General features: G+C 37.5%; 1 protein-coding gene and 1 long non-coding RNA gene across 2 annotated transcripts; both read right to left on the bottom strand.

Moving 5' to 3' along the window:
* Positions 1-26,337: 26,337 nt before the first annotated feature.
* Positions 26,338-27,941, bottom strand: LOC308626090. The gene is made up of 3 exons (XR_014017199.1): positions 27,848-27,941; positions 27,434-27,546; positions 26,338-26,404 (listed from the first exon to the last, which is right to left on the bottom strand). It is a non-coding gene; the product is annotated as an uncharacterized lncRNA (long non-coding RNA).
* A 14,706-nt stretch (positions 27,942-42,647) lies between these two features.
* RAB32 (RAB32, member RAS oncogene family) lies at positions 42,648-62,537 on the bottom strand. Its single transcript, XM_081251082.1, has 3 exons — positions 62,031-62,537; positions 47,490-47,767; positions 42,648-43,150 (listed from the first exon to the last, which is right to left on the bottom strand). Exons 1-3 carry the CDS (start codon positions 62,278-62,280, stop codon positions 43,004-43,006), a joined length of 675 nt encoding a protein of 224 aa, XP_081107208.1. The 5' UTR covers positions 62,281-62,537; the 3' UTR covers positions 42,648-43,003.
* Between the last annotated feature and the right edge of the window lie 9,552 nt (positions 62,538-72,089).

The following is a 72,089-nucleotide window of genomic DNA, read 5'->3' as shown; positions in this document are numbered from 1 at the left end:
AAAAAAATCTTTTTTTTTCAGCCAGACACCAGCCAGAGAAATGCTAGCTTTCTTATCAATCTCTCTGTGTTTGGGTGGATTTTTCTCATTCACCTTTTTACCGAGAATTAAACTCATGGAAAGCCATGCCTTTATCTAAGGTGGGTGCAATCCCTTTACTCATTTGGGCTCAAGATCTTGCCTTATATGTGATAAAACAAGAGTCCAATTTCATAAACTGATAAGGCAATGCAGCGGTTTCAGCTCAGAGCCATGCCATTCTGACTTCCAGTTCCATCCTTATTTCTGGATCCTGAACATTTTTATTTCTTTATGTAGGTGTTTCTAGGTATTATTGTTATTTTTAAAAATTGTGATCCACCATCTTGCTGGAAAAGGAAGTCTGATAATATATACATTGTAAAGAGGTGGTCCTAAGTAGCATGTAAGAGAAGGAAGATTAGAACAGTTTTCAGGGAAAAAGGGCAATTTTTCATAGTATTAATTTTAAAAATCAAAGCATAACTTAGTGTATTTTAGTACCTCTATTTTATTGAGTGTTGGTACAACCTTACAGATAAAAAGAAATTAGTGATTTTGTATCCATCAAAACCATGACAAAATTACCCTCATTCAGGAAGCTGAAAAATCTTAAAAGCTGTTTTGTAAAAGGAAGATTTAATTTCTTAAAAAAAATAGGGCTTTGTTGAGACTCTGTTTTGCTTTCCTCTTCATTCTGTCAAGTGTAAGTATATTCTGGCTCCCTCCCTTAAACTGTTAAGCCTTATTACTAATTGGTCCACTTTCCTTGTAACATGTCAAATATGTTTCCATCTATACTGAAGATAATTTAAAAAGAATCTCACTAGAGGTATCTTACACCAGCTCAGTAGCTCCCCTATTGTGCTACACACACAGTACAAGCAATGGTCAAATACAGTCCAATGTCAAATATACTGTAAACTTCAAATGATTATGTACAACTGCTGCTTTTGAAGCTCTCAGAACAGTATCTCTTTGAATTTCATTGCCAGACTGTACCTACTGTTCTAGCAGAGTCAGGATCCTTTAAAATATTCAAATCCATTATTCCTGATTTCATCAATTCTGAAAACAAGACAATCTTTAAACACAAAGGTAACCCGGGACTTTTGAAGATTTAGGAACTGGTAATATTGGGAAATAAATGCTGAAAATTTAGAAAATTCAAACATGCAAAGAAATCAAAACCAGCCCCTGAAAAAATCAGGAGTATACAGAGTTACTCTATTCGTATAGCAATATACCCAAGTACTAGTAAATGATTTAATTCATTAAAATTACAAGTCGTATAAAAGATTTCGAAGATAAGTATATTCTCTGCTATATGGCTAAATGCTCTCTTCCACACAGTAGGTCAAAGCACATTATACATTATATTGGGTTGTACATTATATTGGGTTGACCAGAAAGTTCATTCAGGTTTTTCTATAAGATGTTACGGAAAAACCCGAACAAACTTTTTGGTCAACTCAGTATATGAAAGTTGTTAAAAGATTAAATCCTAAGAGTTCTTATCATAAGGAAGAAATTTTTTTTCTAATTCTTTAATGTCTTATCTAGATGAGGTGACAGATGTTCACTAAACTTATTGTGGTAATCATTTTATGATGTATGTAAGTCAAATTATTATGAAATGAACACTGAGCCAAGGTAGGGAAGCAATTTGAAGGGAAAATCAAAAGAACATGGAAACCAACTGGACATAACAGACAAAGGAGGTGAAGGTCAAAGATAACTGCTTGAAACTCAAGGTGGCAGGGAAGATGGTAGTAAGATTCTCTAAAATAAACATGGGAAATCTACACATTTGGAAGAGAAAATGATGACCTCCATTTTGGACATATTTAACTTGGAGTAGGAGAGTACATCCAAGTGGATTTGTCCCATTGAACTTGAGCTCAATTACATGGTAAGGACCACGGGTGCTAATTCAGTCATCTTTAATCATCATTGTTTTAGATAATCAAAAGGGATAAAGGAGAGGGGAGTGAAGCAAGACCATCAGAGAATGACTTAACTTAGGGGGGTAGAAGAAAGAAAACAAAGCAGGGGCATGTCAGAAGGAAAGGAGAACTCCAGGAAAGGATAGATTTAGCTGGAGTGACACATGTTTCCCTGAGCCCTTTTGAGAGATGGAGGAACAAAGGGAGAGAGCAGAATAGGAGGGGGCTTCTGCTGCTGTTCTGATCCCAATGAAGACAGGCCCCTAGTATCTGAAGCTTCTTCTGCCTTTTACCGGGATCTAACGCTGTCCAGCAGCAAAGCTGATATTTTAAAGAGCAAGGACAAAACATGATATGCAAATACATGAGATAATGTCCTTAATGACTTTAACCAAAATCCATGAAAGAAACAACAGGTCCTCAGCACCCTGGGTGAGTACATGCACAAGCTCCAATTAAACTTTCATTTTTCTCCTTTTTACACAACTCCAACTATTTTCTTCCTAACCTTATTCTTTGTCTATGGAGCAAACTGATCACAAATCCCTCCTAGACTTTGATCCAGGGTGGAGCAAACATGTGGCTTTGTCTCTAATTTCTAAATAATTTGTTACAATAGTATGTGGAAAGAGCTCTGTTAGCAGATTGTACAGCACAGGCTTCACCTTTGACCATGACCTCACCTGGTTAAACTCTCATGGTGTTTCTGGCTCATACCTGGGAGGAAAGCAGGCAAAGCAGGCCACAGTTCTTCCTGCTTCCTCTCCTTTTGCCTGTGTATCCACAAGGTTTGATGACCTGTAGTAGCCTTTTGTATTAATTTATAACTAAACTAGACATATTTCTTCCCTGAACTGAAGATTGAGAGGTGAAGAAATGGGAGCTGAAAGGGCACATTGACCTTATGAGGACTTCAACTGAAGTAATATATGTAATTCTGATGCACATCACATCAGAGGATGGAATAAAAATAATCACAAAATCTTTAGACTATGGTATTCATTTGGCACCAGCAAAAATATAAATATATATTTTTATATATATACTATATATATATTTATATATATACTTTATACGTGTGTGTGTGTGTATATATATATATATATATATATATATACTTTATATATAAAGTTTACTTTTAAAATGTACCATATGTTAATTCAGCCATACAAATCAGCATGCCTATAGCCCTAGATGCTAGAATTAATTAGCCTGAACCTACCCTATGAAAGAATGTAATAAAATTTCAAAGCACCTAGTTGAATACTTCTTCTGACAACATATACATGTCTTCTTTGTCAAGGGTCAAAGTGAAAAAGATTAGTGATATTTCTATCCAATACTTCATATTCTATAAATTATATCAAATTATACAAATCATATCAAAGGTATATTTTTAACATCTTGGATACAGATTTTAGTCATTTTTATCTCACATTAAGTAGCCTAATCAGTTTATAGATTATTTAATTCCTTAATTTCAATAATCTGTGACCTGGGAATGTCAAAATAATAGTAAAGCCAACTAAAATATTTTTAAATAACCACTTTTGATTGAGGCAATATTACTTTGCTCATTTGAAGCACTAGCAACAGTGCTGTGAGTTTCAAAGTATAAATTTGATTTTGTTTTTAAGTAACGCTGAAATATGAATTCTGTGAGTTTGTAAATTTAAATCTTTTTAATCTAACATCTTTTACTCCTCTAATAATGCTACAGAGTAAACTGAGGAGGAACCATTTCTCCTCCAAAAGGAAACAAAATAAAAATTGGTTGATTAAAAAATTTTTTTTCATCGCCAAAAATAATTGTTAACCTATGTCAAGTTTTAACAAATTATTAAACAAATGTTCAGATTAAGATTATTTCAAAGGAAGAACTAGTGACAGATCCCACTAAGACTAACCGGTTATTCCTAGCCTTATTAAGCAGGGCTTTTTGGCTGAGATTTTTATATTTAAGAAATATGCAACAGACATTTATATGATGCCTTAATCCATGCTGAGTGTTGCCTGGTGTCCTGGGGATGATTGACAGGGCCTCTTCCCTCTGGGTCTCATAGTCTCTCTCTGGTTCTGAGACAGAGGGTTTTATGGCCAAGCTGCTACACCAGGTTTCTATTTTAGCTCAAAGTACACACACACACTTATTAAACATACATCGTGCCAGGCCCTGAGGAAAGTGCAAAAATAAGCAAGGGAAGGCCCTCAGAAATTTGTCATTGAATTTCATTTTACACTGTTTTTCCTTCTCTTTCCAGACATGGTGGCATCATCACCTGGACACCATCACCGCTGCCACTGAAGGTCAGTAACATGGCTTTGTGGTCTTTGACCACAATCATCTTACAGGTCTGCTCTGTACCCACTCAGCCTTCTTTAAAAAAGTTCCTCACTCTTATGCAGGGCTCCCAGAAGCAAGCATCCCCCCATTATCTCCCATTATCATCACCTGTTTCTTGCTACCCTGATTCTTAATTCAGCATGAATTCCATTCAGACAATTGTTAAATTGTACGTCATAAATCACCATTTTGACATTTAAAAGTCTGTTTCCCCATCACATAGAGTTCAAATTCCTTAATCTGTCCTTCTCACGTGCTGCATACTCACCTCTGATGCTTTACGTGCCAGTACATTCATATGAAATCCCTCTTCTCCAGCCAACCTGGATGACTTTCTGTTCCTCAAACATCTCCATCACCTGCCCTAGCCATCTCACTAGCTTGTGCCTTTCAAAGTTGGAGAGTGGCTGTTAGAGGGAGATGATGAAAGACCAGCTCCAGTTGGAAGTGACCCTCTTCTCCTCTAACTCACATAACCATCATTTTAGAAATGTCATGATTTCTCTAATCTAACCCTATGCCAATATGTGGTTCCTTCCATTATTTCCAACAAGTTCTCCCTGACAAATTTGACATTACTGTATATTTCCTAGTTATTTCTATTTGAATCTTAGTTTTTCTCCCCTAGATTACAAATCCCTGGACTTGTACCCTGTTTTGCAATTCCTTATTCTCCCAAGCCAACCACTGACTTGGGCATGAGAAGCGCTCAGTGAATCACTGGGAAATGAACACAAAGAATTGGCTTTCCTCTAGGGAAGTTTTTGTCACCAGAGATCACCTTTTAAATTGTGAGTACTTATGACCTTAGTTGTTGAGGTTCTCAGAGGTGACCTGGGTAAATCGCAAAACTCAGTGTGAACCCTGGGTGGTTTCCTGCCCTGCTTCTCCTCTTCCCTCTCTGCCTTTTTCTGTGGAGCTATAAGAACTATACCTAGAGCTACAAAAGGCATCTCCCTTCTCTCTCTCTCTCCCTCATTCACACACACATTTTTTTCCTTTTTGATTTCTGGTGGTAGAGGAATAGATTATCTATCAACCGCTGTTGCATGGTTTCATTGAAGCAGCTCTCTCTTTGACCTGGTTTAACCAAGAATTCACTTAATTTAATCCTCAGTAAGATATGTATTCTTCTATTTTATGTTGCTTTCATAGTATTAATCATAATTCCACCCTTGTAATTGTCTTGTTTTCAAAGTTTTGTATAGACAAATATGTTGATTTTTTTGAGAATTCTATGAAATTTAAATGCACACTTCAGTAAGTATAGATTAACTTGAGCTTTATGAAGTATATTTCATTCTGTTTTGAAAAGTGGTCTAACTATATTTAATATCCTGTGATAAATCATAATGAAAAAGAATATGAAATAGAACGTATATATATATATATATATATATATGTATAACTGAATCACTATGCTGTACAGCAGAAAGTAACACAACATTGTAAATCAACTATACTTCAATACATTTTTTAAAAAGAAGTCTAATGATACCTCATCATCTCTAAGAATCTAGAAGGTTGCGTAATTCACCACCATAATTAGTTCAACAAATTATCTGTTTGATCTTGATTTTAATGTGCTATTGGAAGTGGAACAAAACTTTGTGGCTATAAACACCAAATTGTATTCCTCTCTCAAACTTCCCATTCAAGTTTCAAATATTTTAGCATTTCAAGTGTAAGCATTAACACTTCTAATAACTCTTAATACTTAAATTGCATGCCTTCTCTTCCTTCTTTTAAGTTGTCTATCATCTACACCAAGACTTATATTCAGTACTTCTAAGAAGATCAAATTTTTGTCTTGTGTCACTACAAATCCTTCCACGGTATCTTTGCAGTACACACTAGTTTTCAAATTGATTAATTTAAATTGGTTTGTAATTTCTAGTTATCATTAGGTACTAATAATGAAAGACATAATTTGTGACAGTTGTTATGACAATAAAAAGTATTGTTCTCAAAGATGAAATTTTAAAAAGATGACACCCCCAGTTAGAACAATAAGTTAAGTCTAAGTTTTGAACACTTTACTATAACAAAATTCTCTCACTTATGGATCTAGTAGAGTTAAAAAAAAATCTGAAAGAATCATGATAGTTTGGAGCTGGAGGAAAAAATAAAGTAGAGAAGAGGACAGGGAATGTTGGAATGGGAACAATTTTAAGTAGATGGTCCTTCATTTAAAGAAGAAAAAATTGAATGTTAAAATTTAAAAATGACATCTAATGTCACAAAAAATGGTGCAAGTGTGACCCCTATATCAGAGATTTCATTCTTGCTGATACAGAGACATACAGAATAAATAAAATAGAAATACCTTAATCTGATATAAAAGCTGTCAGCTCAGTTACCTGGCATACTTATTCTTGGTGATTCAAAGTCATATTTACTTATGAATTTGGTCACAGCTGGACAGAGATGGTTCTGTTTTCTCAGTAGAAACATCTCAGTTTTTGAATTTTGCCAACAGTGGATCAGATCAGAAAAGGAGGGAGAACTGGGCTTCAATCAAATTTAGAAGGAATGAAAACCAAGCTAGGTAACTAAACTATGAACTCATTTAATAAACAAATGGTGAGTGGCTATTATGTGCCAGCCACCAGACTAGGCAAAAGCCATATCTGGGCCTGTCCCCAGTTTGACACATAAGTTTAGGGAATACAAGAGATATGCTGCAGATGGCAGCTGTAGGAGAATAAGGTTTTATGGGACAGCCATTTTCAAGGCTCTGAATACTTTTTTCTCTCATTTCCGTACTCAGGACCATGTAGAGTTAGTTGCATTTATTGGATGTATAACCACAAGGTGTGGTAAAATAATGAAATGTAAAAATTTACTCTAAATGTCCCCAGTATATTTCAAATGACAATTACACTGGAGCCTTGCTAGACTTTGATCCCTGGGCCCCATGCTAGGTGACACCTAAATCTATGACTTAGCCCGATATCTATAATTAGTTCTTCAGTAAAACTTAGAGGTTAAACATGATTTACAGTGGACTTCACATTCTATCATATAATGCTACAGCAGAACCTAATGATTTGATGTTTAACACTCAATAGCTAGTTTCTAGCAAAGCCTAGATATTGTATAACTATTTTCCCTTACTCTTTTATTTTCATAAATATATACATGTACTTTTATTGATATAATTCAATTCAGACATTTTCTGGAAAAAAAAACCTGTTAGAAATAACATCATCTCAAAAAGAAATGGGACGTCCCAGTAAGGAAAGAGTTAATCTTATCAGCAGGGATCTTATCTCTCTCATGTGATAAAATCACCACAAAACCAGGCCAGGTACTGTGTTCTATGGTATCTGACTTGATCAGTTTTTTTTTTTAATGGACATTAACAATCTCATCTCTTTCAGGATATAAACTCTTTAAAATCAAAGCTCCTTAAGAGTTGTAAGCCTTCGATGTAAATTAATGATAACCATTACTAAGTTTGCTTTTCCTTTTTTGGTGTATTGCAACCCTGTTATAGTCTTTTATTTAATCACTGTCATTCACCTATTCATTAAATAAACATTTTTGAGTGCCTACGACATATGACCCAAACATGACTAAGGACTCAATAGTGTATAAAATAGAAAAGGAAAAATTCTTGCCTTCATGGAACTTACATTTTATTAAGATGACATATGCATAAACATAATTTTTAAAGCAAAATACATAGTATGTTAATAAGCAAAGCAATTAATGACAAAAAATAAAGCAGCAAAAGAAAAACGGGGAGTTTTGGGTTTTGGCAGGAAAGTGGGGATAGCAATTTTAAACCAGTTGGCCAAAGAAGCTGACATGAGAAAATGGCATTGAGCTAAATACCTAAAGGAGGTGAGGGAGAAAACCATATGGAAATGACTTTCTAGCAGAGGAAATAGCAAAGCAAAGGCCCTGAGGTAGGAACAAGCCTGGGGTGCTCCAGGATGTGAAAAAGAGGGCAGTACATGAACAAGGGGGAGGTAAAGTCAGAAAAGGAATAGGGGAAAGGGGGAAAGACCTTGGTCCTGTAGGGTCTTGTAGAACTTGGACCTATAAGAATGGAAGCAACTAGAAAATATTGAAATGACCTGCCCTACACTGGTACGTAGCAGGTGAGCAATTCTGTTAAAAATCACTTACGTATGTAATATAGTATCTGAAATTTAAGTTACTAATAAAAATGAATGGATTCTCTGCCAGGAAGCTGGAAGCTTGCTTATGAGAGAAAACAGAACTAGGAATAGAGAATCACAGACATAGGAATAAATGCAGGAGAGAGAAGAGTTTAAATACTAGGCATCAGTGAACAGAAGTTCAACGTGGGATTCTTTAGGTAAAGAAGGAGATGAAGAATTAGGCCACCGAAATCGAAGAAGCCAACTAAATAGCATTTACCGTCCACCCCTCACAGGCATAGTGGGAAAACATGAATGACCCCACTGGGTTAGGTTTAGCAGCTGGCACTCTCTTATAGCTGGAATACATTTTAGAAATTTGTAAGTTCAAATAATCGCCCCAAATCTGTGTTATTAATAACTAGGTATTTTTAGAGGGGGAAAAAAGGAAACACCAGAGGACGAAAAGTAATAAGGAGGTACATACACAGACACGACAAACACCACCCCAGGTAGAGAGGCATCATGTAGATTCCATGAGCTAAAGTCTGTACACTTTCTTGGAGTAAACATTAGTAACGTGAATTACATATTTATATAGTTTTAACTTTTAAAAACCATTTTATGTCTGATATCATCTGACTAAAAGTCTTTAGTTGTTGGACTGGGGCAGATACAAACTAGGCAATCATCACTGAGGTGTAAGTTCTCTCTGTCTCTGTCTCTTTCTGCTAATACTGGGGCCATGCAGATGCGGTCCTAACTTTGAGCCTCGCCTCTTTGGCAAGGAAGCAGCAGCGTTTCTAAGTGCCTGGGTGGACTCTGAAGGAGAGGAGGGGCAGGAAGGGGTGGGAAGTTCATGGATGCGAGCCAGAGTGCAGCTGCCGAGCAGCTGAAATAGGGAAACCTGGGAGGACGTGGATCGAGGCAGGCATGGAGGGCAGGAATCTCCCGAGTCTGGGTTCCCACAGAAGGGAAAGAAGCTGCCAAGAGGCCATCTAAACTCGTGCCCTGGCATGGTTTGCTACAGTGAAGCAGCGCCAGGACGAGTGGAAAGGCCAAGGGGTCAGGCCAGGGGTGGGATGGGCAGGCAGAGGTCCCTTACTCTTTAGATTTATCCGATCCGTGCGCCGAGGTGATACGATGCACCTCTTTCTTTCTGGTTTGTTTGGTGGTCATGGCAGAGGCGGACCCAGGCAGCGGCTGAGCTCTGAGCTAGGAGCCTGCTCGGCGACCCTGGCTCCGCGTCTGCGGTTGCCAGGAGACGGCCCGTGCGCTTCCTGCCGCCGCGGGGCAGGTGCTGGCAGGGCTTTAGCAGGGGCGGCTCAGAGGAGGCGGCTTTAGGTCGCAGTGGGGATGCGAGCTCGGGCGCTCCACAGGCGGGTGGTAACCTAGGGGTTGAGTGTCCGGGGAGCAAGGCTCCCCGGGCATGGATTTGTCCGTAGGATTGATGGGCAGCTCTGATAAACTGGAGTTTTTCTATCAGGTTGAGTCTGCCAGGCTTTGCCCTTCGGAACCATAGATATATATCGACTCTCTTTTGGATCTGAAGACGTGTACTATGCAAGTCCCCTTTCCCCAGGTCTTCTCTCGGCTGAAAAAGTACCTTTAGTAATAATTAAAGAGACATTATAGACACAGTAATTTGCCAGTGGCTTGAAAATCGTGGGTTCAGTAGTGAATACGGTGGGTGCAGGGGGATCCCTGTAGTGAGGGCAAGATCATGACACCCTCAGTCGCTTAAGTTTCGCTAATGATGATGTCTGTGTTTAAATAAGTTGTGGGTTTGGGTTGCTCCCATGAAAGAATGAATCCAGGTCGTGGAATGGAGCAGCCCTTGATAAGCTCACTTGAGAAGGCACTGGAGCCAGATGACACGAATCCAAGCAAACCAAGACCCATTAAGCCTCTAGCTTAATGGCCAGCCAACCCTGGTTGTATCTATAAGTTATCTTGCCTTGGGCAAGTTCTTCCTTTTGAGCCTCAGTTTACTCATTGGTAAACAGGAACTGCTAATAGCTAACACAATTCTATCTTGAGGATAAATAAGATGTATGTAGAATGTTTAGAACATAAAGAAAGCACAGGAAGTAGGGGCCTCTATTTCAAAATGCCTTTGAGGAGCAGGCAGATAACATGAATGAATGAAGCTGAGAAACACTTAGACTGGGAAAAATTTTAAGTGCATTAAAAGAAAACCAAATATTGCTCCGGCCCAATACAACCTCACTTCAGAGAGATTTAACCATGCACAGGCCTGAGGTTTAGAACCCCTATCACTAGGTGGTCTCTTCCATTAGCCTAGAGATAATTAACCATCTTTATAAATTTATTTATTTATTTATTTTTGGCTGTGTTGGGTCTTCGTTTCTGTGCGAGGGCTTTCTCTAGTTGTGGCAAGCGGGGGCCACTCTTCATCGCAGTGCGCGGGCCTCTCACTGTTGCGGCCTCTCTTGTTGAGGAGCACAGGCTCCAGACACGCAGGCTCAGTAGTTGTGGCTCACGGGCCTAGTTGCTCCGTGGCATGTGGGATCTTCCCAGACCAGGGCTCGAACCCGTGTCCCCTGCATTAGCAGGCAGATTCTCAACCACTGCGCCACCAGGGAAGCCCCTAACCATCTTTAAATAAAGACATTTCCTCTGTTCTTGGAACTGTTCAGTGGCCCAACTCTACAAGGGAGAAGCAGCTTCCTGCAAAGCAAATCTTTCAACTGCTCTGAGGAATGAATGCCTCCACTCTGCTTGGTGCAGCTTTTGCTTTGTCAGACTATCCCAATCTTATTATTGGGTGTTACATAGATGACAATCAGATAGCAACTTCTCTGTATTCTATACGCAAGATAACTAATTTCTAAATCAGCAGTGTTAATATTATGACTGAAGAAATGCCCTACAAATAGCTGTATGTGTGAAGAAAGTGAAGACACCTTGAGAACTCTGCCACGTTTATCCCAGGATTGAGATTTCCAGAGAGCGCTCCTGAATGAAAGTAAAGGATCAAACTTCAAGAAAATATTATTTAATACTAAATCTAACCAGAGTCATCAATGCAATGCCATAAGCATTGCATATACAAAGACTATTGGGTAAAAATAGCACAATTTTAAGCCACCAACCCATGGCGGGTGAGTTTCCTCTTGAACAAGGGCCATCCCTGAAGCCATAGTTAATGGTTGAAAGGTGCCAAGGCCATTAGAGAAGAAATGTCTTGGAAATCAGGTGATCTACAGCCCACACGTATTTGACAGACAAAGAACCCCAGACAAAGAGAAGAGAAATGCCTTGCCAAAAGTTGCTTGGCTACATAGTGGTAGAGTTTGGACACGAGGCATTAAAAACAGGAGCACGGGTTTCAACCAGACATATTACTACTCTACTCAGAGACTGTTTCCTTATCTGTTGAATTAGGATCAAAATAAATTAAGGGAGTTGGTATCAGGATATAATGAGATAATAAAAATTTGTTTTTAAAGTATGAAGTGCTTATTAATTCTTCGTCCAGTGTTTTTCTCCATTATTACATTATGCATGCAGCATGCAGAAATGGAATTTCTCTTTTTTTTCTGAAGCCAAACTCTGGTCAGGTCATGATTCTAAGAGGCAAATATGTTCCTCTATAAACCATAAGATGGCATTTGTATGTGCCAGTGCAAAAAGGAAAATAGGCCCTATATCTATCTTTTTTTAAATCCATATTCTTATGTGCAGGTGGTAATTATGGTCAATGTCATTTTGAGATGCTAATAATAGCTGTGATTTATTGAGTTCCTATGACATGCCAGGCTTAGGGAGGGCTGCTAGCTCCTTAGAGCACAGGCTTTAGAGACAGACCTGAAAATTAAATACTAACTCTTATTGAGTTACCTTGGGTAAGTCATTTCAACTCTCTGAATTCCATTTTCTTCATTTGCGAAAAGGAAAGAATACTACTGCTTACCTGAAATGTTGTGTTTGGAACATTATCAGCACTCAAATAACAATAGCTAATACTTTCCTTATTTCACAGGTAAAAATACTGAAGTGCAGATGGGTAAAGGGACTTTGACACGGGGCCAGTGGCACAGCAAGAGTAGCCTGCCTCCACGGCCTTTGCCTCTGCAATCCTCCAGACTAACCATCCAGGCTGTAATCTTTCAGAGATGCTCCTGAGCACAGCAAATTCAGATGATTGATTGCCCTGCCACTCAGCTTAGGGATGTCCAAGTTCTCTTGCTGTTTAACCACTTTCAAAGGCTGAGAAACAGGGCTTGTATTTCATTAGAGCTACACAGAATGGAGCCTTTCTTTAGTCTGTACTTAGCGTTTTGAGGAAGAGTTATGGCTTCAGACAACAGTAACCCCTGCTCCATAGGGAAGTGGTGAGAAATACTTACTTCCTCATGCCAGCAGAAACAGAATCGCCAGGGGCTCTCTCTTTGGACTGCATGGGGAAGTGAGTTTTGGTAACCATTTCTCTATCCACCCTTGGGAGCCCTAGATGACTGGAGCTGAGTAGGAGGTAGGGGAGGGAGAGGGGCAGTGTTTCAGATTCTTAAAGCCATAGCTCTGGGCAGCTTTAGACACTTGGTCCCACAGCCTCAGGAAATTACACGGATGGCGCTGCTCAGCCCCCTTTTTGCAACTAGGTCAATTATGAAGTTGCCTACTTTTAACCACATAAATGAGGAAGTGTAAATTCTGCCTGCTCTGCTTATGGTTCAGGTTAACTGCCTTTACAAGTTCCGTCTTTCAATTGCCACTTTTCCTTAGAAATTAATATCCTTCTCCTTTATTTTCCACAGAGCTTTATTTGTTCATTTTAAAAAATTCTGATAATGTTCCACCTTATTCTAATCATTACTTAGGGCCTGGCCCTTCTCATTTACTAAACTGTAAGGGCACTTAAAGCAGGACCTGTTCTACTTTTCTTCACCAAATTCACATCAACCTTTGCAAATCTCCTCAACATCTCGTAATCAGAACTAACATTTATTGAGCACTTCCTATCTGCTTGGCACTACTAAATGCTTTTTCTGTAATAACTCACTTAATCCCCATAAACACCCTAGGGATGTGCTATTATTACAATCGCTCTTTTGTAAATAAGAAAACAGAGGTTAAAGTGAATTAGTAAGTATCAGGCAGCATTCAGGCCCATGTGGTCTGGTGCCAGATCCACACTCTTTATAACCACGTTATTCTGCTTCTGGCTGCCTCAGTGGTGGCAACCCTGTAAGGGGTTATAATTAGCCCATTTTGTAGAGAAGGAACATGAGCTTTAAAAAGCACAGCACCTTGCCCAAAGTCCAAAGCACAGAGCAGGTAGACCCAGAAGGTAAATGTCACCCATCTGGCTTCAGAGTGCACACTTATTTTATTTTTATTTTATGATTTTTATTTTATTTATTGTGGTAAGAACACTTAATACAAGACCTACCCTTCTAATACATTTTTAAGAGCACAATACAGTGTTGGTAATTTTAAGTACAATGTCGTACAGCAGATTTAGAGAGCTTATTCATTTTGCATCACTGAAACTCTCTACCTGTGTATGCTCTCAAGTTCTATGCTACATTGCCTCCTTCCAACAGAAGGAGTACAGAAAAATGTTTACTATCGGTCCTAGAAAAATTTATTATAAATTGCATCTTAGATTCAGTTTTGTCCCTTAATGTTCAGTCTCTTCAGAGCCCTCTAGTTATCAAGGATTTGGGTCCGGCAGATATGAAACCTCCCTGTCCCTGACAGAGGAAGCCTCATTATGCTGGGCAGACCTTAACTTACAGTCTTAGTCGTCTTTGAAAGGAAATTCTGAAGAGAGATTCGTAAAAAGTGGGATAATAAGGAAAAGATATTTTCCTGATACTAGCTGAAAAATACTTTCCATTTCGATAAGCTGTTTAAATAAGAAACAAGTTTTCCTGACTGTACTAAAACGCTTCATCAGGATGCAGACTGATGTGCATTTGTGTAAGGTTGCAGTCACCTGGGCACTGGATGTGGTGGTGCTCAGCCTGGACAGAGGTACTCACTTTTCTACCAGAGAAAGCTCCTCACTCAATGCAAGGTCATGTCTTCTCCCTGAGAGCTTCCTGCACCGCAGTGGTGTGTGTGTAAGAAAAGGGATATAATTGGGACAACTCTGAAAGATCCTTTTGTCTTTTGAGCTCCCTCATTATTGGCAGAGACCTCTTTCACAACAGCATTGCAGTTTAACTTCTGCTGTCCAGTCCCTCTTGCCCTACCCTCTTAGAGATGCTACTGAGAACACTCACTAATAAACATCGTGTACACAAATCTCAGAGTGTGAGAGTCTGTTTCCTGGGAACTAGCCTAGAACAGTTAATAGCAGGTTTGACTGCAGGAAGCAGACTCTAAAATGAGTATGAAATAACAGGGAATGAATTCACCTTCTCACACGCAATAGCTAATAAAATGAATAAAATATATGAAGACATTGGCTTTCAGCCAATGAAATCAGTGATCCCAGAGATGAAAAACAAACAAAGGTGAGCTTTTCAGAAATAAACCCATGCACTTATGGACAAAGGAGGCAAAAATATACAATGGAGAAAAGACAGTCTCTTCAATAAGTGGTGCTGGGAAAACTGGACAGCTACATGTAAAAGAATGAAATTAGGACATTCTCTAACACCACGTACCAAAATAAACTCAAAATGTATAAAGGCCTAAATGTAAGACTGGAAACCATAAAATTCCTAGAGAAAAACATAGGCAGAACACTCTTTGACATAAATCATAGCAATATTTTTTTGGATGTTTATTCTACAGCAAAGGAAATAAAAGCAAAAATAAACAAATGGGACCTAAATAAACTTAAAAGCTTTTGCCCAGCAAAGGAAACCATCAACAAAATGAAAAGACAACCTACTGAATGGCAGAAAATACTTGGAAATGATATGATCAATAAGGGGTTAATATCCAAAATATATAAACAGCTCACAAAACTCAATATCAAAAAACAAACAACCCAATTAAATATGAATAGGGAATTTCTTGGTGGTCCAGTTGTTAGGATTCTACGCTTTCACTGCTGAAGGTGCAGTTTCGATCCCTGGTCAGGGAACTAAGATCCTGCAAGCCATGTGATGTGGCAAGATTAAAATAAAATAAATAAAATAAAATAAAATAAAATAAAATAAATAAAATAATAAAATAAAATAAATAAAATAAAATAGACATTTTCCAAAGAGGACATGCAGATGGCCAGCAGGCACCTGAAAAGATGCTCAACATTGCTAGTCATCAGAGAAATGCAAATCAAAATCACAATGAGATACCACCTCACACCTGTCAGAATGGCTACAATCAAAAAGAACAGAAATAACAAGTGTTGGTGACAATGTGGAGAAAAGGGAACCCTCCTATACTGTTGGTGGGAATGTAAACTGGTACAGCCAATTTGGTGTAAATTGGTGTTTACACCAAAATTGGTGTAAATTGATGTTTGGTGGAAAACAGTATGGAGTGTTCTCAAAAAACTAAAAAGAGAACTACCATATGACCCAGCAATTCCACTCCTGGGTATATATCTGAAAAAAACAAAAACACTAATTCAAAAAGATACATGCACTCCAATGTTCATAGCAGCATTATTTACAATTGTCAAGATAATGGAAACAACCTAAGTGTCCATCGACAGATGAATGGACAAAGAATATGTAGTGTGTGTGTGTGTGTGTGTGTGTATACACACACACTGGAATACTATTCAGCCATAAAAAGGATGGAATTTTGCCATTTGCTGCAACATGAATGGGCTTGGAGTGTATTATGCTACATGAGATAAGTCAGTCAGAGAAAGAAAGATACTCTGATATCACTCATATGTGGAATCTAAAAAATACAACAAATTAGTGAATATAACTAAAAAGAAACAGACTCACAGATATAGAGAACAAATTAGTGGTTTCCAGTGGGGAGAGGGAAGCGGGGAGGGGCAATATAGAGGTAGAGGATTAACAGGTACAAACTACTATGTATAAAATAAGCTACATGGATATACTGTGCAACACAGGGAATATAGCCAATATTTTATAATAGCTATAAATGGAGTATAAACTTTAAAAATCGTGAATCATTATATTGCATACCTGTAATTTATATAATATTGTAAATCAACTATACTTCAATTAAACAAAAAAAAACTGATGGACTTTATAATTGTCTCAGACTACTGTGAGGGCTTGACACAGGGCAAGTGAGCCCAGGCAGAGCCTGATGGTGTCCCCTGTTTAGGGAAATGGAACTGGAATCCAGGGGAGCTAGGAGGCTGAAGTTCTCAGAGGAGAGAACAGCGCAGAGAGGAGATACTCAGAGGGTAGGCCCTCGGTGTCTGTCAGAGTGCTGATCTGCACAAGCACAGGTGGTAATGCCCTGAGGCCATAGAAAGAACCACGTGAAAGTGTTAGAAGGGGCATAAGCTCACACGGGGCCTGTTCCTACCAGCATGACTGGAAAACCCTCAGAATTCACAGGAGACAGAATATGGAACTTTGCCCCCTCCGTAGTGGTGACAATTTCACCCTAAACAAAACTCCTCATTGTTCCCATCTTAACGAAACTTGAAAGCAGGACCTGAAGTGATCAAACTGTTTCTAAGTAGGTTAACAGTTTCCCTGAACAAATTTAAGAATATTTATAGGAGTACAAAAATAACTAGTACCCAACAGGTACAATTCAAAAAGACTGGTATCCAACAAAACTTATCAAGCATAAAAAAAAAGAAGCAGGAAAATATGTCCCATTAAAAGGGGAAAAGAAATGAACCAATTGGAAATGACTCAGAATAAAACATGGATGATACAATTAGCAGACAGGACATTAAAACAGCTGTTATCACAGCATGCCATGTGTTCAAGAAGATAGAAGAAAGATTAAATATATTAAGTTCCTCTTAAGAACACCTAAAACTACACATATGATGTCTATGTCGAAAAGATACACTGGCTGGGATGAATGGCAGATTAGCCATTGCAGAAGAACAGATTAGTTAATTTGAAGACACAGCAACAGAAACAACCCAACATGAAACACAGAGGAAAAAAACAAAAAAGAATAGGATATCAGGGAGCTGTGGAACAACTTTAAATAGACTAATACACATGCAGCTGGAGTCCCTGAATAAATGCGCAAGGAGGACAGGCATGGGGGTTAGGAGACGAAGATCCAGAAGAAAATAGATGCAAAAATAATGCTTGAAATTTTTCCAAATTTTGTTAAAGCTATAAATCTCAGAAATTCAATAAACCCTAACCAAGCACAAAAAACATGGAGACATCTACACCCAGGGACATCATAACAAAATTGATTAAAATCACAGTTTAAAGGAAGATCTTGAAAGGGAACTTCACGGCTGACCAACAGGTAATGAGAAGCCCATTGCTGGCAAGAGGTGGAGCACTGGCAGCCCTGATGTGGAATTGAAGTGCAACTGCTCAACACTGACCCATGGTAAACTAGGACAGGATATTAGCAGAAGAGAATGCACAAACAGATGTATCTCAGGCCTCTGGGAGGGTTAGGAAAGAGTAATTAGAAAGACTAAGAAACTGGATGGTTATTGACACCTTAAGAATATTAAATATAGTTATAATAACTGTTTTAATGATGTTATCTATTAAATTTATCATCTATGTCATATCTAGGATGATTTCAGTTGATTTAATTTTGTTTTTCCTCCTAATGGGATATATTTATTCTTTTATTTCCTATGTTTCTTATCAGCACAAGACACTGTGAATTTTTCCTTGTCTGACGCTGGTATCATATACTTTGGGTAATAATGATTTGTCTCTTTTGTAACTTGAAACTAATTGTGTTTATTTGGAGGTTTAGTTTACCTGAAGATTTCATTTTATGCATTGGATATTTCTAAATAGATGAATAAGATTTGGTTTCTGCCCCTGAAGAGCTCATAATCTTGTGGGGCAAACAAAAACTAGAACTGATATTTATAAGACAATGCAATGAATTCTATAGAAAATATGTGAATCAAGCACTAAGGAAGCCCTGAATAAGGTTATCCAAGGGGATGTCCTCAGCATGTTTTATTGGAAAAAAGTGTCTAGCTGAGGTGATGGGCGTGGAGTGACAATTCAGATCTGGATCATGGAGCAGCCCCTGGTGACATACTACAGTAAGAAGTTCTGGATAGTGAGAGATGGCACTTTGAGGGGCCTAAGAAGAGGGAAAGATTAGGATAAACTTCCCCATTTTATCACTTGTGTGAAGAAATGTCACCACATTAATGTAAAATATTCGGTTCAGACAACTGGATTAAGAAGATGTGACATATATATATATATATATATATATATATATATATATATATATATTACTCATCCATGAAAAACAATGAAATTCTGCCATTTGCAGCAGTGAGGATGAACCTTATTTCACTTATGCTTAGTGAAATAAGTCAGAGAAAGACAAATACTGTATGATATCACTTATATGTGGAATCTAAAAAATAATATGAATGAATGTATATGCAAAACAGAAACAGACTCACAGATATAGAAAACAAACTTGTTGTTACCAAAGGGGAGAGGGAAGGGAGAAGGGACAAATTAGAGGTATGAGATTAACAGATACAAACTACTATGTGTGGAATAGATAAGCAACAAGGATACATTGTATAGCACAGGCAATTATAGCTATTATCTTGCAATAATTTATAATGGAGTATAAACTGCAAAAATAGTGAATCACTATTCTGTACACCTGAAACTAATGTAATATTGTAAATCAACTATACTTTAATAAAAATAAAATAAAATATTCTGTATAAACAGCATTACATGAGTTTATAGACATGTAGACTTGGGCTCCAACCTAGCTCCATCACATGCTAGAGGTATGATGTTTGGCAAGCTATTTAGACTCTGAAGTCATTTTACTTATCTGAACAATGGTTATAAACTGATTGCTATCAAGATTGGTTGAGATGCGTATGTTTTGAAAAACAAAAACAAAGCAAAACAAAACTAAGTATGGTCCTTCTCCTATGAAGCAGCACTATTTGTCTACATGAAAATTCTAAAATAACTTGGCAAATGCTACAGCTGCGAAGAAGAGACTAACAGAATTTTGTGTTATGATGATTTATAAGGGCTTTAAATAATTTTAAAAACTTTTTGGAGGGTAAGAAAATAATTTTGTATAATAATGAAGTATAATTTTTAAACATGAGAATTAAAAAAGAAAATTGTAAGGCTTCATGATTATAAGAAGGTATATTATTCTCCCCCCAAAACCTTTACCTTATAAACCTGGTTAAGATAGTTACAAGCCATTCTCTCTTTTGACTTAATTGCTAGTAATTCTATACATCTATGAAGCTTGTTGAATTTTCCACACATTTATACCTCACATATATCTTACACATGCTATTTATACAAAAAAGTTAGCACATATAAATATATTCCAGTGCTTAAAAATGTAGACCTTAAAGTTCATTGGAAGTGAAATGCAGGGGAAAAGTTCAAAATGGACTCTTATTTAAATGTTTTGAATTTGGAATTATGAAAATGTAAAAACAAGTTTAAAAAATCTCTAGTCCCATCTTCCAGAAGTAACCACTGATAATATTTTGATGTGTAGAGCCTTCTCATCATTTACACAACTATTTTATATAATTGAGGTTATGTTATTTAACATATTTTCACTTAGCTATGCTGCCAGTACTGCCTGTCATTTAATGATTTTCTACATGATGATTTTTTTTTTTTTTTTTTGCTGTACGCGGGCCTCTCACTGTTGTGGCCTCTCCCGTTGCGGAGCACAGGCTCCGGACGCGCAGGCTCAGCGGCCATGACTCACGGGCCCAGCCGCTCCGCGGCATGTGGGATCTTCCCAGACCGGGGCACGAACCCATGTCCCCTGCATCGGCAGGCAGACTCTCAACCACTGCGCCACCAGGGAAGCCCTACATGATGATTTTTAATAGCTGTGTAGTAAGGCATCATATGAATATACGTAACCATTGTCTTACTGTTGAACTTTTAGGTAATTTCCTATATTTAATCAATGTGACTAACAGGCTGATAAAATACAGTGCCGTATAGATGAACAGGAATGGGGAACTGGAGGCTTGGACTCTGGGGCCACCTCTGAGTGCTTTTGGATAAGTCATTTCACCTCCCTGAGTTCCAGTTTCCTCATTTAGAAAACTGTAGGGCTGAACTAGATGAAGTTCCAGATCCTCTTCTGTGCTAACATAGACACCAGCACTTCCAGGATTAATCAACACTTTGGTGGGGAAGGTCTTAAGTAGGGTGCTGCACTGGAGAACTCTAAACAACTAGAAGGTAGTGTAAGGTCGACACTTTCTGGGTTGTTTGCAGAACTAAAACAGCAAAAAGTGATCAGTGCACTGGAAAAAGTGGGAAAGCATCAAAACACCTCTGATACTGCCACCCTTTTCCTCTCCTCTGAGAGCTAAGAAGGACTGATATCCAAACTTGCCATCCCCCTAGACTTCAAGCGTGTATTGCTCAATTGGAGGATGATGCTTACAAGTGTGACTGGGCATTTTACACTGTTTGCATTTGTGCATATTCTCAGCTTCATAAACAAGTTAAATTTTTTTTTTAATTTAAGTATGATCCCATAATAAGATCCCATATGCTGCATGGCATATGGAATCTTAGTTCCCTCACCAGGGATCAAACCCACTTTCCCTGCAGTGAAAGTGCAGAGTCTTAACCACTGGACCACCAGGGAAGTTCTCAGTTTCATAAACAAGTTTCTAAAAAACAGTTTCAAAATCAGCATTAATTTAAAGATAACTCATTTAAAGTAAGTTAGCTTTACTGAAACAATGCTGTATACATCATGAACTTACATTCTAGGAGAGGGGGAGAGAAAACAAACAGACACAAAATATATCATGTTGTTCCAGTATGTCAAGTGGGGCTAACTACTAAGCAGAAAAAAAGGAAGTAGGGTAAAAGAAATAGGAAATGTGTGAACTAGGGAGGAAGTTGCTATATTATATGGAGGGCACAGGAATGACCACTCTGGTACCGTGACATTTGAGGAGAGACCTAAAGTGTATAAGACATCAGGCCATGCAGACCTCTGAGGGGATGCGTATTCTAAGCAAGGTCAATAGCAAGTAATTTTTTGAGGTGGGAGGTTATGTGGTGTGTTCTCTGCCTCTGTGACTAGAACAAATAGAACAAGAAGAAACGTAGAGAAGATGAAGTCAGAGAGGCAGCAAGGTGGCAGATCCTACTGGCTCCTATTAGGAACATGGCATTTATTCTGAGTCAGATGGAAGCAATTAGAGGATTTGGGGCAGAGAAGTGACATGATCTGGTTTAGGCTTTAAAATGATCTTTCAGGGTGCTTTATTGAAAATACAAGTGGGTGGGTATTGAGGCATGAGTAGGGCAGAAGCTAGGGAAAACTAGTTAAAATGCTATTTCAGTAATTCAGAGAAAGGCAGCTACACTAGGGCAAAAGTATAGGAGGGTGAGAACTGGTCTGATCCTTGGTGCATTTGAAGGAATAGCTAAAAGGATCTGCTGAGAGACTGGATGCAGAGTGTAAGATAAAAGAGGGATCAAGGATGACAGCAAGGATTTTAGCCTGAGCAACTGAAAAAACAGAACTGCCATCCACTGAAGGGAGAAAGACTTTGAGAGCAGAAAGTTTAGGGAGAAAATTAGGAGTTCAGGTTTGCATGTGCTCAGTTTGAGATGCCTATTAGAAATGCAAGCAGAGAGTTCACAGGCATCTGGATAAATGAGTCTGGAATTCAGGTGACAGGTCTGGGCTGGAGCTAGAAATTTGGGGGGTCTTTATCATAAGATGAATTCCATACATAATTTTACCCACCCCATAAAAATATTTTTAAATATTACAGAAATGTATGTAAAAACTCAATTAGGTCAGAAAATGATTAATAAGAACTTATGCTTGAGTCTTCCTGCAAGTTGTTACCCAGGTAATCATTTTTAAATCAATCCATGCTGCTTAAATGAAATTCTACTTTGGAACGATGTCTTTTATTGCTTTGGAGGATTACTCTAGCTTATGAAAATTATTGCTCTAGTGTTCTTCCTCTACACTGTTGACTTAAATGAAACTTGTATCAAAAAGGAATGAGGTCTCACAAGCAATTATTGTATTCTAGAGCTGGAATGGCCTTAACGGCCTCATTCAATCTAGGACTTCATTTTACAGAAAGAGGAAAAAATGGAAGTTCAAACAGTTCCCAAAGTCATTCAGCTAGTGTACTTATTAATTATTTACTTAACACAACAAATTAAGTTGGGTGATATTCTACGTGTTGGTGATAAAACAGTCAACAATAAAAATAAAGACTCTGTCACATGGAATTTACAGTCCCTTTGGGGGAGCTAGAAAACAAACATGCAAATGTACAATATGGCACATAATTGATAAGTGCTATGAAGAAAAGTGAATCAAGATAAGGATACGGTGATAAGTAATTTATTTTTCAAATTGGGACACTTTTTAGAATAAAAGGAGTTGAAAACTAGATGGGAAGTCAGGTCAGCAGGCATAAGCTGGGGCATTCCTTGGACAAATGAAAATGTAAGGTTGCCCAGGTAAGTTGGATGGGGTGGTGCTGAGGGGCTGAGTCAGGTTTATTCCACATAAAGTGGTCAGGAGTCAGAAGACATGGTGACATGTGAGGAGAGGCCTGAAGACAGTGAAGGAAGAAGCCATGCATATATTTGGGGTCGGCTGCTGCAGACAAAGGAAGCAACAATGAAGCCTCTGACGAGGGCGGCATGTGGAGAAACAGTGTGGTTGCTGGAGAGGGAACAGGGGAATAATGGTAGGAGGTGAGACAAGCTGAACTTTTAGGCTATTAAAATGATTGTGGTGTTTGTTATGATTAATAGAAGAAGCCATTTGTTGGTTATGATATGAAGAGTGACATCTAATTTTAGTCTTAATAATAATAATTTGGCTGTCCTATTGACAATAGTCTGGGATGGGGGTGAGAATTTAAAAACAATGTCACTTACCATGTCAGCAAGAAAAATTCTTGGCAATAAATATAAGAAAAGCTGTATAAGACTTCTACCAGAAAATCTTATTGCTAAAATTAAGGAAGACTAAATAAATGAGGTGCTCTGGGATGACCTAGATGAGTGGGATGGGGGACGTGGGAGGGAGGTCCAAGAGGGAGGGGATATATGTATACAAATAGCTGATTCACTTTGTTATACAGCAGAACTAACACAACATTGTAAAGCAATTATACTCCAATAAAAAATTTTTAAAATGTGAATCAAAAAAAAAAGAAGTACATCATGTTCACAGATTAGAAGACTCAATATTGTAAAAATGTCAATTTCCCCCCAATTCTATAGATTCAACACATTTCCAACCAAAATTCAAGCAGGTTATTTTTTGGCATAAATTGACAATCTGGTACTATTTATAAAGAATTGCCAATGACCCAGAATAATTTTTTAAAATATTTAAATAGAAAAAAATTGCAAGATTTGTATTACTTTAAGAATTACTATAAAGTCATAATAATTATTGATATGGAATAGAAGAATGGATTAGTAAAACCAGGAAGTCCAGAAATAGATACACAATGAAATGTGGTAATTTTATTTTTATAAAGGCACCAATGAAATTTAATGTGCACAAAGAAATTATATATGGTTTTCAATATATAGTACCAGAAGAACTGGCTGTCTACATGAAAAAAACAAAAGAAGCTTGACCAATACCTCACTCCATATACAGAAATTAACTCAAGATACCTCACTCCATATACAGAAATTAACTCAAGATGGGATATAGATCTAAACATAAAAATTCAATCTAAAAGTCTCCTTAAAGAAAATACTGAATAATATCTTTGCAAACTTCAGGTGTCCAATGATTTCTTAGAACACAGAAATCATTAAACATAATAAAAAGTTTAATAAACTGAACTTCCTTAAAAGTAAAAACTTCTTTTCAAAAATAGTCATTACTAAGAAAATTAGAAGGCAAACCTCAATGGGATAAAAGCACTGCAATGTATTTATACAACAAAGAATATGTATTTAGACTATATAAAGATTTGCTAAAATTCAATAATAAAAAGACAAAAAACTTAATAAAAATTCACATAAAACATAGACAGCCACAAAATAAGGAATATTAATAGCCAATAAGCACAGTCATTAGGGTTGTGTAAATTGAAACCCAATGAGATATAATGAGTATATACATACCTAGTACGATCCTAAAATGAAAAAATAAAACTAATAACAGTATACTGTATTTTTCTATGTCCACCTGGTTAAGCTGAAGACTATATTTCTTAGAATTTCTTTTTCTGTTTTAGATTTGGCCCAAAGAGAAACTTTTGTATAATTTATATAAATAAAGCAGTAGCCATTACTCTCAAAAGTTTGCTGGTGTCAGATTTAGTGCCAGACTGGTACAGATGTATTCACTGAGTCATGGCATGACCTCATTTTACAAGGTTGTCCAACTCATCTTCCAGGGTGATCAACAGCAACCCCAGGTCTACCATGCTTGGCTCTGGACCCACAAAATTGGTAGCTACACAAAGACAACAAGTTCCCATAGAGCTCGCCATGAACTTCCTTTTCTTGGTCCTACTGCAGTGGATGTTTAGTTTCTCAGACTTCCCTGCAAGCTCTAACTTGTCTACCTGCACCAGTACTTTAGATAGACTTATTAATGACTTTTTCTGATCCCAACCCTTCCATTTACTCCATCTACTTTCACTTTTGTGTAAGGTCTAATTACTACAATGAATCCCTTATTCCACTAACACTCATGCTAGCTCTGTTTCCCAGACGAACACTTGATGGCTATAGTTCTTGGAAACTCATCTGCATTTGGATCTGATTTAGATAATTATATTCTCAATTCTGAGACTGATGCCATCATTGAAATGAAACTTTGGGGGTTCTGGAATGACAGGATTATATTTTTTCATGTGAAGAGACTATAAATTCTTTTTGATCAAAGACTGCTAAACGGTAGATTGCTAAAAGGCCTCAAATACTTCCTATCCCTGCAGCAATACTCCTTTCCAATGTGATTTTTCAGTTCTTTCTATTAAAGGTGGAATCCATTTCCCCATGCCTTAAATGTGTTCTTGGCCACATGACTTTCTTTGGCTACTAAGACATTAACAAACATGAACCAAGCAGAGGATTAGAAAGTGGAAGTGGAATGGAGCTTACTTTAATCTGCTGACTTAAACCAGCAAGCCATGTGGATGAGTCCTGGCCAGCCTCTGAAACACACAAAGCCAAGTCATGCCTGTCATCCCAGTTGATGATGAGGTAATCATCAAACACACAAGTGAGGCTGTCCTAAGATGTCAAGTTCCAGTGAGTTGGCTCAGATTGGTGTTATTTTATGGCACTAAGTTATGTAGAGATTTGTTACGAAGCAAAAACTAACCAGTACAAATGTTAAATGTTGAGACGATGCCAAGCAACTCCAACTCTTAGTCACTGATGATGGGAAATGACTCTGGAAAACTGTTTGGCAGTTTCTTATGAAGTTAAACACACACCTACCGTAATATCCAGAAATTCCAGTCTTAGATGTTTACCTAAGAGAAATGAAAACACATAGTCACACAAAGATTTTTACAAGAAAGTTCATAGCAGCTCTATTCATGACAGCAAAAATTGGAAATAAGCTAAATGTCAATCAACAGGAGAATAAACAAAATGTGATATATTCGATAATACCATTCAGAAATAAAAAGGAATGAATGACAAATATATAAATATATAAATATATAATAGATAAATATATAAATAAATATATAATTATTATATAATTATTATATTATAATAATAAAGAGATAAATAGATAAATCATAAAAAATTTAGGTTTAGTGAATGAAGCAAGATACAACAGTATTTACCATGGAATCCCATATATATAAAGTTCCCGGAGAAACATACAAGGAAACGGAGACAGCGGAGTAAAGGTGTGTACAGGTCCTCGGTGGGTTGAAATGAGATAGAAAGAAAGGAGATTTTGTTAGAAGTTTGAATGCTTGAATTTTTCACCTTAGTTTGTATTTTCTCTACATATGATTATTTTTCTCCTCTCTCCCCAATATTTCTGCCACAGTTTATTTCCCAGTTAAATATCAGTTAACTTCAGAGACCCATATAAGCAAAGCAGGCTGATGCCACAATCTAAAACATGAACAGCGTTGGACCTCAGAAAAGTGTATTAAAATCGTTTCCAGAATTGAAAGAAAAAATATGAAATTACTGGAAGCAAAATTATCAAGAACAACAACAAAATGATTTTAGTTTAAAAAAAAAAGCCTTCTGCTCCTTAAGTATGTTCATCATATATGATCACTTGATTTTGAAGAACAGTCCTTCCAGATAAATTGGGCAGGGATGGTTATCATTCTTTTTTTTACTGATTCAGATATTGAGGGGAGAGTGCATTGGTAACTTGCTCAAAATTAGGTGTTTCCTCAAAACCATTCCCAGAAGACAGGTTGAACTCTGAGAGCACTGTGTTTCTCAGTGGACTATATGTATTGAAAAATGTGTGCTGTCAATCCACAGAAACACATGTTTACATTTAACTCAACACTGGGATCTGAGGTAAAATCCATTAATCTAAAAGGAAATCGCCAATGCGATTTTATTCCACTAATTCATTCTGACCTATTATTTACAAAAGACTCAGAAACCAAATTCAAAAATTAATTCAACATATAGGAATTTCTATTCATAGTGTACTGAACCTAAATTTTTCTTTTAGGGCCGCTGGGTTTATTGTCTTTTGGGGTGGTTTGCTTTTGTTTTGCTTTGTTTTAATCTACTTTTAAAAATATATCAGTGACATCATAAAAGTTCAATGTAAAAACTTTTTAACATTCTTATGGTTTCATCTTATTCAAAACAAATGAACACTCTTACTAAGGACGTTCTAAGTAAAAGCTTTGTCTCCATGCTTGAAGTTTAAAGAAAAGATAGCACTTTCAATAAATTAAAGGTACTTACAGATTTTTCCCACACTTTTTGTCTAGAACCCAGTGGGGTGTAAATTTAGTTCTAGAAAAGGGATCAGGTCTGAAAGCAGTCTTCTGAGTTGCTAAAACTCCCCTGGAGAAGTTCTGAGGAGAGATTGTAGACATAATCGTTGATACAGGTCATATTTACTAATTTTGTGTTCATTCTGCCATCTGTGACACCTAACTTTTAACACACATCATTATGCAAGATGATTGTTTTGATGTGTGGCTACATAACAAACGGGCCAAAATTTCACAGCTTAAAACAACCATCTGATTACGCCTCACCGTTCTGCAAGTTAATTGGGATCGGCTGGGTAGTTCTAGGCCACAGCTGTCACCGTTGGGGCCACAGCTACTGGGTGGCTCTTTTGGGCTTGAACATCTAAGATGACGCACTCACATGGCTGTTGGTTGATGCTGGCTGAAGGCTGGGAGCTCAGCTGCGTTGACCGCAGCACCTCACATGGACCCTCAGGTGGCTTGGGCTTTTCACGGATGGCACCTGGGCTCTAGGAGGCAGTTTGAGGAGTGAGTGTTCCCAGAGGACAGAAGCAAAAGCTGCCAGTCAGTGCTCTAAAAGGCTAAGCCTAGAAGTGGCACGGTGTCACTTCTGCCATTGTCTATTACTTAAGCAGTCACAGGATGAGACTAGATTCAGGATGAGGGACATGCTTTCAAAGGAAAGCATTACAAAGAAATGGTGGCCATCTTTAATCCACCAGACCTCTTGTCAATAAACCAAGCTATGGATAACATAAAAGGTGTTTTGAGGAAAAACATTTCTTATGCCTTCCATTTCTTCAATCTTTATCTCAATAATGTTATATGGCAAACAATGCCACATTCCTAATCAACCTATAGTCCACATTCTATGCTTTTTTTAAAATTGGAGGTTGTTTACTTCTTTCTGTAAGGTACAACCTTAAAAGCACAATTTTAGCAACCATATTTGTTCCTTCATACAGGTTTTTCTTTCCCACTTACTTTCATGAAAGTAAAGTCAGAGCCACCAGAATTTCTTTCAGATCGTAAAGAAAGATCTCTCTACCACTAGGCTATGTTTCCCCTCTCCAACAGCTACATCCCACACAGAGCATTAAATGTGAACCTGGATACCTCCTTCATTATTTATTCCCAACTTCTAGCCTCTGCATGGTAAAATTATAACTGAGTGGGAAGCAATTTCTGTTCAGTTTAAGAATCTGTTGAAGTCATTCAAGTAACTTGTCCATAGCAACAGAGAGAAGCTACAATGTCATACTTGCAGCTTAATACTGAGCTCTGCAAATTGCACAAACATAATTTCCTTTTCTTTTTCACAAAGAGGAGCAGTTCAAGTGTCAGAGCAGGTATGCTCATGTATGAGCAAACTCAATACACAAAGTTATAAATGATAAATCTAAATTAAAGATTTAGTGTTTTCCCTTTCATTAACATTTACCTCTTATTGGGAAATTCAATTTTAAAAAGTCCAGCAAACTGTTATTGTATGTAGTGTAGAGGAACTTATATGACACAGCACCTACTCTATGACTCTGTACTGACCCTATGACTGTCTTGATTGCTGTAGCTGTGGAGTGAGTTTTGAAATCAGAAGGTGTACGCCCTCCCACTTTTTTCTCCTTCAAGATTGTTTTGGCTATTTGATGTCTCTTGCATTTCCATATGAATTTTAGGATCAGATATCTCTTGCATTTCCATATGAATTTTAGGTTCAGCTTATCCTTTTCTGCAAAAAAAGGCAACTGGACATTTCACGGGGCTTGCATTTAATCCATAGATAATTTGGGGGGATTACTGTCATTTTAACAATATTAAGTCTTTCAGTCCATGAACACAGGATGTCTATTTATTTAGATCTTTCATTTTTTAAAATAATATTTTGTGGTTTTTAGTGTACAAATCTTATATTTCCTTGGTTAAATTTATTCCTAAGTATTTTATTCTTTTTGATGTATTGTGAATGGAACTGCTTTGTTAATTTCATTTTCAGATTGCTCATTGTTGTGGTATAGAAATATAACTAAATTTTGTATATTGTACACTGATCTTGAACACTGACACTTTGCAGAGCTAGTCTATTTAAAACTAAAGCTACTATTGTTTTAGTGAATTCTTTAGGGTTTTCTGTATATAATATCATGTCTTCTCCAAATAGAGATAATTTTATTTCTTACTTTCCAATCTAGATGTCTTTTAATTCTTTATTTTTTTTGACTAATTTCCCTGGCTAGAACCTCCAGTACAATGTTGAATGAAGTGGCAAAAGCAGACATATTTATCTTGTTCCCAAAAGCTTTTAGTTTTTCATCATTAATCATGATGTTTGTTGTGGGTTTTCAATAGTTGGCTTTTATCATGTCGAGAAAGTTCCCTTCTATTCCTAGTTTGTTGTGTGTTTTCATCAAGAAATAGTGTTGGATTTTGTCATATGCTTTTTCTGCATATATTGAAATGGTCATGTGTTTTTTTTCCTTTATTCTATTAATATGATGTTACTTTGATTATTTTTGCAGGTGGGACCAATCTTGAATTCCTGAGAAAAATTCCACTTGTCAGGGCATATAATTATTTTTAATGCTGCTGGAATTAGTTTGCTAGAATTTTTTTTTGAAGATTTTTGCATCTATACTCACAAGGGATATTGGTCTGTAGTTTTCATTTCCTGTGATGCTTTTTTCTGCCTTTGGCATTGGGGTAATACTGGCCTCACAGAATGAGTTAGGAAGTGTTCCGTCTTTCTCTGTTATTTTTTTTTTAATATCATGATGTTTTATTTATTTATTTATTGGCTGAGACGTGTATGCCTTTTTTTTTTTGGCTGCACCGTGCATCATGAGGGATCTTAGTTCCCTGACCAGGAATCGAACCCGAGCCCCCTGCATTGGGAGCGCAGAGTCTTAACCCTGGACCTACAGGTCTAAACACTGGACTGACAGGGAAGTCCCCTCTGTTTTTTGAAAGAGTTAGTGAAAAGTCGGCATTCATTTTTCTTTATGTATTTGGTAGAATTTATCAGTAAAGCCCTCTGGTCCTACACTTTTCTTTTTTGGCATTTGTTTGATTACTAAATCAGTCTCTTGTAGTAAGATTTTTGTATTTCTCCTTTAGTTTAGAACAATGCCAACTTAATTTCAATAATATATAAAAACATTGCTCCTGTGTTATCTCCATCCTCCACCTTCATGCTGTTATCAGAAATCACATCTTTATACATTGTGTGCCTGTTATCACAGATTTATTATTGATTTATGCAGTTGTCTTTTAAGTCAGGTAGAAAAAAACGAATTACAAACAAAAACACATTTATACTGTCTTTTATATTTACCTAGGTAGTTAGTTATCTCTATTGGTGTTCTTTATTTCTTCATGTGGATTTGAATTACTGTGTAATGTCTTTTTATTTCAGCCTGAATGACTCCAACAAACATAACTTTAGCAGTTGTTCTAGGAGAGGTCTGCTAGTGACAAACTCTCATAGTTTTTGTTTATCTGGGAATGTGTTAATGTCACCTTCATTTTCAAAGGAGAGTTTGGTCAGATATAGATTTCTTAGTTGAAAGTTTGAATATGTCATCCCATTGCCTTCTGGTCTCCATAGTTTCTAAAAAGAAACCGCTGTTTATCTTATTGAGCATCTCTTATACATGATGTATCATTTCTCTCTTGCTGCTTTCAAGATTCTCTTTGTTTTTGGCTTTGGACAGTTTGATTATGATGTGTCTAGGTATGGAGTTTGAGTTTATTCTACTTAGAGCTCATTGAGCTCTACAGATAAATGTTTGTCAACAAATTTGGGAAGTTTGGACCATTATTTCTTCAAATATTCTTTTTTGCTCTTTTCTACCTAGTCTCCTTCTGGGACTTCCCTTATGATTGTCAGTACATTTTTTGATGTTCCACAGGTCTCTGAGGTTCTGTTCATTTTTCTTCATTCTTTTTTCTTTCTTTTTCTGGGACTTGGTAATTTCAATTGTGAAGTTCACTGATTCTTTCTTCTGCTTGCTCAAATCTGACCTGCTGTTGAGACCTTCTAATGAATTTTTCATATCAGTTATTATACTTTTCAATTGCAGAATTTCTATTTGGTTCCTTTTTATAACTTCTTTATTTATATTCTCTATTTCATGAGCCATCAGTCTCATCCTTTCCTTTAGTTCTTTATTCATGGTTTCCTTTAGCTCTTTGAACATGTTTAAAATAGCTAATTTAGAGTTTTTGTTTAGATAGTCCAATGTCTGAGTTTTCTCCGAGATACTTTTTTTGTTTCTTTGCATGTATTGTAATTTTTTCGTTGAAAACTGAGCACTGTGAATCTTATAATGGGGAAACTCTGAAAATCAATTTCTCTCCCTTCCAGTCCCCCAGCTAGGTTTGTTGATGTTGCTGATTATTGTCATTGTTGTTTGTTTAATGATTTTTCTGAACTAATTTTGGAAAGTATGTATCTTTTGTCATGTGTGACCGCTGAAATATCTATTCCATTAGGTTAGTAGTTAGCTAATGACTGGACACAGATTTCCTTCAAGTCCTGGAGCCACAAAATAGCCCAGTCTTTGCCAAGAGATTTGCCTTCAATACTAAACCACGAAGTTTAAAACTCTACCTTAGCTTTTATCTTCTGCTTCCACAGAGCCTTAAGAGCCAGAGTTAAGAGCTGGCACATAACAACCACCACGACAATAACTGATCCCTCACTGCTAAATCCAGGATGTACAGTGCCTAAGAAAGGTTTTATTTCTACCATTCAGAATAGACTGGAGTTGCTTTAGCACTTAATTTTCAAAGTACTTTTGAATAACTTATGAAATTGTTATGTTCCCATATAAAGGATTCATACCTTTTGTATATCAATGTTTTTATCTGATTGTGAAAGTAATACCACCACAGCATTCTTTTTCTAATCCACGATTTCCAGTATTTTGCTTTTATAAACATTGCTGCAATGAATATCCTTGCAACATGAACTAAATTTACAAATTTTCAAGAATATCTGTAGGATAAATGGCTATGGGAAATTCAACGTAAAATGGCATTTGTAATTTTGATAGGTATTGTCCATTTGTCCTTTATATACATTTTGCCACCTTTCATTCTCTTCAGCAATATGAGATGCTGTTTTGTCACACCCTAGTAATTTTAGTAAATATTTCTTTGGCCAACCTAATAGATGAAAAATGGTATCTTAGTGTAGTTCTGGATTTGCATCTTTGTGAGTGCGTTTCAGTATTGTTTCATCTGTTTAATGGTCATTTGTATTTCCTCTTCAATTAGTTGTTTCTGCTTATTCATCACTCATTTTCTGGTTTTTTTGACTTGTAGTAGGAGTTCTTTAAAAATCAAGGATAATAGCAGTTTAACTATAACATAAAACACTTTTCCGGGATCATCTTTTGAGTTTATTTATGATGAGTTTTGGCAATGTATTTATTTATTTTTGTGTGGTTGAAAGTATCAGATTTTGTGTCATACTTAAAAAGACTTCCCCAATTTCAAGATTTTAAAAAAATCTCGTTTTATCTTAGTAATTTTTTCATTTAAATTATTAATCTATCTGAAATTAATTTGGATAAAAAATTAGAGCCAGGGAGCCAACATTTTCCCCTAAATGACTACTCAGTTATCTCAACACATTTTATTAATAATCAAATTTTCTTTGCTGATATGAAATAACATCCCTTCATATACTACATTTCCAAATGCTTTTAGACTCAGTTTTGGACTTTCTAACCCTGTGATCTATCTGGCTATTCTTATGCTAATATCATGTTTTTTTTAAATTTCAAGGTATACAGTATACTTACTTCAGCAGAATATTGAATAACCCAAGTCTTTATCATCACAGAAGGAAATGTTGGTATGTAAATTAAATATAAAATTGCATCAAAAATTTAATGGTCACAATTTTATTATTAAAAATGTTTTAGTAATCAAATTTTAGAAGTTTAATATTATAGTGCAGAGAAATAGTTTGTTAGTATCACCAGCAGCTAGATAGTTCCTGTCTACTCTATCATATGTAATCCATCATACAAAATTGATGTTCACTTCAACTAAACAAACTAAACTTTCTTTTTTCTTTTTTGGCCTGCTCTTCCAGTATAGGTTACCGATGATTGTGCTTTTTTTCCTTTCAAACAATAACTAAAATATGCATTTATTTCCCCCCCAATTTCTGGACTTGAAGACTTGACTTATGGTGGTGATGATATTTCATTGACGCTATATCATGAAATAAGATGCTTTCAGAATAAGATTCAGGAGAACACTTAATACCACTAACATTAAAAAAAATTTTGTTTTTTTGCACACCAGAATGTAATTCAGGAAATAAAAAAAAGCTTTTTCACTAATGTCTTCTAAAAGGAATTTTTACTACAATTCATAACTTGTGAAAATCTAAAAAATTCTCCTCTTCAATTATTGAAAATGGTTGGAAGAACATAGCACTCTTTTCAACGACATTGTTCTTTAAATTCTTAGTTTCTACACACTCAAAACTAGAAAATTGCCTCATTACAACATCCTAGCCAAGTCTTTTGCTTTGAAATTTGATTAATGGAAAAAATGTGTTTTGAACACTCGGTTTTTCTCTAAGACTTATTTTTCTTATTATTATTTAGATTCTTTATTATATCTGGCTTCAAGATTATCTATCACAGATGTCACTGTACATGATTTTGGAGTTTTTGTCATCTCAATTCTACATGGAGCAAAATTAACATCTTTTTAAAAAAATTTTATCTTAAGAAGATTTGAAGATTTCTCAAAATGAACTTTTCCTTGAAGGAAACTTGTTCTAAATGGAATCAAACAAATAAAACTTAAATGAAGCTCTTAAAGAATAACTTGTTATTGTTATGAATACTAAATAGTAGATTAAACAACTCTACAATGATCAGAAGTCTGCAATTGAGAAGCCCTTCTGCTACTAACAGCAATGTTCTTGGGTTCAAAAAATATTCTGAGCTTTCTCTGACCAATAATGTAAGTAGAAGTGGTATTGGAGTGTGTATTCATTTCCTAGGGCTACTGTAACAAAGTATCCCAAGTTGGGTGGCTTTAAACAACAGAAATTTATTGTGTATAGTTCTGGAGGCTGGAAGTCCAAAATCAAAGTTTCAGCAGTGCCGTGCCCCCTCCAAAACCTGTAGAAGACTCCTTCCCTGATTCTTTCTAGTTTCTGGTGATTTGCTGGCAATCTGTGGTGTTCCTTTACTTGTAGCTGTCAAGGAACTCCAATCCTCTGTCCTCACATGGCATTCTCCCTGTCTATGTCTTTATGTGGCCATCTTCTTATGAGGATACCAGTTATATTGTATTGGGAGGTCACCCTATGCCAGCACCTCATCTGAACTAATTACATCTGTAACCATACTATTTCCAAATAAGGTCACATTCTGAGGTGCTGGGGGTTAGGACTTCAACATTTCTTTTGTGGGGGACCTAATTCAATTAATAACAGGGTGCATCTTCCCTAAGTTCCTAATTCTGATGCATCTCTGGTTTATAAAATAAATCTTGGAAATATGGTTGGTTATATAGCTGTTCCTTGGTAAAATTTTCACTGCTGTTTCCTTCCTATCTTTTTTTTTTTCTGATATCTTTGTATAAATTCTGACCTGGTTATAAAGTTCTGACATAGTTAACAATGTGATTTTTCTTAAAAATGGCAAATTATCTTGTTATACATCAAAATGCTTTTTCAGAAGCAAGCAACCATGGTTATTAAATAGGACAATGATTTTGAATTCAACGTATAATGCCTCATCTTTATTTCAGACTTCTTCTTTAAAGAGTTAACATTAATTTCCTGTAAACTAATGAAATAATGAACAACTTTTTAAAGTGACTTATAAAACTAATGTTAGAACAGAGTTAACAAACTATGGCATATTGGATATTTTATTTAAAACATGGGGCCTGGGAACAGAAAGAAAAATTACATTTAAGGACCTAGCAGGATTTGGCTAAATTTCTTCTCTAATATAAGCAGACTGAGTGGGTGCAGAAGCTCATAGGTAATTCCATATGACAGACCTATTTCATTTTCTCTTTCAAGTTCACCATTAACCTTGGTTTGAAAAGAATAAGAAGGCTTCAAAAATGTACTTACAAATGTGTCATTTAGTAAAGGTTAAAAGACAGACTCTTTCATAATGTGCAGTTCCAAAAATATCACTACTTGAAGTAGCCATTTGGAAGCTTGTCCAGCTCCTTAAGAAGAAAATAAATAACACTTCCCTTCTTTACCTGCTGATTTAATATATTACATGGGGAATTAAAGGAGAGCAGAAAACTTTTCGTTGTCTCCTTTGAACTGTAAGTAAGGATTTTGGTGCTGACATTCCAATGGTAGCACATGCCTGCACATGACCATTGATTTGAGTGAAGTCTTAGTTATCACATCAGATTCTGTCTGGCACCCACAACTCAGGATAGTCTTAAATAACAAGTTAAAGAGCTGGGTACAGGAGTGGATTTCATATACTCTTCTTTTTTTGTTTTTGTTTTTTTGTTTTGTTTTGTTTTGTTTGTGGTATGTGGGCCTCTCATTGTTGTGGCCTCTCCTGTTGCAGAGCACAGGTTCCGGACGTGCAGGCTCAGTGGCCATGGCTCATGGGCCGAGCCGCTCCACGGCATTTAGGATCTTCCTGGACCGGGACACGAACCCATGTCCCCTGCATCGGCAGGTGGTCTCTCAACCACTGTGCCACCAGGGAAGCCCTCATATACTCTTGATTCAGCTTAGGTTGGTTCATCCTAGAACTATCTTAAAATTTACAGGAAGTAAATTCTTCTTTGGGGTCCTTCATTGAGTCATGTAAAAGTCTGCTACAGAGTGAAGTGTTCATTTCATGTTCCTTTTATAGGTAAATTAAAGTGTATGGTGACAAAACACTGAAATATGATAATATATAAATTAAAATCATAGGAACATAATATTTTAAACTTAACATTGATTTACCAATCAGTCTTCATTTTATACTGAGATGGGTCTTTACATTTTTGAATATAAGTTGATTTTCGGTTAACAGTGACCATTATTTTAGAATATAATATGCTTAGCTTTATATGTATTTAAGGAATGGCCCATTTATCTATCCTGTCATCAGTTCCTATTTTAATCATAATTCCTTTCTTTGTAGAGACAACTATTATACATATCACACATCAATTGCAACAGGCAATGAATTTATCATTAATCACCTTGTTAAATAGAATTGACTAGAAATATGCTCGAGTAGTATAACAAAAAATACCTAGAGTATATATTCAATTTTTAAAGGTGTTATGCTACAAAAATTAGATTCTACTCCCAGCTATTATAATCATTCTGAATCAAACTGGCTCGAAAGTACTACAGTACTTTATAGTACTAAATTTCCATAAGAGAAAAAAATTTGGAGAGTATGTCAGTTTGTAATGAATAAAAGAAATCCTCAGAATTTCATCTCTAAACCACAGACAGACAGGGAAGCATTACGTTGAATTGAAATCGAAGCCAGGTTCAACCAATGTTATCATGACTTCACTTAAAGCAATTACTGTATTTCTTTAAAGTTCTGTAGGCTCTCAAATCACAATAACAGTATGACTAAAGCTATACTAAAAACTCAAAAGCAAAGTTTTCTGAAAGGGAGGGAAATGGCAGGTATAAATGTAGCGTGGTTCACAAAGATCAACAAAATAATCACACTACTAAAAGATAGCATCACATATTAACTTAGAGTGAACATAAAATTTGTAATATATAAACACTTCAACCTCTAGAGCAGGTTTGGCAGTGAAAAGAAGATTGAAAGATAATTAGTTTGATTTGGGAAATGCTAATGGACTAGTAGGACAATGCCAGATGGTATTCAGATGACTTTTCAGCGGCAATAGATTGATTTACTAATATTTATGTAGTTCTAGCAGTATCTTTTTTTTTTTTTTTTTTTTTTTTTTTTGCGGTACACGGGCCTTTCACTGTTGTGGCCTCTCCCGTTGCGGAGCACAGGCTCTGGATGCGCAGGCTCAGCGGTCATGGCTCACGGGCCCAGCTGCTCTGCGGCATGCGGGATCTTCCCGGACTGGGGCACGAACCCGTGTCCCCTGCATTGGCAGGTGGACTCTCAACCACTGCACCACCAGGGAAGTCCTCTAGCATTATTTTATATGTAACTCTAACCTATATCATCTACATTCCTACCTCCTCATCCCACCATACACACAAAACTTGGAGCATCAGAAATAAAAAGAATAGTGGTTTTCTATATTCAAATTTCAAAACAAAATCCAGTTTTGGAAAAGAAATGGGTAGTTCATATGATTTCACATGTGAATAAATCCTGTTCTTTAAATTGCACAATTGTTTATTCTTGAACACTGGCAAGAGTGAGCAGCAAAAATTCACCCCATGCGAATGTAGATGTACATTTTAAACTCTGAGCTGAATAAGTTCAGCTATTAACCTTAGGAAAGTTAACTGATTTAGCAAGTAAACTAATATATGTAAGATCCAAAAGGGGCCAAATTATAAGTGATGTTATTAAATGTAGTAAAGATCATTCAAAGCAGCTTTTATTTTTTTAAGTATTACGTTTTAAATGGAAATGTTCCTCTTCATTTCAGTGGTAGTGTAGGGAACATACTGACCAATGTAAAATGAACTGTACCATAAAACTGTAAACATTATCTAAACAGCTCAAGTCAGCCTTGACCAATATCCACAGTTCCAGCTTTTCTCTGAGGCAATTATAATCAGGAACTTGGTATTTAGCTGTACAAAGTCTTTAAATTCTTAATACATATTTTTATATAACTGTTGCTATACTGCTGCATAGTAACTCCTTGTATGGGTATCCAATCGTCCATTTCATTTTTCCACTACAGATAAACATTCAGATTATTTTGCATGTCTATCCAATCAATGCTGCAGTGAACAAGCTCCTCCATATTCTCCTTCGTACACATAAGCCAATGTTTACCCAGAGTTGATAGTAAGGGCAAATACAAATTAAAAGTATTAAGAGGCTTGATTCTCTCTGTGGAAAATAAGGGAAGAGACTCTCCCTGCCTGTGCTCTCCCTTTTTTCTGAGAGTATTTACACTTGAAAATTTGTAAGTTCTTTCTCTGTCTCTTTGGAATGTATGTAAATCATTTTTAAAGCTAAATGTCTCTCATCAGCTTGTCAAGGTCCTAGGAGCTATCCCTTTGAAATGTGATCATCCATCATCCAGTTTCTGTGGGAGGGGGAAGCCTAACTTTGGTGGAAGCCTCATGCCAACTTGTAAAACTTCCTCCTGCCCTAAAGAATAAGAAGTTTATTTTTCCTTTGGATAAACTCAGTTAGCTAATGCAAACGGTCACCCCAGTCATTAAGTGAATTGAAGATTCACTGTGTGTGAAAAATGGGGCTGATAAGCCCTCTTATCTGAGGGCTAGTTATTGTGTATCTTGAGAACACGCATGGAATGGGTCGGATCTGCTGGGCTATAAGAAAGGGTAAGATTTCTTCCTGTTTTTACAATCTCTTAGCATATTGCCTGTGACAAACACGTTCTGGTTTCATGCTTATTCAATAATAAGTGCTTTCATTCTGGTCTAACTTTGTGGGGAGGTTTTCTGGGTTAGGAGGAGGTTGTGCTCTTAATTCTATTTCCCCATCAATAGCAGTTCCACTTCTAGGCAAGATGTGGACTAAAAGTGTAAAGTGAACAGCAACCCGTGAGGGAAAACTCAGAGGTATCTATCAAGACAGATCTAGTTAACAGCAGATTATGAATATCTATTTTCCTATATGTTCATCCAAGTCAGAGATATAATCAAACTCAGACATTTTTGGTGAATTTTCCTGGATACTAAGATTTGACACATGAACTGCCTCTTCTGTAAGTGCTGGTTTTACATTATTTGCTCATTTTTACTCATTGTCTTATAGAGTGCTTATTTTTATTATTTGACTTATTAATTCTCCCCCAACTGAATGAATTACAAATATTTTCTTTGCTGTAATTTGTAATAATTTTACTTATATCATCTTGCTATACAAGATATACTGATATAACCAAATGTATCTATGTTTTCCTCTTTGGCTTTAAGCATTTGAGGATTTAAAGGTTTTCTTAGCCCAACATCAAAATTTTTTCATACATGCTAAAGTTTTTGTAGTTTTATTTCTTGTTTTCACACTTATTAATTTACAGATTGTATCATTTTGGAGAACAGTGTAATAAAGATATGACACAGAGATTATGACTTCCTTTTTCCAAATGGTTATACTACTTGTAGGTTAGTCCAGCCTGTCAGAACCCTTAGGTCTCCATTTTCTGCAGTGGACGAAAGTGAGTTTATTCTGCTGGTCCACTGTTTAAGGAATTCAGACTTTTGAACAACACTAATTTATAAATGGAAATGAAAATGCTATATTTTAAGCATGTTCATGGTTTATGTAAAAACATAGATTTCAAACTAAATAACACTTTAACTATTGCTACCCACTCCACAGGGTTTTCAAAATGGACATCACCAGATTTTTTTTAAAGCAGATTTCTGAGCTCCATTCCCAGAAAACTATTTAAGTCTGAAGTGAGGCTGAGGAGTTTCTATTTAGCAATTAAGTGAATAAGTTATATGAAAGTATTCTCTTCTTTCCTTTAATCATTTATGTAGCTTACCCTTGTAGGGGAGCAAAATTTGCCACCCCAAAACATATCTCTTTGGCATGAGGATGACATTAGGCTGATTATTTTTAAGAAACCTGAGACTCAGGAAGTCTCTTTTACCTCCCCCTTAACTGACTAAAAGAATTTAGACAAAGGGCCTGCTGCTTATTTCTGCACCCGAGATACCTACAAAGAACATGGGCCAGGTGTGGTGGGGCACTCAGCAGAGCCTGAAGACCAGATTCCTCTTTGTGTCCCACTGTCTCTGCATGGCAGAGCAAATACTTGTTTACCAAACATTTTCCATCTTTGAGTGAATTGCTTTCCTCCCCTTTGAAGTCACAAACCCCTACCCCCTTCTCTTTCTCTCAGATGATAGATAAGCCTCAATTGCCCAACCTGTCCTTGGGTCTCACTTTTCTTTTGGGGCCCTGTATGTATGCAATTAAATTTGATTTTCTCCTGTTAATCTGTTTCATGTCAACTTAATTCTTAGACCACCCAGAAGAACCTAGAAAGGGTAGAGGAGAACTTGTCCTTCCCCAACACCCTCACTTCAAGTTTCATGTTCAAGTTGCAAAAATAAATTATAGTGAGAATTTAGGAGTAAAGCAAAACAGTTACTCAGTTTTACTTCTAAAGTGTAGGAAGTAATAAATAGAATACACTACCTCACACTGACATACAGAACCCTGAGTGTTTATAGAAAAAAATTATTTAAGGTGTTGTCAATCCTTAAAATTATTCTAAGAGAAGAAAACAAATATGGTAAAGATGGGCAAAGGAAGTGCAATACTACTGATTCTGAATCCACTGCTAAATCAATGTAAACATGATGAATTTCCTGTAAAAAATAAAACTCAGTAGATGGAAAAAGAACATTCAGTCTTTCAATGACTACCTAGAATAAGCTTTATATTTCTAACATTTTGGTTTTGGCACAGATATTTCATAATTCTTACACTATTGGACTCTGGAATTTAAAAAAGGTTAAAAAGTTATGCCTACTTTGTACCTAGACTAGAAAAAAATTTAAGGTATGACACATACATTTCCTAGAAAGCAAGATTTAAGGCATGATTTTTAAAAACTTAAGAGGGTTGTATTAATTAAATTAGTATTACTTAAATCAGCGTCTGCTTTCTATTCCTTGGCCTCAGGAAAATCTGATTCTACAGAGAATACATGTCCAAAGAGGTTAAAGAGTTGATTTACTTAAATATATAACACAAACACATGTGATTCCTAGCCAAGGCTCAGGTTTAACATGAGAAGGGCAAGCTACATTTTATAGTCCATGATAGTTACCACTTATTCTCAGAGTTCATCTGCGAGAGCAAATGCAATTTGCTAGTCTTCTTTTTTTTTTAATTAATAGGATTTCTAGTCTTTTTTTCCCCCTGCTCAATAAATGTACAGATATTTCCTATCCAAGTTCATACTTAATGTACAAGACCTCATTTTGCATTGTCTTTGGTATGTCACAAATACTTTTAAATTTCCTTTGAAAGGGATAAGTTGGACCTTTCACATGATATCATTAACCCCCTTAAAAATAAAAGGCAAAAGTGAAAAGACACAGATTTTTCTAAGGCAGAAAAGTATGCCCATATCACCTTTCTAGAACTACATGAATTCAAAACAAAAGTGGCAGTCAAAATATTTATTCTTGTCCTTAATTGGGTTAAATGACAATACAAATATTGTGAGCCTGCTTTGTTTCTCATGTACTATACTTTAAATGTTCAAAACTTTGTATAAAACCACACATGACCTAATTTCTTTCACAATGCCTCCTATAGAAATCTCGATTTCATTGTATATGTTTTGAAATAAATTCTCTCCTTAACCATTATTATTACAGATTTGAAAAGGCTAGTTACAACTGCAACGGTAATATCTATCAGGCTCTTAGTTATAAACAAACACACAGGAAGAAGAAAGGAGAGAACGGACTAGGGAGAGAAAAGATGTTCATTCATATTGTTTCCAACTGGTACCAACCAGATCAGAGTACCAGTGTGGTGTGAGTGCTTCCTGAGTCATTAGGAAGGGGATTTTAATGTAGTTAAGGGGAATAACCACATGTCACACTAGCCAGGACTAGTTAAATTACTATATATATATATATATATATATATATTTTTTTTTTTTGTGTGTGTGTGTGTGTGTGTGTGTGTGTGTGTGGTACGTGGGCCTCTCACTGCTGTGGCCTCTCCTGTTGCGGAGCACAGGATCCGGACACGCAGGCTCAGCAGCCATGGCTCACGGGCCCAGCCGCTCCGCAGCATGTGGGATCTTCCCAGACCGGGACACGAACCCGTGTCCCCTGCATCGGCAGGCGGACTCTCAACCACTGCGCCACCAGGGAAGCCCTAAATTACAATATTTAAGGATAACAATTTTACATGAAGTACCAAAGCTTTGACTAGAAAAATAAATTGCTAAACAAAAACTTCCAGCTTTCTGTGGCTAAAAGGGTCTAAAAGCCTCCCTCGAACTTGAGGATGGGATACGGGAGACAAAAACACAGACTCATGAAACCACAGTGAGGCTGCAGGGAAAGTTTATTACCAGCACAGTGTTCACACTGAAAGCCACAACTTCCAAGTCTTAACAAATCCTGAAGAACTGTCATTTTAAAAGATGTTAAAAAGGACATAAACATTATCCTGAATATGATGGCAACAACAACAGAAGCCTAAGTGTTCACAGGTGAAGGGGCAACGGGACTCCTTCACCAGTGTCCCCTTTCGTCACAGGCTCCCAGGGGTGCCATCCTTGTTGTTTTAAGGCACAGCCCTGAAGATTCACAGAGCAGCATATCCACCATCCATGATCCAGTCTCAGGAATTTGCTTCCAACCGAATCAGGCTGCATCCGCAGGAGAGAAGCAGATGCTGAGTCAGCAACACTGGGATTTGTTCTCTTTTTTCACGGTCTCCTCATCCAGTTTAATTCTGCCGTCGTTTTCTTCATTAGGGAAGCTTTGGTGGTTGGCAAGAATGTTCTCCACTAGGAACCGGGATGCTTCATCTATGTTTATGTTATCCTGTAGTGCAGAAACAACCAGGATCAATTCTCACTATCAATATTCTTAGAGGAAGGCATTAGAGTATTACCAGGAACTAGGAAAGTTTGTCGGAGGGGGCATTATAAGTACGCCAGCTCCACCTCCTGCTCCAATACTGAAGTGTTTGCTAAGAGTTCAATGCTACTGAGTAATGTGACTGAGACACTCTTCTTTTTACAAAGGATCACTCTTTCTGATGTTTTTTTTTTTTTTTTTTTTTTTTTTTTTTTTGTGGTACGCGGGCCTCTCACTGCTGTGGCCTCTCCCTCTGCGGAGCACAGGCTCCAGACGCGCAGGCTCACCGGCCATGGCTCACGGGCCCAGCCACTCTCCGGAATGTGGGATCTTCCCGGATCGGGGCACGAACCCATGTCCCCTGCATCGGCAGGCGGACTCTCAACCACTGCGCCACCAGGGAAGCCCTGATGGTCTGTTTTTTAATGTTTTAAACTTTTGCCACTGAGGTTCAATGAACTGTCTCCATGGTAAATGAGTCTTCATCCTCCTATAGGTTGCCAGCCACATAAGTGAAAGCACAGAGATAAAAACAAAATCAAAAATCTGCCCTTGAACATCTACTTCAAGTATTCAGGATACATTGTGAAAAAAAAATGCTGAAGGGCTCAAACCACATTAAAATATGATAAATGCAACATGGCGCTTGCCCATCTCCGAGTACAAATTATGACTTTTAGTTGACATGTATAAACTGAGCTGAAACAATGTTGTGGGTGTGATCCGTTAAGGATGCTCTAAGGAATCACCAGCTATCACAACATTTGTGTGACTGGTTCATAAGCTGTCATTAAATATATGATATGTAACATATAGCAAAAACTGTGCTTCTTTTTAAAAGTATTTAACTTTTCCTTTTAAAATAATTTCAGATTTACAGAAACATTGTAAAAGTAGTAAAAATTCCTATATACTCTTCACCCATATTCCTCAGACATTAACATCTTAGGTAAGCAGAGTATAACTATCAAAATCAAGAAATTAGATGACAGTCCTGTGCCAGCATTACTCTATCAACCTTGTTCGAATTTCATCAGCTGTCTCACTGTCCTGTTTCTGATGCAGGTGAGCAGCTGTATTTTGCGATCTGTCCCCTTGGTCTCCTTGAATCTGGAACAGGTCCTCAGTCTCCTTGCCTTTCATGACCTTGACACTCTTGGAGAGTACTGGCCAGAGACTATCCCTCAGTTTGGATCTGTCTGACGTTTCCTTATTATTAAATTCAAGTCACGCATTGTTGGCAGGAATAAGACATACATGGTGTGCCCTCTTCAGTGTATGAGGAGGCATACTTGCTTGAAGTCATGTCTGCCAGGCTTCTCCACTGAAAAGTTACTATTTTTCACTTTGTACTCAGTTAGTACAAATATGTAAATATCCTGTTTTTCACCATACCTTGCCCTACTCATTTTGGCATCAATTAATTTTTCCCTAGAACAATTATTACTGTGTGTTTAATGGTGACTTTCTATTTCCACCATTCCTTCTCCATTTATGATTTGGAGTTCTACTGTTAGGAAGAGCTTTCTCTTCTCTCCCATTTATTCATTTGTTTATTCATATCACGGATTATTATTTTATTCTGTGTATTAAGTCCATCACAATAATTATTTATTTTGTTGCTCAAATTGTCTTAGGTTTTGGAGCTCCCACAAGCAGGCTCCTGTGTCTTTCTGGCACATCTCCGTCACTTGGTGAGCGTTTCCTTAGCTTCCGGCGCCACAAAATATCTCAGGCACATCTTTACGTTCCTTGTCCTACTAGTCCTGAAATCAGTCATTTCTCCAGGGAGACTCCGTTCTTTTTATTGGATAACCGTCTTTAGAAACCAAATGCTAAGGACTTGCAAAGCTCACTGGTTCTGTACTGTCATTGCTTTGAATCCTCTTCAGCAGACACACCTAGTGAATATGTATGTATCCATACACATACTGGTACCTGCTTCTACGTTTATCTGTTTACACACATATGCATGTGTACATGTATGTGCATGTGTGTGTATACGCACACACATATACACATGAATACAGAATTTATATATGTGTGTGTGTATATATATACATATATGTTGACTTTTCCAATTCAAATCCAATACCACGAGGTTCATTCTAGCCTTCTCCCTTATTCGTTATACCTTTCTCAGACAGTGAGAACTCTGCAAGACCTCTGCTATTTATTCAGGTATCTTTTCTAGCACCAACACAAGCTTTTTCTTACCTCCACTCCGAAGATAAGCATTAACTTCAATTAAAGTATTGATCTTTGAAGGCCCAAATGTCCCTCAGTCCCCACCATCCCCATTATACCAAATCATTATAATGTTCTCTCACTGCATTTAATTGTTATTGATTAGGAACAGAAAGTCCCACATTGTAATTGGTCACACATTCTCATATTGGAAATCCATTATTTTCCATAAAGGTGAAAAAATGAAGCCCATGAATTCAAACTTGGCCTTTTGGCTGTGTTTGTATCAGAATTCAGATCACTGGTATTCTAGCAGAAATCAGATTTGAAGTTAGCTGCTGGCCAGCTCAGAAGCATAGTTATTAGTGACACTTGGGCAGTACTTTAAGCCTTGACTAAAATTTTTAACAAAAATTTTATATTACTGTTACTCTTTTGAAATACTCCTGGTTTACCACTAAGGAAATTTTGCAGAAGCTGTTTCTAATATATTTGTAGGAAGGCACAGAACATATGAATGTTTTTCTTTTCACCTTTACGTGTAACCCTGTCCATAGATATCATGAAGCTGATGACTTATACAGTCTCAGGTGACAGGCCACATGATACTATAGTTTATGAATCTTCCTTCTAGACTCTGGGGAGAAATTCAGATTTATTACCTGAATGATTAATTCAAATAAAACCAGAAGAGGAAATTTTATCTGTAATATATTCATCTTCTCCACCAAATCTCATGCTCTAATAAACACTTACACATACCACTAATTTTTTTCTAACAAAGCTGGGAAGTAAAGCAAATCCCCACAGATGCAGAGAGCAGACAGAGGGCATGGCTTCCAAAACAAGTGCCTCTATAAAAAGCCTTGCCTTCTGCAATCTCTTCCTTCCTGTTTGGCTAAGTGCTCATGCAGCAACTCTGGTCTTCATCTCTCTTCCACTACTACTTTTTATTTATGAAACTAAATTTAAGATACTAGAATATATTTGTTTAAACAAATAGCCTTTAGCTTAGGAGTAAACACTTCTGTCTTCAGCAGACACTATTTTTTCCAATGACCCCACCATCACAATATTTTCAGAGCACTTTTTGTGTAGTCTCCCATAGCTTTGCTTTCATTATTCTGATCACCAGTGGCAGCAAATAATCTTCCACTTTTAGGATGGGTTTCTGGTAAAGCTAAAAGTAACCTGGTAATAAGTAAGTAGGTTATTTGGAGAAACAATGCATTTTTTTTGGATACATACAAGAAATTCACAGAAGGCATACTAAAAGCTGGAACTGTGTTAAGATTATATCAAATTCATGGTTTTGAGTTTGCCATCACAGAATTTTGCTAATAATTCATCATCCTCTCATGTCTGACTGTTATTGGACCTCTAAAGTGAAACGTCCAATGCACATAAACCCCCTCCAGCACAATATTCTGTGCTTGGTATTGTCACCTTTGCTTTCGTGTATATTTAGACTGTTAAGATTTTCAACAGCCAACGTGTTTTTGTTTTTCTTCAAAAAACATTTTATCCTGCTTCCCATAATGGCTGAAAGAAAAAATTCTCACTCTACTATTCATGAAGAAGTATGTCACAAATGTTGATAATTTCCTCTTGTTCAAGTTTTCCTACACATTTGATCTAAAACTCTTCAAACATCATCTGAATACATTTTCTCTCTGACCTTTTCAATGTCTGTTAGTCCTGCACATGACTTACATCTTCACTAGGGACAACTATGTCCCTAAGTTTTATTAAGCCTTCTATAAAAGTCAAAAATAGTTGTGCTTGACAATATACCTCATGCCCCACAAATCCCAGGTACATGAAAAGTACTTCATTTAAGGACTCAAACTCACAGAAAATGTCATTTGTTCTTTGCTCTAATAATAGTCATTTTTATTTTAATGTAAAATCTGCCCTTCTATTCACCTCTCCACTAGCCAATTCTGAAAGCATTCTTGCTGCTGAGTGAAAGAAGCTATAACATATCCATGCTACGCTTCACCTTTTACTAGGTTTCCAAAAACCACTCAGGTAAATCCATCTAAATACTTTAAAGTTACACGTCAGATTTACGAATTAACAGCAGAGCAGATAACAAACGCACAGCAGACCTCACCTTTGCAGAGGTTTCAAACCATCCAGTGAAGCCATGTTCTTTGCAAAACTGGTCCATCTGGGGAGTATTCTGGCCACTGTCTTTCTTCTGGTCACATTTGTTAGCTAAGAGGACAGCAGGAATAGGGTTGCCGTTTGGAAGATGGACTTTACTATCCAGATCATTTTTCCATTTTAAAACGGCTTCAAACGTGGAACCTCTCGATATATCAAAGACAACAAAAGCACCAACAGCTTCTTTGTAATACACTCGGGTCATGTTGCCAAACCGTTCCTGTCCTAGAAATAAGTATAATAAGAGATTAAAAACTTATACTCCGGACAGAGGCGATATTTATTTATAATCCTTTTGACCCTAAGAATAATGCCATAAATACATATCTGTCATTCCATAGCACCATAAACTGGTAGGATTGAGGACATACACACAGAACCACGAACCACAAAGCAGAAGCAGCTGATCATGTGGTCCGAGTACACAGTTACCCAGTTTTATGTTCTGGGCATGTACCCCACATTCTCCATAAACACCGAGATGACAGTTCGTAAAGCTACAGAGTCCACCATTTCCCCCTCCACTCTTCTTGGTCTAAGAGAAGAGAGGCACTAAAGGAAAAGAGAAAGCTGGGAGTGGAGGGAAGAGACAAGAATAGAAGAAAATAAGACTTGCAGGAAGGAGATAAGTGTGGTGGGTAAAATGCTAGTCAAAAAGATCAGGACTGAACATGAGATAAAGGAACTCATGTTCTTAACTCCTCTTTCCTTCACATCTCCAGCCAAACCCGCTTTTGACTCAAAATGCAAGCCTGCTCTCCTCTAAGAAGGCAGACATGCAACCCCCCTATTTTATGGTTTTCCCCTTTAATTTAGAATAGAGGGTGGGGTGCCAAACTAGTAAACGTACAGAAATCCAGCAGTTATAAAGAGCTATTAAGCTCTGGTGGCTTTGGTTTTTGTTTTGTTCATAGAATCACCTATAAATCCCTTCAAATATTTCTTTTTACCAACCATGCTAAAGCATATTCAAGTCTGTATTCATATTAACTTTCTTGTTAAAACATAAGAAAACCAGAAATGTATGTGGCAAGGCATTTTTGAGGAAGACCTTGTGGCTTAGAATATCCATTTCCTTAGGTTTCAGAGCCAGGATTCGAAGCTCCCTGACAGTCTCAGCAGCAGAGGGTGTGCTTTCTAACATCATCATATGTGACAAATCAAAACAGTGCCAATTACACTGTTAAGCAAATGAAAAGTAAAGGCACAAACTGGGAGAAAAAAAATACAGATCCTATATCTGATTAAAAAAATTTGTACCCAGAATATAAAGAGCTCTCAAAACTCCAAAGTAAGATTAAAAGAATTTAATAAAGTAAGCAAAAGATTGGAACAGTTTACCAAAGAATTTATATGATGATAAATAAGCATAAGAAATGATGCTCAAAATTATTAACCATTGGGAAAATGCAAATTTAAACCACAATGAGCTGATCCTTTATACCCACAACAATGGCTATAATTAAAAAGTATGACTATACCAAGTGTTGGTGAAGATGTGGAACAACTGGAGCTCTCATATACTGCTGGTAAGAATAATACTTTAAAATAGTACAACCATGTTGGGAAACAATTTGATACTTTCTTAAAAATGTAAACATATACCTACCGTACAACAAACCCATTCCATTCCTAGGTATTTGCAAACAAAATGAAAACACATGTCTATAAAAAGGCATGTTCATGAATGCTCATAGCAGCTTTATTTTTAATAGCCCCAAACTGGAAGCAACCCAAATGTCTATTTACATACTAATGAATAGATTATGGTATATCCATACAATGGAATACAACTCAACAATAGAAAGGAAAGGAACTATGGATACAAGTAACAACATGGGTGAATCTCAAAATAATTATGCTGAGTCAGAAAAGCCAGACCAAGGAGAGAACAGGTAATACTATGAGTCCCTTTATATCAAATTCTAAAAAATCAGAAACTATAGTGATACAGTAAGAGAAAGCAGACCAATGATTGCCTTGGGCAAGGCAGGAGGATGGATTACAAACGAGCTAGAGCAAATAGCTTTCAGGTGATGAAAATATTTGCAATCTTGATTATAGTGATGTTTCAAAAGGGTATACATATGTCAAAACTTATAAAATTGTACAGTGTATTGTATGTTAACTATACAACAATAAAGTTATAAAAAATAATACCTACCTCATATGGTCACTGGAAGGGTTAGATGTAAAATGCCTGCCTGGGATTTTTTTAGGGCTGAGTTTGGCAAACTATAGCTCATGGCCAAATCCAGCTAAATAAAATTCTAGAGAATAGCCATCCTCATCCGTTCATGTATTATACGCCTGTTTTTACTCTATAATGGCAGAGTTGTGTAGTTTCAACAGATAGTAAATGGCTCACAAAACCTAGAATAATTGCTATCAGGAAGTTTACAGAAAAAAAGTAATGATTTCTGTTCTAAGGTGTTAGGAACAGTCTATACCTTGAACTAGAAGTGGTATATAAAAATTCATGAAGGTATACACTTAAGGTCTCTGCATGTAGGTTATACTTCAAGTTCAAAGAGTGTAAAAAGCCAGGTCATAGTAAACACTGAATAACTATTAGCTAAGCATTACCATTAAGTGCTCAATAAATGTACTGCACGATGAAAGCCTGAGTATCCTTTTGTAAATGGTGCTGTTTACACATGGCAAAGCCTTAAACTATTAGCTAGTTATGTGTTGTACCTTGTAGTGGTGAAAACAGCTCGCAGAGGAAAATGAGCTTGAGAAAAGCACAACTGTACTACAGAATCAAATAGCAAGCACCCAACAGTCAAGTTACCCCAGGAAATAACTTTCTCTGCCTAAATCAGCCAATTGTCTTTAGAGATCTTTAGGGGTCATCAAAGTCCCAGCCAGCTCCCACTTCTGATGTTTTAGGTTTCTATATTATAAATTTAATGCTAAAATGATTTTCTAAAGATTCTGCAATCACCAAATCTAGACAGCAATGGGGATCAAATGTAAATGACCCAGCATCACAAGGCCAAGTCCATGCATTTAGCTTATTCTTCAAAAGAATAAAAAAATATATTTCCTATTCTACCAAGTTCATAATCTCTTTTTTAAAATTCAAAAGTAATCCATTAATGCTTCAGAAATATTCTCGAACTGGTAAAAACAAGTAAAAAATTAAGTAGGGAGTGGAGAAGATAAGATGAATTCATTTAAAATAATAATCTTAACATAAAATTAAAGGTTTTTCTCCAAAAACCTAACAAGGTGAAACCTAGATTTAACTATGCTGTTTTAAAGGTTTAAATGCACAGATTTGCTAAGCTCTTTCAGTTGTTAAACTGGGAAGTAAAGTAAACTTTGCTACTAGAGTATGAGTTGCATCCTGTATCTTTGGGTAATTTTAGCTATTCCTTTATTATTGTCTAAAACAAAGGATTCCAGTGGAAAACAAAACTGATGTTCATGAATATTCCGTCCTCCTCCACTTCTAAACACACGGAGGAGCTCACTGTTCTGCTCCCACTAAATCAGCTGTGCCCGTGGACTAGTCCTGGCCGATGAAATGTGAACAGAAGTGTTGCTTCCCAGCAGAATCACTTGTCCTGCAGCAGCAAGGCTGAACCCCAATTTTGAGATGGTAGGGCCTCTGTTAGCCTGGGTCTTCAAGTGGCTCCAATGAAAAATCATCTCACGTTCCTCACCATCCCTCCCACCACTGTTCCCCACTGTGGACAAGTAAAAAGCACGAGAAATAATTATTTTAATGTTGTTGACCCCCCAACATAACCTAGTCTATCTTGGCTGGTACAGCTCCCAATTATCTTTTTATCTCTTCTATCTAGATCTGATCTCAACTAGAAAATATGTATTAGGTTCCTCCTATGTACCAGGCACTGTGCTAGACACTGATGAAAACAATGAAACAGTGAATATGACCTTAAGGATCTCACAGTCTATTTGAGGAAACAGACAAAATGATACCATGATGTGTTGGGTATAATCAGGGATACAAAGAGCATATTATGGTATCAAACAAGGGGATGTTATTCATTGAGGTAAGCGAGTCTTTTTTGAAAGATACATTATCAAGAAATGCCATTCAAATGCTAACTCATCATGAAAATATAGTATCTTCATAAACTTTATTTCCATGCTGTGACTTTCAGGTTGCACGCCCATGGGGGTGGCCAGCCTAGTCAAAGCCATGTTAACTGCTCGAGGCAGTTTCCCAGTAGCTCTGAGTCATCACCAGGAGAAACGCAAATTCTCCTACTTCCCCTTTCACCGCACATCAGAAGTCAGCCCTTCCTAGATTCAAAGAAGGGCTAAGGATCAAACTAATGGGAAAGACTTTCACATCCAAACTAGAATTGCATTAGAATTCCATAGACTCTTAGATTTCTTTTTTTTTTAATTTTAGAAAAGAAAATAAAAAATACTCTGAGGGGACAGCCAATCAACCATTTTAAGTTTAGCCTGAGAAATCTTTATTATTCTAGGATTCTACTTTCCGCAAATACATATATAAAAGCAGGAGATTTCTGCCATGTAGAAGGGAAAGTCTAGAGTTATTAAATGTAAAGACAGCTGCACGTGTTTTGTTTCATGGCGTGTGTGTATAGAGTTAAAGCGTATAGCAATATGGAAACTCAGCAAAACCTGGGAGACCCCCCTCTCACTAGGTCTGTAGAAGTAGTTCAGACAGGGTGGGGAGAATGCCAAGCGACACCACCTTCTGTGACCAGAGCTGTAATCTTCTCTTACAGGAACGAGAGGGACCACTTTATGCTTTCCTGACAAAACACTGTAACGGACAATACTGTAACTGGAAGATGACACTCCAGATCATCTAGTACAACCTCTCTTATTTTATAGATGAGAAAATAAAATCCCAGGGAGATGACATTACTCAAATTTCTTAGGTTGACTTGTTATCAAATGTACTGTCTGATCTGTTACCCAAGTATTTCCTGGAGTATATATTGCTCCACATGGCCCTGTGTTTCCAAATAGATCCAAGGTACGATGAGCCTGGGAGTGACCTTCCTTAAGGGCAGCACAGCCCTGCTACAAAAGTTACAACCTTGCTCTATGTCCCCTAGTGCTTTACCACAGCAGGTAAGGAAGTGCCCCACTGCTGACTGCATTACTTATGCTGATGCTAGGGACAGGGTTTTTCATCCATACTGCTGTGGACACATTGCGTGAATATTCCAAATAGCTCTGAAATGCGTTATCCTTTAAAAGGATGTGTTACTTCCTTCTCTAGAAGAAGAAACCCTGATTATAGCTAGATATCTTGGCAATGAGAAAGGGAAAAAAAGAGCACAGTGCTAGTCATCTAGGCTCGAAGACATTTAAAAATGCACAACTTTGTACATACTGAAATGGATGACCTGTAAGGTATATATACTGGCAAAAGGATTAAAATGCTTATCTAATATTTGGAGTATCCAACACTAATGGCTTTGAAAAGGAGTTGAGATAATTTAATACATTTCCAGGAATACATATTCCAGTCAAGGGAAAAAAAACCACAAAACAGTGTGCCTTATCTCTTTATAGCGCATGCAAATTTTCAAAAGGGAAGTATTTCCTCTCTGATTTGAAAAGGCAAGTACTGTGTTTTGAACTGCTATCAGAAACACATGCCAGAGATGCTTTCTCTTATGATTTTAATCACTGCTTTTATTTTTTTAATGTTTGTCTCAATATTTTATGTTCATGCCCCCATTTGATAAATAATCTAAATGTCTCTTAATGTTATTTGAAACTCAAAATATAAATTACACAATGAAAAATAAATCTGAGCAACAGGACAATTAGTGCTTAGCTTTTCAAGTATAAATGCTTATCTTTTCCCACCCACTAAGAATTATTGAGCTACATATTCTTGCTCAAGGTGATTGGGAGAAAATGTATAGTTTCTAGTCAGTGCATATAAAGTCCTTTAAAAACAAATCCTTAAAATTCAGTGTGCATTTCAGAGATGAAGCGCTTCTAACAAGCTGTGTGGGTGGTGGGTAATAGATCAAGACCCAGTCAAAATTTAATTTAAGTCCAGTCATTGGTTCTAGAAGGATAATTATCTATCCACTAAAAATTTTTATAGCTTGATACAGGTAATAATGTGATGTCATAATGGGTCTTGGGTTTTATATGTAAGAGGTTACAATTTGTAGTCACATAGGTTTTTGTTATTTTTAGGGCATCTAGTTAATAACTCATTATACTACTACTTTATAAAGCCCTTATAAATGTGCCCCAGCATTACACTTAAATAGTTAACATGCTAAAACTATAGGTATTGTTAGAAGAAAAAAAACACTTTCTTACATTAAAGAACTACCATAATACTGACCAATAAAACAATGTAACTAAAAAGAGACCATATTGCTAGCTGCCCATTTTCCCCCCACTGGCTTATGCAATTTTCCATAAAACAAGTGGCTGTATTCTCCACAGATAAAACAAGTCTAAAAGCTAATGCATCAAATTAGCACCATATGAGTTTGGATTTGATATGTACTGAATTTCATATTTTAATATTGTACCATGAAGAAGCTAAAAGGAGTCACATGATTTTACAATCCCATTCATTTGTCTGGTTTTCCTTTTTATCATGTGTAGATGAGAGGGAGATAATATAACATGACAATGAAACCTTTGGAATGAAAAAATATCTGGATCCATGCCCTAACTCTGCAAGTTACAGGTGTACAGACCTTAGGAAAATCCCTTAATCTTCCCGAGTTTCCGTTTACTCAACTGTAAACTGAGAATCATTCTAATTTCTCCAGATTATCATAAGTATAAATGAGAATAAAAGTAAATTGAATAACAGTGACTATAGAACAGCTTTTAATAAATGTTAACTGTTATTATGTGAGAGGGTCAAATACCAAAATTTCCTAACTCTGGGATTCTATTCTTACATTTGGAAATATATTTCCACTTGGAAAGATAAGCTTTATAGGGGAAGAGGCAAAGCTGCCATTTAAATCATGTACAAAGCACCATTTTTGCTCATACCACCTTCTGTCGAGCAAAAGAGTAACAAAACTGAATAAAGAAAAACTTTTTAAATCCCTAAACTAAAAGGAAAACAAGCTCCTTTTGAGATGGTAGCAGTGTCACTAAGTAGTCTTCAAATTACCTATTCCGCAATACATGCCAGTTCAGAGTCTGGATGTTTCTTTTTGCTAATTTGAAATGAGCAGCCTTCTGTGGTATTTAGGGCACAGTGTAAGGTCTGTTTTTATTCAACTATTTACATCGTCTGTGGTGACTATGAAAATAACACCTGACTTTAATCGATTTAAAGGAAGGAAAAAAATCAAAATATCTTTTTGGTTTGTGTCCAAAGTCATAATAGTTTTTAGAAGTTTGAGGTATTGGCTTCTTCCTTTCTTAAGCATTAAATGAGAGCAAGACATGTACCACCTCTGTCCTGTAATTTCTCTTGTCTCCTGACATCACCTCTTGAGAGCCACACAGATAAGGAGCAGGTGATATGAAACAGACAGGAACTTAAGGGTCAGGGAAGGTGAGTGTGAAGGAGCCCGGGGAACAGCAGGCTTGTTCCGTGGAGCGCAGTGGGAGGGTAAGTCTGTTGGCAGCTTGCAGCAGAGACAAGACAGAACAAGTGTTCTCAACTTCAGTATAAATCAGACGACCCATGGTGCTTGGCAAATTACACATTTCCAAGCCCTACCTCTAGGAATTCTGATTTGGTAAGCATGGAGGATTGCTAGTTGCCTCTCCAATATCCCCTCACAGAATTTTATTTGGGAAAGCAATGTGTCCAATTTAAAAACAAACAGAAAAAGCCCTGGTTTTCTAGCTGCCCTTGCAGCAAGGCATGTGCGTTTGACTGGACCACAAAGACGAAGAATGTGGCCACGGAATAGCTGAGTGGTGAAATGTCAGCTTTGGTCCAGGAAGAATGAATGGTTCTGCTCACCAGCCGTGGACTGCTCAACTACAGACTTAGTAGGTGAGAGACTTAACTTCTCTCTTGTTAAACCATGATGTTTGGGGATGTTTGACAGATGAAGCCAATTCTGCTTATAGCTGATGCTAAGGAATCTGCATTTTAAGCACCTCAGATGAGTCTGATGGAGGAGGTCCCATACAATCACACTAAAAACCCCAATATATTTAGCTTAACTTCAAAGCAATCAAAAATCACTACGGAAGATGCTTAAGGAAAATATCTGGGTAGAAGTGAGTGAAAAGAATGGGGAAGAAGAGAATGTAAGATCATCTGTCAATTAGAAGGACCAACAGAGAGCCTTAAACTAAAGCCCTGCTATCCATTTATTTTTATGCGGTTTGTCTCTCTCAAAATAAGAGTGAAGAAATCACATGTTTCTAGCATCAATTGCAAAAAGTGCAAAAAGCTCTTTTGAAAATATAATTGAGTAGAATTCTAAAGCAACTTTTTCTTGATCTTTTGTCTCACCCTTCAGAAATCTCCCCACATATGTCAGCACTTTTTTCACCATCCAAGAGAAGAGCTCTACAACCATAATACAACTTAAACTTGTCAACTTAGCCCACTCTCTATTACTTAAGTGTTGATTAAATGTGAAATCCTCACTATTTTGAGGATACGCTATTCTTGGCCTCCAAATCAAAGGCCTTCAAAGTTTTCTTCTTTGGAAGAGGACTTTCTCTCATCTCTCAATCTATTTTAATAAGTGCTTAGAAATATGTATTAATCAGGTTTTTTATTTTCTATATTTTATGATGCTTTGACATCTTGGTGCCTTGCCGACCAGGGGAGGGACTGCCCCTCTTAGGGTTAGCTAGTTCTTAGAGAGAGCAAATAACTTGTTGAGAGCATGTCTTCGATATGCAAACCAACCAATCCTGAGTCCTTATCCTCTACCCGCTTTCTTTTTCCAGGCTCCTGCAGTCCAGGACATAATCCTCCTGCCCTGAATCACCCCATGGCCAGGTACTAGACAACTAGGGACCAACCCTATAGCCCAGAACAAACTGTAGTCTCTCAAACTATCCAATCCTAAGCTTGCTCAGCCTGCCTACACTGCCTTGTCATTTCCTTACTTCAAAAACCACAGTAAAGGCTCTAGCCCTTGCTTTGCTTTCTCCGAGCTCCTTCTGCCTCCTGAATGACCCTGGTGCTTCCCTACACGGTCCTGCGTGGTGTGGCATGGTCCCTCCTCTTGGGAACTATGAGTAACAAACTATTTCTTTCAATGGCAATTGTCTCCTGATGTGTTGGTCTCATCACACTTGAATAAAAACAGAATCTTGAGTACAATTTAAAAGGGAATAAGAACCATTAAAATTTATATATCAAAAGCTTAAGAAAGTTGGAAGGTCAGGATAACATATACATGACAGATCAAATTTCTCCTAAAATATATCTGAAAATAACATTGCAGCCCTGGAATAACGCATGGCATTCAGGCTCAATCCATGAGATGAGAGTAGACCAGACAAATATCTGTAATTCTTACCTTGCTTTTCCAGGGTGTGCTCTGCAACCATATACCAATAAAAGAGCTTTGTTAACTTCAGAGAAGTCCACAGTTTGGAAACAGTCTTTCAAAATGTACCAAAAAAAGTGATGCAGCCAATCAAAAAGTGTCTGCTTTGGAAGCAGTATGCTTCATAATTAAGTATAAGAACTGGAAATTCTGGATCGATGACATAAAGAGATGGTAATTATTCAAATATGAGTCACATGCTCTAAAATAGAGATGACCAGAACATTTGCAAATTTAGAGAAAAGTTAATGGTACTGTTTTGAATCCAGTGAACCAAAAATCCACTGTGCTATTTGACAGAGACATGAGTCCTGTCCCTGTACAGTGCCGTGGATTACCTGTGTTTTCTTGGTCAACTTACCAAACCTCCCTGTATTTACACCATGGGGTCTCTGAAAGCCTATAATCCAGTTCAAACAATAGAATGATTAGGCAAATGGCTGGGAGCCAAGTCAAATTTTAGTACTTCTTATCAGCACTTGGCTGTCTCTGCCTCTAACCTGAGCACCTTTTAGCTTACTTGGACTAATTGAGGCAACTAAGAATAGTAACATATTCAAAAGGAGGAAAGGCAACAGGCTTATCATTATCAGGGGAATTTTCATGTGCAATAACACAAATATGTTGTTATGTTGAAACTCCTGCTGCCTGGGCAATTGTGAAAGTACAGTCCATACTGGGGCACCCAAAGGTGTGTCAGGACTAACAAACTGAGGAAGATTTGAAGATGTAAAATGGGACAGTAGGCTTTGCTTGTAATTCAGCACAGAAATTGAGCCAGAATAAGGCTGAAGATGGCAAGACTGTATGGGTCAGATGTAATAAAGATTTTCTTTAATTCCTTTAAATGAGTTATTAAGCAACTGGCCCCCAATAAGCCCTAAGACAGTTACTGTAGTACTAAGACAGAGACTACAAATAACAGAGACTAATTCCTCAAAGCACTGCTTCTTCATATTTAGGGAAAAAAAACTTGAATATTAATACTCGCTGACTGACAGATACTCTGAAGGTCAAGAAAGCATCAGAGATAATATTCCAGACTCTTGCTCATGAAGAGTTGGAGGGTTATCAAAGAAGACAAGAAGAGATCACTAGATATAGTAATTGGCAATATGCAAGAGAGAACAAGAAAGACAGGATCAACATTCTATTTTCAGATGTGAATCAAAAAACAAAAGTGAATCTAACTATGGTTTATATAATTTATAACGTCTTCCAAGCATGCATTTTATGCTTTGGTAAACAATATTTACATGAATTCAGAATACATTGTTCCTGATTTGTTCTTTGGCCCAAAGGTGTATTACTCAGATTTTTATAAAGAAATTTTGATCCTTAAAAGTGAAGGGTGGCAGAATAGCCCACCCCCCAAAATGCCACTTTGGCATAAGAATTATTTGAACTAAAGGCACTTGAAAAACAGCAAGTGCACGAAGGGTGCTCTAATCTCCCCTTCTTCTTCCTTAAATGGGGAGATAAAACTCCCATGTGAAAGATGTCCTCCCTATACTGGAAGGAAGGAAACATTCTCATCACCAGAGATGGGGAGTCAAGCTGAGAGAATTCTATAGAAACAGATCTTGTTAAAATAACTCTTATATTCCTTTAGCCTCCCATAGAGTTTGGTTATTTTTCTACAATTGTTCAACCTAGTATAAAAGCATTTATACTAGGTTAAACTTTTTGGGGTCTTCCTTTCCTTATAGAGGCTCCTGTGTCACGTAAAGCTTATATTAAATAAATTTCTGCTATTAATCTGTCTTACATTAATTCTCAGGCCCAGCTGAAAGCTCTAGGAGGGCAGGGATAAAATTCTGCCTCCTCTACAAAAACAATGAATACATGAAGACTGAATTATATTATATTAGATCTAAATGGACAAACTTAAGAAAAAAGAGAGATTTAGCCTAGACCAGCCATTCAACCTACCTGGAAAATTCTACAGTTGCTAATAGGCTTATAATAAGTAGTGGGCCAAATACTAATTCATCTATAATACATGTTAAAAGGAAGATCAGATGCTGCATCCTAATTCAGTATGCATTAGGTAAACTCTCTTTAAAATCTTATCAAAGACTTCACTATTTTAGTATATTTCAGTATGTACTGAGCAGCAGTCTTAAAGCAGATATGAAGTAAAAGACAGCAATTGCCTAACACAAAAATTATATTAAATTGCATCTATATTTTAAAGCTACATTCATTTGATGTAATAAGGATTTGTGAGGCCTGTACCCAAGAGTCACTATGGTTCTCAATTTGAAGAGTTTAGCTTAAACTGCCTGGCCACATTTACAGAAAACATTTGGATAACTCCTGCCTCTCACATTTGCCAAAGCTTCCAAGTATAGAGACTTGACATAATTTCTTTAGCACCTTTCTCATCTCTAAAGCAACAGCAAAAACGCTACATAGTAATAACACCACACCTTAAGTGAGTCATATCAAGTGGCCAGCTCCACCTACTATTTTGCCATCAAGGACTATTTCCCTCCTTTGAGAATTAAATATGATTCAACTTTGTTACTACATAAGGCAAATATGTTTAGCCATGGGGAACTTTTTGGAGTGACCTTCAATTTGCCTTCATTACACCATTACTACTTAATTCAAATGGTATGTGCTAGGATTCACTAGTAGCTCAAATATTCAAACCAAACCTAGTTAATGATGTAGCTCCCTAACCCTTAAGTTAAAGCCACAATATTTTTGCTCTTAGTTTCCTTATATATTAACATTGAAAACCGTATTAAAAAGATGAGCCTAATAATTTCCAATTATCTCATAAGTTTACCTCTAATCTTGATAATTGCTGGTGTGTACTTGCTGGATGGAATCCCTTTTGGAGATCTTAAAGGTCTGCTTTCCTTCCTGGAAAAGCTCAAGCTTTGGATTTAGGCAAAAGTGCAAGGATATTCCATCTAGGCCTCTATATACCAGAGTCTGGTAAAGACTGACTATGTCCCGTTTCTGGCAAAATAGACCTCTTCAAGAAGGGTGAAAAAAGAGGTGATACCCAGGAAGAAAACTCCTACTCATGCTTTTGCTTTCCCAAGTCTCCAAATATAAGCTTTTTTCCTTGAAGCTTAAAAACACAACTGTGCCTTAAAAATCTTTTATTTACCTGCAGTAGGACCCAAGCATAATTTAATCGCTAAATACCACATTATTTTACATGAAGAATAAGGCAAAGTCAACAATCCTCCTAGGCAGGGATTTAAAATCATCTTCATGGAAATTGATGGCTACACTGAAGATTCCTACAGAATGACTATCACATGGTAAGGCAACCTTTAGAATCCATGACTTTGTCGAGAAGCAATACTATTATTCATAAGTGCTCTACGAAAAAGCAGGAAGTGTTTCGAAAGAAGCCTCTGGCTTCAAAAGATGACTTTTCAAACGAACTTTTGGTTTTCTGTAACCAACAAAAACAACAAAAAGCTGAGCCCAAGGCTGATTATCCCCCTTTCTCTGAGGTGATATACATCAATTTATTCTCATATCTGAAGTAGAGAAGCCTGTTCTTAAATAAATGAGCATGTAAGTTATAATTCTTCAATACCTTCTCATATGTCATAAGCAGCTGATGACAAGAGCACTACCCAGCAGACAGACCTGTGTCCCTGACTCCGCTACCAGTTGGGTGCCCACACCTACAGGCTTCTGTTGTGCAAGCGGAGGCTGATGGACGGTCTCTCCAACCCTGAACATGCTCCCATCCGAACGCTCTAACGCAGACTGACCTTAACATGGATGATGACCGAACAGGGTAACTCTTCCATATTTAAACTTTCCCAAAGTTAACGTCTTTTTCAATGTGCACATCCCACCCACCACACCAGCTGGAGTTCAAGTTTTCATACATGACAGCAAGGAGAATATGTACCCCTCAAGCAGGGATATTACGCTCCCAAATGACAACCGAGAGGAAATGCCAGGGAAATAATATATTGCGGCTGCGGAGGCAGGAGTGGGGCTAGGTGCTGGTTTAGGGAGGGAAGAGGAACACGAGCTTTCAAGGGAAACTTTCCCAAATCTTCGCCTGGGTGGCCTGCCCCAGGGATGAGAGCACGGTATATGAAGAATGGGGTTTCGCTCACAAGGAAGTGTCTCAGACCCAAGGTGGGTGATGAAAAACCTTCCGAAAAGGAACCTGGTTTCTAGTCTTGGTTGTGTCACTTAGGGCAAGTCGTTCAACCACTCTGAATCTCAGTTCTCACCTGTGAAACGTTAAAGCGAATGAGAGGAGCCAGCCCCCTCCCTTCGCTCTTCCTTGTCAAGATTCCGAGTTAAACCTGGGGGTAAGACGGGAATAAAGACACAGACCTACTAGAGAATGGACTTGAGGACACGGGGAGGGGGAAGGGTAAGCTGGGACAAAGTGAGAGAGTGGCATGGACAAATATACACTACCAAACGTAAGGTAGATAGCTAGTGGGAAGTAGCCGCATAGCACAGGGAGATCAGCTCAGCGCTTTGTGACCACCTAGAGGGGTGGGAGGGAGGGAGACACAAGAGGGAAGAGATATAGGGACATATGTATAGCTGATTCACTCTGTTATACAGCAGAAACTAACACACCACTGTAAAGTAATTATACTCCAATAAATATGTTAAAGAAATAAAAATAAAGTTAAAAAAAAAAGATTCAGAGTTAAAAATTCGGGAAAAGCCCCCATGGCTTTCTCACCTCTGGTCGGGTGAGAGCGCCAGAGCACAGGGCCTCCCCTCCATCTCTTAAAAATATGACAGCTCTCCACACACTGAGCTGAGGCATCTAACCAGGGTTACTCATCATGCATTTATTTCTAAGTGGTTTAGTCCCTTTCTTCTAAACTGACACGGGCAGGCGAGTTCGGGCAGAGGACAGAGACAGCAGAAAGGAGGCCGAAAGCAGCCGAGCGGCCCCGGGCTCCCGACGGCTGGAAACCCGGCGGGCGCCTCCTGCCCGCCGTGGGGTCCCCGCGCGTCCGCGGCTCGGGCCACCCGCTTACCCGCGATGTCCCACAGCTGCAGGCGCACCAGCGTCTTGCTGTCCCAGTTGAGGACCTTGAGAGCGAAGTCCACCCCGATGGTGGCCCGGTAGTGCTGGGAGAAGAGCTGGTGGACGTAGCGCTTGATGATGCTGGTCTTGCCCACGCCAAGTTCGCCGATGACCAGCACCTTGAAGAGGTGCTCGCGGGTCTCGGGCACCGTGGCGGCGGCCGCCCCCCGGCCCGGGTCCCCGGCTCCGCCGCCCGCCATGAGCGCCCCGGCCTCGCTCAGCCAGACGGCCGCTCTCGGCAAGCTCGGGCTCCGCGCCGGGGCCCCCGCCCGGCCGCGACCTCCCCGCGGCGCCCTGGGAGCCCCCGCCGGGCGTCGAAACTTCCCCGAGTCCGGCCGCCCTCCCCGCCGCGCTGCCGCAGCGCCTGACCGGTCACAGGACCCGGAACCCGCCGCCGCTCGCAGCCCGCGAGGGGCGGGGGAAGGGCCGGGGGCTGGCCTGGCTAGGGAGGCCGGGGTGAGGAGGTCTCTACCCGCCGCCGCCTGCGCTCACGGCGGGCCGGCCCAGAACTCGGGGAACTTCCTCTCCCCGGGCGTCCCTTCCTCGGGGCGGCGCTGAGCTCGGCCGCCCCCTGCTGGCCGCGGGGCAGCCGAGAACCCGGGGCCGACGGCGAGCGTTCACAGAGCCGGGGTGAGCCCAGGCGGTTCAAGGTCAGGCCTCCGAGGCCGGCGGTGAACGCCCCCGGCGCAGAGCGCGGAGGGGCGCTAGGTGGTTTTCCAGGAGGCCGACCCCAGCCTGGAAGGCGCGGGCCTGGGAATCAGCCTCCTTCCCTGGCTCGGCCCTGAGGGAGTTTAACACCTGGAGATCATTGTCTTTGATCTCCAGCGGCCCACTTTAGAAATAAAAAGAGTGGACGGATGACGCTGAACTCGACAAAGGACTGAAAACGCTTTTGTATAAACGAAGGAGTGAGTCTGAGGAAGAAGACACAAGGTCTCCAAAACGATCTTGTTTTACTTCCTCAGCAAACCACAAAAGCCTTCTTAAGTGTTCCGGTGGTAGAGACTCTGAGACAGATCCTAGGAATGGACTGAAATACAGTATTGAGGACTTTTATTTAGAAGAAGAAAGATAGGAAGCCTTAGGTTTCCTGCCGTGTTTATAAAATGGAGGGCTGCCCTGCATAAGGTTTAGAGAAACCTGGAGCTGATAGCCTCTGGTAGCTTCCTTAAATAAACTAAAGCGGCTGCTCACCCTGTCCTCACTCTGACAATCACTGAAAAATGTTTTTCAGAAGTGGAGGCGTTTTAAAATTTAGAAGTCAAGGTGGGAGTAAAACCTTCAATAGAATAGCTACTGAAAAATCGTGCATATGTCTCTAAGGACGTTTTATGGCCAAATAGCTTATGGCTTTTATGCTCACTCAGCTAGAGCCCGTCCAGTACATCTCCAGCTTGGGGAAAGAGGAAATCTTCCAATTACTGCCAGAAGTGCAGCATATTGTTCCATACATACGTATTACCATAAATTTTTATGGCTTTAATTTTTTTCTTTAACCCTCCTAGGTTTCCACTGGCATTAAAAATAGAATTGTGGTGCTAAAAATCACATGTGGTGAATGATTTAAAATTAGGAATTGTCCCAGCTAAAGGAAGGATAACGGCTTGGATCTGGTGGTTCTCAAACTTGAGCGTTAAGGGTTTGTTACAACAGATTGCACAGTAGGCCCATATCCAGAGAGGTTCTGATTCAGTAGATCTGGGGTGGAGCCAGATAATTTACATTTCAAACAAGTTCCCAGGTGATGCTAATGCTGCAGGTTTAGGTACACAGTGGTTTGGATCAGTACTTACTTCTCAAACTTAAAAGTTCATATGAATCACCTGGGATCTTGTAAAAGTGCAGATTAAGTGTATGGGGCCTGGAGCCTGAGATTTAGAATTTCAGATAAATTCCCAGGTGATGTGAATGCTTTGATCAGTAAGGGTTTAGATTAGAATTCAGTAGTTCCCACATTTGCTTTGTATCTGACTCACTTGATGTTATGGACTGAATGTTTCTGTCCCCAAAATTTGAATGTTTAAATCCCAGCCCCCAATATGACAGGATTAAGAAGTAGGTCTTTCAGAGGTCATGAAGGTAGAGCTCTCATGAATGAGATTAGTGCCCTTGGAAAAGAGGACACAGCAAGAAGACAGTGACCTATGAACCGGGAAGTGTGTCTCACCAGACACTGAAGCTGGCTGCTTGATCTTGGACTTCTCCAGTTTCAGAACTGTGAGAAATAAATTGTTGTTTAAGCCGCTCAGTTGATGGCACTTTGTTATATCGGCCAGAGCTGACTAAGACACCTGGGGAGCTAGCTATCTAACCTACCCAGACATTCTCTTTTAATCTTTTATCAAAAGGAGAGCCCAGAAAGCTGTATTAGACAACAACGACAAAAAACAAAAACAAAAAACATAGGTGAGCATGGCACACACACTTGACTTAAAGAACTAATGATTTAAATAATGCCAAGTAATGTGAGTAAGCAGAACAGCGTTTGCTTGTGCAGCCCTAAATTGGAAAAAGTTGAGAGTTGGGTGGGTAGGATGAATAAGTCTTAGGATCCTGAGCTATTTTCGTGGGGAAACAAGTTTTTTTTTCATACATAAAATGAAGGGAAAATAATACAAGTAATCTGAGACTTGTGACTGAAAAAATAAAACTGTTCTAAACAAACATTTCCACTTCCTGCCTATAGGGATGGCCCATTTAGAAAGTCACCCTGTGATACCCTCTCACATTTATTCACATTCTGTGCATGCTATACTCTCCATCTGGAATATATTCCAACCCTTACCCAACCCCAGGCTCTCCCAACTAAACTCCTCCTCTTCATTCAAGTGCCAGATCAAAGGATTACCTTCTCTTTTCACTCTGAATTTCCCTGGCACATTTACACATTCATTTATTTATTAAAAAGCTTCTGATGGTGCCAGGAAATGTTCTAGATACTCCAAGTACAATGATATGAGCAGAATAGAGAAGATTCTTCCTCTCAAGGGCCTTCTACTATACTGGAAACAAGATAGGTAATTAAAGAGCAATTAAATAAATAAAATAATTTCAGATAGTTATAAATTTTATGAGTAAAATAGGAAAATGACATTTAATGAATAATCATTGAATGAAGAATAAAAGCTACACTAATCAGCAGGCCTACCCTAAAGGAAATATTGAAAGTAGGTGCCAAGTTGCATTTGTTTACCATGTGGATAACCAGTGGTCCCAGGACTGTTTGTTGAAAAGACCACCCTTTCTCATTCCTCTGCAGTGCCACCTTAGTCTTAATTTGAGCACTTATATAATATTGGGTTTGTTTCTACGCTCTCTTCTCTTCCATTAGTCTATGTGTCTGTGCTTGCACCAATTCTTAACTGCCTAAATTACTGTAGCTTTATTATAAGCCTTCTTTTCTGGCAAATCAAACCTCTCATTCTGTAATTCTTTTTCAGCTTTGTTATAGCCATTCTTGTTTCTTTGCATTTCCATATACATCTTAGAATCAGCATCTCAATGTTCACGAACACACCTGCTGGTACTTGTGTTGGAGTTGCATTGAGTCTGTAGATCAATTTGAGGAAAATTGAAAACAGCGAGCCTTCAAAAATATTGACATGGTGTATCTATCATTTATGTAAGTCTTAACACCTTTCTGTCATATGAAGAGGTCTTGAATTGTGTGTAGTTGGTTTATAAAAATAAAAATGATTTGTGTAGAATGAGTTTAGATTCAATGACCCTGATAATTCTAAAATTTTATAGAATTGCATCTTCTATGTGTAGAAACATATAGTTTTTTTCTTACTTTTCAATCCTTATACATCTTGTTTTTGGTATTTTATTTCACTGGCTAGGACTGCCAATAAAATTTTGAATAAAATTGGAGAGAGTAGGCAACCCAGCTTTTGAGAGGAAGTTTTCAACATATCCCCATTAAGTTTTGTGTGTGTGTGTGTGTGTCTTTGCCGCGTTGGGTCTTCGTTGCCGTGCGCGGGCTTCTCATTGCAGTGGCTTCTCTTGTGGAGCATGGGCTCTAGGCGCGTGGGCGTCAGTAGTTGCAGCACATGGGCTCAGTAGTTGTGGCGCACACGCTTAGTTGCTCTGCAGCACGTGGGATTTCCCAGACCAGGGATGGAACCCTTATCCCCTGCATTGGCAGGAGGATTCTTAACCACTGCTCCACCAGGGAAGTCCCCCCATTAAGTTTTTTTTAATAAACTTTTCATTTCAAGATAGTATTAGATTTATAGAAAAGTTCAAAGATAGTACAGAGAGTTCCTATGTACATCACCTGCTTTCCCCTGTTGCTAATATCTTACATTATTATGGTACATTTGTCACAGTTAATGAACTGATATTGATACAATTAACTAAAGTCTATATTTTATTCAGATACCCTTCATTTTGACTTAATGCCCTTTTTCTGTTCCAGGATCTCATTCAGGATACCACATTACATTTAGTGAACATGTCTCCTTAGGCTCCTTTTGACTGTGACAGCTTCTTAGACTTTCCATGTTTCTGATGGCCTTAACGATTTTGAGGAGAACTGGCTAGGTACAGCTGACCTTCGAACAACAGAGTTTTGAACTGTGCAGGTCCACTTATATGCAGATTTTTTTCAGTGGTAAATACTGCAGCACTACATGATTTGCAGTTAATTGGAATGGTGGATACAGAAAGCCGACCATAAGTTATACTTGGACTTTCCACTGTGAGGAGGGTTGGCGGCCCACCCCCACTGATGTTAAGTGTCAGCTATATTTTGTAGAATGTGCCTTAATTGGCATTGTCTGATGTGTTCTTCATGACTAAATTTTGAGCTATGTGTTTTGGGGATAGGAAGACCACAAAGGTCCAGTGCCACTCTCATAAGTCAAGGGTACATTCAATCATGACTTACCACTGTTGATGTTAATCTTGATCACTTGGCTGAGGTAATGTTTTTCGGATTTCTTCCCTGAAAAGGCTTGCCCCCAACCCCTCACCTCCCTTTCCATATTGTTCTCTTTGGAATGAAATTGCTGTGAATAACCAACACTTAAGGAGCGGGGAGATGTGTTCCACCTCCCTGAGGGCAGAATCACTACATAAATTATTTGGAATTCTTCTGCATGGTAGATTTGGCTTTTCTCTCATTTATTTATCTGTTCAATTATTTATATCAGTTTATCAGGAATTGATATTAGGATAATTCTGGACTTATAGAATGGGATAGAAACTATCCCTCTGCTTCTATTTTCTGTAAGAGATTGTGGAGACTTGGTATTATTTTTTCCTTAAATATTTAGTAGAATTTACCAGTGAAACTATGGATCTAGTGCTTTACCTTTTGGAAGTTTATTAACTATTGATTCATTTCCCTAAGAGATACATGGATAGTCAGGTTATCTAATTCACCTTATGTGAGTTTTGCTAGTTTGGGTCTTTTAAGGAACATTTCACCTAAATTATCAAATCTGTGGCCATAGAATTGTTCATAGTATTCCTTTATTATTCTTTTTATGGGTTCTGTAGCAATGATTCCTCTTTCATTTATTGTATCAGTCATTTGTTTTTTCCTTGGTTAGTGAGGATAGATGTATGGATTTTACTGATTTTTTTCCCCAAGGAACTAGCTTTTGGTTTTATTCATTTTTCTCTATTGACTTCCTATTTTTAATTTCATTGATTTCTGCTCTACTTTTTACTATTTTTCTTCTAGCTTTAGGCTTAATTTACTGTATCTAGTTTGCTAAGGTAGATTAGGTTTTAGATCTTCCTTCTATTCAAACATATGAATTTAATCCTGTACATTTACCTCTAAGCACTGCTTTCACTGCATCCTACAGTTTGATAAATTGTGTTTTCTTTTATTTAGTTCAAAATATTTAAAAATGTATCCTGATATTTCTTCTTTGACCCATGTATTATTTAGAAGTATATTAATTTCCAAATATTTTGGGATTTCCCGACTATTTTTCTGTTATTGATTTCTAGTTTAATCCTATTATAGTCTAGAACATAACTGAATGATTTCTATCCAGTATGGCAGCCACTGGCCACATGTAAATTTCAATTTAAATTAATTAAAATTAAATTAAAAATTAAAAGTATTTCCTTAGTCTCACCAGCTATATTTTAAGTGCTTAATATCCACATGTGGCCTAGTGGCTACTGTACTGGTTAACACACATAAAGAACTTTTCTATCATTGCAGAAATTTCTTTATTTTCTCCCAGCTTTATTGAGATAAAATTGACATATAACATTGTGTAAGTTTAAGGTATATACTGCACTGATTTGATACCCTTATATACACTGCATAATGATTACCACCATTGCCTTAACTAACACCTCCATCACATCCCTTAATTACCATTTCTTTTTTGTGGTGAGAACATCTGATTTACTCTCTCAGCATCTTCCAAACATATAATACAGTATTGTTAATTATAGTCACCATGCTGTACATTAGATCCCCAGAACTTGTCCATCTTGACATCGCCCCATATCCTCCACCCTCAGCCCCTGGCAAGCATCATTATATTCTGTTTTTATGAGTTTGGCCTTTTTAGGTTCCACATATAGGTAACACCATGCAGTCTTTCTCCGTCTCTGACTCATTTCACTTAGCATAATGCCCTCAATGTCCATTCATGTTGTCACAAATGATAGGATTTCCTTCTTTCTCATGGCTGAATAATATTCTGTTGTATATATATATGCCACATCTTCTTTATCCATTCATCCCGTGATGGACACGTAGGTTGTTTTCACATTGTGGCTATTGTGAATAACACTGCACTAAATATGGGAATGCAGGTATCTCTGTGATATCCTGTTTTCATTTCCTTTGGAAATATACCCAGAAGTGGGATTGCTGGATCATATGGAAGTTCTATTTCAGACAGCACTGTTATAGAACATGACATAGGAAAATATATTTATCATTTTAGAATAAGTTAGGATTTTTAAAGCAGTCACAGAGACTGTCATGACAAAGGAAAATATGCTAAAACTACATAAAACTTAAAAATTTTTCCTTAAAAAAGCCAATAGGAGGGCTTCCCTGGTAGCACAGTCATTAAGAATCTGCCTGCCAATGCAGGGGACAAGGGTTCGAGCCCTGGTCTGGGAAGATCCCACATGTCGTGGAGCAACTAAGCCCGTGGGCCACAACTGCTGAGCCTGCGCTCTAGAGCCCATGAGCCACAGCTACTGAGACCGAATGCCACAACTACTGAAGCCTGCATGCCTAGAGCCCGTGCTCTACAACAAGAGAAGCCACCCAATGAGAAGCCTGCGCACCGCAACAAAGAGCAGCCCCTGCTCGCTGCAACTAGAGAAAAGCCCGCGTGCAGCAACAAACACCCAATGCAGCCAAAAATAAAAATAAATAAATAAATTTATTTTTTTTAAAAAGCCAATAGGAGAGTACAAGGTAAGTTAACAGAATAGGGAAATATATGTGCTATAAAATTTTAAAAAGCTCAATTTTGAAACATATAATTTATAAAACTTATTATGAAAACACATATGACAAAATAGAAGAAAGATAGAAAAAGACTTGAAAAGATATTTCACAAAAGAGGATTCAAATAGCCAACAAACATATGCAAATATGACCAGCCTCATTAGTCACCAGGGAAATGATAATTTAAACCATAAATCAATGTGAAATCTTTTCACACTTTCTAGATTGACTAAAATTAAAAAATGCTTACAATACCAATTGTTGGCAAAGATGTGGAGCAATTATGGCTCATATACACTATAAATATAAAGAGAGAGAGAGGGATTCTTTAATTTTAAAAAATTGCCTTACTTCTTGTTTATAGAGGTTGGCAAGTCCAAAATGTGTAAGGAAGACTCACAGGATGGAGACCTAGGGAAGAGGTGACATTGCAGCTTAAGTTTGAAGGCAGTCTGCTGATGGAATTCCTTCTTCTTCAGGGGAGGTCAGTCTTTTTCTTAAGGCTTTTAACTGTTTAAATGAGACCCAACTACATTATGGAGGGCAATCCGATTTACTCAAAGTCTACTGATTTAAATGCTTATCTCATCTAAAAAATACCTTCAAAGCAGCATCCAGACATGTTTGACGAATATCTGGGTACTGTAACCTAGGCAAGTTGACTCATAAAATTAACCATCACACCTAATAATCCAATATCTATGCTAAAAACAAAAACGGAAAACAAAACAAAACTCGACCTTTTATAAATGTTCACAAGAAGTCATGTACAATGCATCATTGACTGTAATATGGAAAAAAAAGAAACAACAAAAGGAATAAATAAATAAGCTATGATTCATATATTTATATAGTGGGATAACCCACAAGAGATAAAATAAATGAAACATGAATACATGGAGAAATCTTCAAAAGTATAATGTTGAGTGAAAAAAAAGTAGGTTTTAAAGTTATTTTGATAGTATGAAGCCTTATGGGGTGCAGAAGACAGTTTGCAGTTACCTTTTGGTTTCCCTTGTTTTGTGAGCTTCTTTCCTTTCCTCTCACCTCCACTTTCCCTTGCCAGTGACTCCTTTACTTTCCAAATAAACTACTCACACTTGAAACATTATCTTAAAGTTAGCTTTGAAGAAATTCAAACTAAGTCATGTGTTATGCATAATTCAAATATGAAGTAAAAAATATTCTGTGTGCAAATATACTCAAGGAAACCCCAGTCCTTTCAAAAGGATCTTGGTTTCTTCCTGTGACTCATAATGTCTCATTTTATTTTTTTTCTTTATGTTCTAGGTCCTTATTTTGATATCTCCTCCAAACTCTCAAAAAGACCTGCAAAATCTCTCATACAATAGTATCAGGTAAACTATTAACTCCATGATTTTCCATGAAGATATTCATCCTGGAGCTTTACTCTAATTTGGACTGAGAGTTTTTAGACTGGCTGCACAGCTGTTCTGGAACTTTCCTTTGCTGTTATTCTGGATTTTTTCTTCATTTCTCCTACATGTTGGAGCTCTGACATCTTGGATCCCAAGTCTACCTCATCTTAACTGGAGCATATTCTTTAATAACTTTCTGAGAAAAGTTGCTTTGAAAATAAATATTTAAGTCCTTACATGCCTAAAAATGCTATTACTCTACCCTTACATTTGATTTAATGTTTGAATAGTTATATGATTCTATATTAGAATTTTTACTCTCTCAATTTTAATTTCAAAGGCATTTGTTTATTGAATTCTTAATTTTGGCATTACTTTATCAAGTCCAATGCCATTCTGATCAACATTTTTTCATATGTAACCTATTTATTTTGTATGGAAGGTTTTATTCTCCTCTTTATTCTTGATATTCTGAAATTTCATAAGATTTTCCTTGGTGTAGATCTTTTTGTAATCATTGGACCCTTTCAATATGCAAATTTTTGTCACTCAGTTCTGGGAAATTTTCTTGTATTATTTCTTTTCAAAATTCTCCCTCTTAATGATCTTTTTTTTTCTCATTGTGAAACTTCTATTATCTCGTCATTTAAAATCTGGGATGGAATGTTTTTTGTTTCTGTTGATTTTTTTATTTTACATTAGTTATTACTACAATAATGCTGCATAACAAACTTCTCTAGAGCTCAGTGTTATGCAAAAACAAGCATTCATTTTCTTGTTCATTAGTCCATAGTTGGCTGGGGCTCCACAAGGTTTGACCAGGGTCAGCTGGACTTGGCAGGTCAGGGTCATCTGCTTCATGTACTTCTTATCTTCCTTAGACCAGTGACTTCTCAAATGACAGATGTTCAATGAAACAAATAGAAACTCATGTGCCTCTTGAGACTGTGGTTTGGAAACAACACACTCATTTATATACACACTCTTTTGGTCTTGTAGTCCTAGCCCAACACCAATGGAGTGGGAAAATATTCTCTACTCTATGGGGGAAAAAGAAGAAATATTTTCTGAAAATATAATCTAATTTATCACACTTACACTATATTTCATTTTTGGAGAAGTTTCTTCTTTCTGAATGATTTTCTCTTGATTTCTCTTTTTTTTTTTGCAATCATATATTTTATTT

This window comes from Mesoplodon bidens, assembly GCF_964165515.1.
Source record: "Mesoplodon bidens genome assembly, chromosome: 12".
In the NCBI taxonomy this organism is placed as follows: Eukaryota; Metazoa; Chordata; class Mammalia; order Artiodactyla; family Ziphiidae; genus Mesoplodon; species Mesoplodon bidens.
Note: the sequence above shows the minus strand (reverse complement) of the source record. Positions and strands in the feature narration are given on the sequence as shown.

Coding starts and splice junctions, on each gene's coding strand:
- RAB32 (XM_081251082.1), bottom strand. CDS start 62,280: ATGGCGGGCGGCGGAGCCGGGGACCCGGGCCGGGGGGCGGCCGCCGCC. Junction 47,768..62,030: donor GCAGCTGTGGGACATCGCGG/GTAAGCGGGTGG, acceptor ACTTATTTCTAG/GACAGGAACGGTTTGGCAAC. Junction 43,151..47,489: donor GGTTTGAAACCTCTGCAAAG/GTGAGGTCTGCT, acceptor TCTGCACTACAG/GATAACATAAACATAGATGA.